This window comes from Nuphar pumila, chromosome 3 (genome assembly GCF_984573655.1).
Source record: "Nuphar pumila chromosome 3, dmNupPumi1.hap1.1, whole genome shotgun sequence".
Classification (NCBI taxonomy): domain Eukaryota; kingdom Viridiplantae; phylum Streptophyta; class Magnoliopsida; order Nymphaeales; family Nymphaeaceae; genus Nuphar; species Nuphar pumila.
The window spans coordinates 8,909,170-8,981,258 of NC_143251.1; the positions used below are offsets into that span (position 1 = coordinate 8,909,170).

The window sequence follows — 72,089 nt, forward strand, 5'->3', positions numbered from 1 at the left end:
CTCCCTCTTTTATTTTATTTTTCGCTTAGGCTGCAAATTGTGCCTTTTTGGCCCATGAGTTACGTCAGAAAGAAATGAATGTTTATTTGGAGATGTTACTACTGCCAGCCTGGAGAGGCATATGGTTGGAAAGAAACGAATGTGTGTGTAGAGATGACACTATAAGAAATATCAAATAGCGCCAATGAAAAGTACTTTTACTGGAGCTCCCACGGTGTGCCAATAAATTTGTTATTTCATGAAAGGCCTCATAATACTTCTATCAAAGAATACATTGAGAGCTGCAAGAGCGGACCAAGCTCAAATGGCCCAACTTCGACACTAGCTGGCTTTGTAGCCCAAGGCTGCATATTGTAAACTAATGTTTTATTGGAAATCTTATATTACACAAGTAGGAACATTTAGCGCAAAACTGGATTGCAGAAGAGACACTTACTGGATGCGGCTATGGATGAACTGAACAACTCTTCGTTGGTTGCAGATGATCGGCATTTTTCTTTAGCCAATTGACATTCTCATTGAGCCCAGGCCAGAATGTCGAATGATGAGCAGGGACCCTTGAACCCAAAGAGATAAATCACACACGTATGTGGCACTCATCATACCACTTCTGGTCTCCTATATTTAGGAAGATTTGGTGGAGGTCCCCAATGGGCACTAGTGGAGGCCCCTAATGAGCATGAGTGGACAGTTATGAGACCACAAAACCATAACTGTCATCTAACCCTCCAAAACCCAAGAGCTTCTCCCATATATGTCCCTTGATGTCTTCATATCAATATGTACATCCAGGTTCGATTCTATCTAATTCAAAATTCAACATTCTCTTACTTGACCCATTGACATAGAAAAACACTCCATCAAGGTTCATTATTGTTATATATGAGTCATGGAGATGAGCACCTGTATATGATGTCATATTTTCATGTACTATAGAATTATTTATTTTCAATGTTTAGCATGTTAAGAATACCTTTATGAATAAGTTGGTCTCTAACCCATTATATTGGTCCTTTTAATATTGTTATTTTCTCTTCCCAAATGAAAGATACTTTATACATAATCAACAATGCACAAAATCATAACAAATCAATTTAGTTTCATAAATATGATCACATAACACCATAATGTATTGTCATATATCAGAAGAAATAAAAAAGATTCATCATCATTATATGTTCAAAATATAATCCTAGTATTAGCCATTTAGTAAGAGGATCTATAGTCATCTCCTTCATACCGATTGTATCAATACACACTAAATAATTCTCAGTCATTTCTTTAACAACAAAGTATTTTAACTCCATGTGTCGACATGAGGGGGAGTTCTTATTGTTATTCGAGAATGACACAGTTGTTTCATTATCACATAAGACCTTTAGTGACCTCTCAATATAGTCCACAATGCCAAGACCCATAATGAAGATTTTTATCCAAATGGTCTGAGATAAAATCTTGTTTAAATCAATAATTTCTGCCTCAATAGCTTTCAAAAGTTTCTTTATTGTCCTTTAATGAGAGATGACACCTTGAATATTCTTATCAAATAGTGATTGCAAAAGCAACAAGCTAAAACTAATTGAGTAATCTTACTTCTCATAGGCAACTTTAAGAGTGTTCTCACTTCTCATGGACAACATTTTGATCGACTGTGCAACTCACTGTATGAGTGAGATAATCACTCTATACGAAATTTATATCGAAAAAGTAAACATGAGACTCTTTATTATTCAGCTTTTCTAAGGTAAGCATAATAGAGTCATTATCGTTTCACTTTGGTGAAAACAATAATACTTAGAGTTGTTTCGCCTCCTCATCATGCATATAATTAGGGTTTATTTCATATTAAAATATGCATGATTTCATGAGAAAATGTTTTAAAAACCCAATTTTATGTTAGTTTCGAGTAAATGTGCTAAAATAATTTAAAAATAGAAAATGCTTGAAAATTAGTGTTATTTTGCAATGTAATGAATATTTTAATGTTTGTCATTGTGAGTGTCTAAAAATAAAATAAAAAGTAGAGTTAAAATAGAGTTAGTTTAGATTTTTTTAAAAACATATATCAAAATGAAGTATTTTGTAAATAATTTTTAGAAAGTATTTTTTTAGAATTTCAAAAATTTCAAAATGAATCTGATGGCTTTAAAAACTCAACGAAGGGATTTTTTTTAAACCGTTTCCCCCTTTGTGCACCAGAACCCTCTCTTCTAACCCTTCTCCTCCACCATTCCTTACCTCTTCTTCCCAGTCTCCCTCTTTCTCTCTTCTTCCCTGTTTCCGGTGGAGGCTTCCAGCTACGGCGACGGCGTACAGGAGGGGATCACTTCTCTCCTAACCCTTTAGTTTCACGGTAAGTTCTTCAAGTTCTTCATCTTCCTCTTCTTCTTCTTATCATTTACTTCTTCTCCATCTTTATTTTCATTCGTAGTTTTTTTGTTTGCATTAGCTTGTTTTAAAAAGAAATAAATAAATCGGATTGTGTGTGTTGCATCCCAATTTTCACATCATCCGTTGAGTTCTTATTTTCCTGCATTAGTATTTTCCCCTTTTCATTTCTCTTTGTTAGTTTTGATCTTGCATTTTCATTTTAGTTCTCTGTTTAGGTGCATCGTATCTGCATCCATTTCTTTACAGCAACATTTGATCGATAATGTGTTGTTATGGCAATCAATAAAGATTCATGTGAAGTCTCCGGCAACCGAGTCTGATTTGCATTTGAAAGATAATTGATCGTTTGCATTTGAAGAATTGATCATCTAGATTGATCAAACCTGATTCACGGTGCCGATTGAAATTTCCTCTGTTTTCGGCGATGAAATCTCAGAATTTTTTATTTCTGATGTCTGATCACTGTAGAAATCACCGTGTCTTTTACTGTAGGGTGTGGATCTGATTTTTTTCGACGAGTTTTAATTTTCAAAATCGATCAACGATTTCCGTCAGTTTTTATTGAATCCTGATTGTTGTGTTTTTAATTGGTGATTAAGTGATTAATGTGATTTCCAGCAATTGAATACCTGAAATTTTTGGATCGGATGCTAGTTAATGTAATTTCCAGTAGTCATTACAAATTTCTGAATGTAATTGTCATAAATTATGGTGAGAGTTGAGTTCTGGAATTGTTGTTTGAAATTTCGTCGTGAGTTGTTACTGATGCTGATCATTGTGTATTTGAGCTTGCTGTTTGAAACTCTAATCAATATCGCATGTTGTTAATTCTGGTGAATGCTATTAACTGTTTAAGGTCTGATGAGGTCTGTGTGTGGACGACTCTAGTGCTTTCTGATAGCAGTTTGTTGCAAGTTCGTAAAGTTTTTAGCTATGTGCTAATTGGAATATTGGTTGGCATCGTTAGATTGTAATTGTTACAAATTGATTGCTTATCTACATTCAATGGAAAGTTTAATTTGTACTTGAAGGCCAATCAACTGTATGAATGTTTTAACTGCTGGTGAATGGATGTTAGTTAAGTGATTTGTTAGCTGATTAGTAGAATAATTTTGTTAGTTATAGTTAGGTCATGTGGAATGGTTAGCTTAATTGTTAGTTAGGTAATTGTTAATTGTTAGTTGTTAGTTAAGTTAATTTGTTAAATGTTGTTTAGTTAGTTAAGTGATTAATTAGCTATTAGTTAAGTAAGTAATTGTTAGCATTAGTGTGATTCGGTAACTGTTAGTCATTTAGTCGGGTAACTGTTAGTCATTTAGTTGTACCTTAGTTAAATAGAAATTAGTTTTACTTAATTAAAAAAATGTTGTCAGTTAGTTTTGATTTTAAATTTAGTTCTTAAAATTGCTTAGTGAATTGCTTAGTCATAGTATTTTAGCATTTAATTAGTATATTTTGCTTAGTGTAGTCTCTATTAGTATCTTGTACTGCTCGTGTTCGTTTGATTTATGCAGGATCGCACAGGAGTGGAGCTGAAGCGCATACGCGACACAGAAGCACAAGAATAAAAGATTTTTTACTTTTATTTTAGAATTTAGGAATTTAATTTTGGGTTTGTAAATATCATTTTTTACGCCCTCTGCGAAGGGTATCCATTTGTTGTAATAGTTAGTTGTTTTTACTTTTCTCGTACATTTTACATTTTATAATTTGGCAATAAAGAAATAGTTTAGATTTGTGTGCTTGAATACGAAATATTCTCGTTTCCTGAGTTCGACCTGATCTCATCCACTAGAGAGAAACGATTTTTATTATTTGATGTCTGGTTTTCACATGTTTTACATATAAAAATCTTTTCAAAAATTACAATGATATTTGCAAATAGAAATTTCAAAAATCGATCAACGATTTTTGTCAGTTTTTATTGAATCCTGATTGTTGTGTTTTTAATTGGTGATTAATGTGATTTCCAGCAATTGAATACCTGAAATTTTTGGATCGGATGCTAGTTAATGTAATTTCGAGTAGTCATTACAAATTTCTGAATATAATTGTCATAAATTCTGGTGAGAGTTGAGTTCTGGAATTGCTGTTTGAAATTTCGGCGTGAGTTGTTACTGTTGTTGATCACTGTGTATTTGAGCTTGCTGTTTGAAACTCTAATCAATATCCATGTTGTTAATTCTGGTGAATGCTATTAACTGTTTAAGGTCTGATGAGGTCTGTGTGTGGACGACTCTACTGCTTTCTGATAGCAGTCTGTTGCAAGTTCGTAAAGTTTTTATCTATGTGCTAATTGGAATACTGGTTGGCATCGTTAGATTGTAATTGTTACAAATTGATTGCTTATCTACATTCAATGGAAAGTTTAATTTGTACTTGAAGGCCAATCAACTGTGTGAATGTTTTAACTGCTGGTGAATGGATGTTAGTTAAGTGATTTGTTAGCTGATTAGTAGAATAATTTTGTTAGTTATAGTTAGGTCATGTGGAATGGTTAGCTTAATTGTTAGTTAGGTAATTGTTAATTGTTAGTTGTTAGTCAAGTTAATTTGTTAAATGTTGTTTAGTTAGTTAAGTGATTAATTAGCTATTAGTTAAGTAAGTAATTGTTAGCATTAGTGTGATTCGGTAACTGTTAGTCATTTAGTCGGGTAACTGTTAGTCATTTAGTTGTACCTTAGTTAATTAGAAATTAGTTTTACTTAGTTAAAAAAATGTTGTCAGTTAGTTTTGATTTTAAATTTAGTTTTTAAAATTGCTTAGTGAATTGCTTAGTCATAGTATTTTAGCATTTAATTAGTATACTTTGCTTAGTGTAGTCTCTATTAGTATCTTGTACTGCTCGTGTTCGTTTGATTTGTGCAGGATCGCACAGGAGTGGAGCTGAAGCGCATACGCGACACAAAAGCACAAGAATAGAAGATTTTTTACTTTTATTTTAGAAATTAGGAATTTAATTCTGGGTTTGTAAATATCGCTTTTTACGCCCTCTGCGAAGGGTATTCATTTGTTATAATAGTTAGTTGTTTTTACTTTTATCGTACATTTTGCATTTTATAATTCGGCAATAAAAAAATAGTTTAGATTTGTGTGCTTGAATACAAAATATTCTCGTTCCCTGAGTTCGACCCGATCTCATCCACTAGAGAGAAACGATTTTTATTATTTGATGTCTGGTTTTCACATGTTTTACATAAAAAAATCTTTTCAAAAATTACAATGATTGCAAATAGACATCACCTCCTCAATTCTCAAAGAATTGATTTCAATTAGCATAACTAGTAGATCATATAATCATAGACAATTTGGTATTGTACCTTTGGGTACGAACATGCTTTATGAGGTAGTGTACACACCTACTTTTACACTTTGTATGAATTTAGAATACAATGACTTACCTTTGGATAAAATCATTGTTTCATAAAGTCACACACAATCATAATTATATTGAATTTTAATCTAAACACAGTCTAAAAAATCCTTAATCAATACAACTTAAATCACTTTGGTGATTACATGAGTGAGTTTATTAAAATCTTTTATTGTAATTGCATGTAAAGCATATCACAAATAAATAACACATATTCATAATCTCATGCATAAACAATCATAGATAACTCAAAAATAACATAAAACATACATTATATCATGCTAAAGTTACTAAAAAGTATGAGATCAATGGCAAAGACATGCATTTACGAATCATATCCAAGATTGGGGTTTTAAAACACCCTAAATGGGTCTTTAAAGACCTTGAACCGATCACTAAAGGTCGTGAATGAAACAAAAAAACCCTAAACTGATCCAAAAAACCATTAAACCGATCAGGAAAAGCCCTAAACCGGTCATAGGATGCCCAAACTGATCTCATAAACCATTGAATATGTCCCTGAAAGCATGAACCGGTCTAAAAAATTATTGAACTAGTCTCAAGAACTCTTGAACCGGTCTTAGAAGGATCGTATCAGTTCCTAGACTGGTTATGTCCTTAATAGGTTAAAGGGTCTGATTTTGGACCTAATCCCACCCAAGGACTTAACTCAGTTCACCCTAAAACAGTAATGGGTCAGACTTGGGTCTCAAAGGGTCAGGCCCATACTCGATTCACCCAAAACTCAAATATCGGGTCTGGGTTTCAGGATCGAGTCAAACTCAGAGCTGGTCCATCTGAAACCCCCAACAAATTCAGGTCTTGGATCGAGTCAGACTTAGACTCGATCCACTCGAAACCCCCAATGGGTCTGAGTCCTGGATCAGGTCGGACTCAAACTTGGTCCACCCAAAATAACCCAATGTTAGAGTAAAATTGAATCGCATAAGAGCCACTTACCGAATGTGAACATATACAATCCGAACGACACTTCGGTAGATGCAGGTGGTCAACATTTTATTCAACAAATTGACGTCCTCAATAAGCCCAGGTCAGAATGTCGAAAGGTGAAAAGGATCCTTGAACTCAACACACTCTGGGTATCCTATTTATAGAAAGATTTGGTGAAGGTCCATAATGAACACTAGTGGAGGTACTAATAGGTAATGTAACCCCCTCAAAACCCAAGAGCCTCTCCCATATATGTCTCTCATATATGTCCTTTGATGTACTCATATGTCACATCCAAGTTAAATAGGATCTTATAGAAAATCCAACCCATAGGATTCATCTTTTCCTGTAATATTTTAATTCTTCCAATACCCTAATACAAAATAAATTTTCTTTTGACAAAAAAAAATGTGCCTTTTTGAATGAATGAGGCCCACAAGTTGTCGTGATGCCCATTCACTCTTTCAATCATTAACATCACTAACTATAAAATGAATTACCCATATTTGTCTCAATGTGAATTTTTGCGAGGGCTCTCTTGGATGGTTTTCGGTCCCAAGTAACTTTGGACCTAATCTGCTCGGTCGACTGAAACAAGCTCTTCTCTACATGCGCACCATGATAACTAGGGGTGCCAACAAGCCGGATCTGGCTTGAACCCAAGTAGATTTAAACTCGAATCTAACCTTGAGGTGCTGGTACTAGATCCCCGACCCAAGCTTAATTGGGTCGTATTATGAAAAAAAAAAACTCATACCTAAGTCCTATAAGGATTACATGAACCTGAGCTGATAAAATAATATTTTTTAACTTTTTATATGGAAAAATCACAAATCTTAACCGGATATCGGGTTGTACTCAGGTCTGAAATAAAATTTTACAAACCGTACTTGGCTCCTAATGGGACTCTTCTGTCCCGACCAGGATTCTAATCGAGTCTCATTTATTATCAAACCCTAACCCTAACTAGAGCTTGACACATGTCAGGATAGGATCAAACTCAACACCCTTAATAATAAGGGGTGAAAATGGTGTCACATCAGCCACTTGATGAGTCGGACAACCACATCGACAAGGACAGTAAAACGTGGACGAATCATACGTCAAGAATTTTTTGCATTTCCAAGCCGTCTAGAAAAGCCTAAGACTGGACCATCTTCACCACTACTGGCCATCCCTATTATGAATTGACAAGGGCCCGAACAGGCTCGACCCATATCTTGGACCCGACCCGACTCGATCATACTTGGGCTTGTGTCAGGCTTTGGCCGGACCCCACTAACTAGGCCCGAGCCGACCGAATAACGGATTGGGCCTGTCGGCTGTCGAGCCCTATGTAATTTATACAAAGGCCTGGCCAATTAGAGCTTGATTACCTAACCGGGCTGTCCCCAGCCCCACCTTATTCGGGCTGAGGCTGCAAATTGCAGCTCGAACTCGACCCAATTTGGCGTTTGTTCAAGCACAATCATGTATGGTCCACAACTTACTCAGAAATGTGTGATGATTCGTACGTGGAACATATGGTTTGAGTTTTACCATGCCAGACTACGTAATCGATGTGGCTTTCCTAATTTTTAATGCATAAAATCACAAATGTGTTTTTTTTTGCTTTCCAGCAGTTGCACAAATTTCACGTGTTGTCCATGGCACCATGCACAACATTTTGATGATCTGTGCCGATTTTGCTTTATTTTCTAGCTTGTGTTTCTGCTCAAATCACCAATCCCAAAACAATGGGTTTCTCTAATGGTTGAAGCAGAAAATTCTGATGGAGGATCAAGGTTGTATATAACTGATCATCAGTTATGCTCGATCAATCTCCACCGCACATCTCGCTTGGGAGCTGTGAGAGTAAATCTCCATCATGCAAGATGTGTGGTGGAAATTGAATATAAGTGATAGACCAGTCATGTTGTGTCAACGGGTCGGGATTGGTTCAGACTCAGGTGGAACTAGACTTGGACCAGATTTTTGATCATGGTATCGGATCCGAACCCAGGTCTAATCGGGTCTATTATAAGAGAAAGCATATTCTGACCCGATAAAAACTACATGAACCAGACCCGAACCATAGCTGGTAAAATATTATTTTTATCATTTTTATATTGAAAATTTTGGGTCTTAATCGAAACTCGGGTCGGGTCCGAGTCTGATATAAAATTTTAACAAACTATACCCGGGTCCATGTATTAATGGGACCTTTGCCTCCGGACCCCGGTCTTAATCTGGTCTTCTTATTTGCCACCATACCCATGACCATATAGGCTTTGGTCCGGGTCTGGTGTGGGTAAACCCGACCCGTTGACACCCCTAGTGTTCAAGTAAAGTTCCGCGCCAATGCATCATGCATCGCAAACACAGTCACCCATCTTGACATTTCTCAAGATGAGTGCGGTCTCCATATCAAGAAATGTTGAAATCACTGCATATAACAGAGACTTGTATCCCTAGACAAAGTTTTTTTTTATGCCGTTCTTATTAAAAATGAGTCACACCCATCAAACAGTGAATAAGGCTCCCTGTGAGCCGTTCATTTTAAACCATTCAGATGCCATCCATCTTATACACGAATGACATCGGAATAAAACTGGAGCCCATCCAAGTGATGGCCGGCATCTCTCATTTCTTCATCTTAAGATCAATGGCATCTAAAGAAGCTCTGACGATATTACTACGAGAACACACTCTCACCTGATTCCATCTCCTAAGATAAAACTGACTTACTCACTGAGTTCATTAGTGTGAAACCTTAATCGGTCTTAGGTCTGTATTCTTCATACCCGACCCGTTTTTTAAACGATTCTTGATTTTATACCGAGTCCAAACTCATGAATCCATCAAAATGGAGGCGGTTCAGATCCAATTGGTTCTGTTCGTGGATACCCGACCTTGTTACACCTCAGTCCATGATAAATAAAATCATAAATATGTCACGTTAAACAATTTTCACAAGAAACAGATTTGCTTTATGTTTTACTACACGTTGGGCAATGCAAATGAGTTCCGCAATTGTCACGGTTTTAATTGTTGCCATAAGGCGTGGTCCGGTGATCGCGTGACACAAATAAAGTGTTGGCGCTTTATAATGGTAGGGCAAGCGTGGGTCCCTTCTTTAACGGGACTGTCAGGCTGTCAGTCACTGCGTGGCATCTGGTGTAGCACAGGATATTGGATCTGCTTGGCCCTAAAGATATGAACCTTTGATGGGTCAAAAAAAATATAAGGGCTCACATCATCCGATAAGGGTTACTTGTGAATGTCACCAAGTTCATGGGATGTAAGTTTGTAATTGAAGCAGTGCTGGATCTAATTCCAGTGAAAAGAAAAAAGAACAGAGGGTGATGGGATCTGATGAATCCAATGAGTGGGATCTATAGTTGCATGTTAGGATTGAATTCTTTTTGTTAGTTTGAATATTTGGATTATATTTAAGATCCAATGTAAGGTTGGGTTTTTGTTTTTTATAAATAATTGTTATGGGGTTTTGAAACCATTAGGGTTGAAGTTGATTTCAGAATCTTAATTAAGTTATTTTTTGTTTTTTTTAGTTCTTGTGCAGTTTCCTATTTTTCTTTTGTTTTCGTGCATAAGAGAAGGGTAATATAGTATTTCATCATAAATTGATCCCTCTCAATTTATATCAACTAGTATCATAAAATGATTTTGATCTGGTGACGATATCAAAGGTGATCAAAGAGAAAATATGGTTGAGGCCAACGGTACAGTGATGGATCTTCCCACCAAAGTGACCAATATGAAGGTTGATATGCAAAGACCGGGAACGATGATAACAGATACAAACCAAAGGTTCATGATGTTTGATCAACGAATCTCCAATATATAATAGATGTTCGAGTAGTTCATGCAATGATCAGACATGGTTCATCGAAAGATGTCCATTAACGAGAAAGAAACAGAGGTTGTGACCCTTGGCAACGTCTCACAACCACCACCACCGACAAGCAGTGGTAGCACCCGACAAACTACCCCGATGATAGGTTTGGATCTCCCCTCATCGGTGTAGAATAATTTGAGAGAAGGGTCTCAACCCTCTCCATCGTTTCTGACAAGTTCCTGCTATTCCAACCTTGTGAAAAATGGATTTCAGAAAAGAGATTTCAAGCCTAGAGGCACGTTCTTAAGATCACTATCTTTAGAACTCCAATCGCCTCAATCCGAAAATTTCGAAGATGCGAAAAAGGGTTTTATTACGACTGAGTTCCCAGGATACAACTAGACTTGAACCTCAAGAGAGTCACTGCTTCGCAATAACAGATAACCTCTCCCACACATGAACTCTGCAAGACAAACCGAGAAGAAAGAAATGAGAAAATTGGAGAGTCAGAAATTCTGATGTTTCAAAAGACGGAAAAGAAAGAGATTTATAGACTTGTGAGAAAGGCCAAAACGTTTTGAGATAAATGAGATTAATGGCCATAATCCAGACGGTTTGAAAATAGGATGAAAAGGTCCTTGAACGGTCACCCACCTTTGACTGTCAATCAAAGGCCTTCAAAACCGTCCAACAATCACCATGCAACATAAACTCAATATAAATGCTATTAAAACCTTTCAAACGGCCAAATATCTCAAAATCGAAAATCCAAAACGGACATTTGCACCTCGCACCGCTGCGAGCGTGTGATGTCCAAAGTACAAAGTGTGCCATCAAAACGCCACATTGCGCCTCAAGCGCCCTTGTGCGCGCGTACGCGTGTGCACGAACGGCGCGTCCGTTGCTGCACGATGCGCAGCAATGTTCGCAATCCACCTAAAGACTCATGGCTTACCAAAGTAAAGAATAGATAACAAACTCTCTCGTTAAACCTCTTGAAAAACTTTTCTCTCTTAGATATGGGACTAAACATTTTTCAAAACACTTTGGTAGTAAACAAAATCATCAAGATTTAATATTTTAAAACTTTCCTAACAATTCCTTCACTATGGCTCCACTCTCGTCCCCCTATCAGCCGATTCTTCTGATGATTCTTCCTTCCCTAGGAAAAACAACCTCCACTGGCCCCAATCCACTTGGCTCCTCTTTGTCGAAGAATGGGAATCGATGACAGCTCATCGACTCAACCCTTGGACCCGTCTGTGGGTTGTAGCTCACCATATGACCCTCCATGGGGATGGCACCCATCACACATTAGTTCCTCATCACTGGACTGCCATCGTCTAGTGGGTTATCGCTGGATGGGGCAGACTGGCGAGGGGCAACCCCTGACGGTCGGTCCTAAGCCACCACCTTCTTGGCGATGGAGCCAGGCTGTGCACGGGAACCACCTATCGTGCCTGGGCTCCCCATCGCTAGACTATCGTTGTCTAGTGGGTTACCTTCGGATGGGGCAGGTTGGTGAGGGCAACCTCCTACTGCTGTCCCTAGGCCACCACCTCCCCGGTGGCAGCCAGCTGCGCAAAGGAACCCCTCACGTGAGTTCCTATTGCAGCTAGGACATCAGGTGAGGTGAACTGGTTTTGCCAAGAACTTATTCACAAAATCGAGATGTTGTAGAAATTGGTGCCCTAACTGGTTTTCATGCCTAGAACACGATTATGAGTGTTTGGGCCATGAATTCCCACTGGTTTTCACCTCAAACACCCTGATCTCGGGTATCATAGGTCCAATCAAAGGTGTTCTACCTCTCGATTGGGTCCAAACCCTGGATCTTGGTGCAAATAATAAGATTCAAACTCAAACTAAACCTAATCGGACTCGAACGAAGCTCTAGTTTTAATTTAGACTGGCTCAAGACCATACCCAAGATAATTATGAATATGGATTAGGTCTTAATCAAACCTTTTACCTTCAAAGCTCGATCCAATATCTGACATATACCAATCTGGGTCCGACGATACAATATCTTCGTGATCTCACTGAATCCTTACCAAACCTACCATCTCGGCCACATAAATCGAGTTTCAACTCGTGAACCAACCCAAGCCTGCACCCAAACCCATCCACATCAGCCCTTAACCTACGTGTAGCCACCCATTGGTCCCATGAATCCCCTACCTAGGCCTCCTCAAAACAACCCAAACCCCACTTTTGGACCCAACCAGAACCAAGGTCCATTTCGCAGTGCTTGTCTGCGATCTATTTTATAGGGAGGTCACTTAGACCCGCATACTCTAGTCCCAATAGGTAAACGTCGAGATCATATATAGGCAGACAAATATTCTTTGTGACCAAGGACCTGAGAGACCACCCTCGATATGCGCAGTTCGAGAAGATTCGCTAAATCAGTTTGTAAACTTTGACAATGATGATGATTTTTAGTACGAGCACCATCCAGGACCAGTTGTACATTGTCACAGGCGACATACAGAGTGTGTAGACACCTATGGGAGAGGGTGGTGTATGTTCGCCCCCGATGATTCACTGAATCCCACGTATGTGTTTGGGGGGGGGCGAATGAGCGCCACGTATTTATGCACATGGGGCTCGTATTCCCGTGTATGATGACATAACTTTGCATCGGACTCTGGTGCTGTTGCAAAGACTTAATCACCCTTACTTGTTTTTCTTGCCCTGAAATGACGGTTCGATGAAATGACAAAAATATCCTCCATTCAAAAGTTGTGAAACCACGATTTGAGAAAAGGACAAAAAAGTCCTCCATCCAGAAAGTTTGATGTTAACTATTTAAGTTGTGGACGTTCTCTATTCATTAAACTCTTGCGCCATCTGCTGTAACAGTAGCTCCCATTGTCAACGCAAGCTTTGCCTTCGTCTCCAGTCAAGGTTTTCGCCTTGTTTTGTATCCTGTTTTACAACACATTGCCGCCTTCTCGTGCCTGCGTTGTGTTACAAAACATTCTTGTGTCTTCTCTTCATTTTCGTTGTCGTTAGGCATTATGGAAGAAATCAATGATGCACAAACATTCCAACCAGTGCCATTAATGCATTGTGAGTAGCTTTTCATCTCGTCATGCTATGATTAAGAACGCATGTCGTCTTGTGTGCCATTAAGGCATTGTTTTGTTAGTGCAGGTAGATCTTGTTCTTACGATGGTTGGAAACTTATCGATATTTGTAAGACGCTGGGACTTGTTGACAAGAATGCTTGTTTGCAAATGCTAGGAAGGGCCTCCAACCCATCAGGTATCCTACATTTACTCATTATATGCTTTGTATCTCAAACCACTGTATTAGTAACATACTACCGATTTGTGAGATATTGTTTTGTTAGTTAATATCGATTTGTTTGCTATTATGCCCAATTTCTTCCGTATCGATTTGTAAATTATTGTGCGATATATTTATCGACCTTTTAGATATTATGGTTTTATATTGTCGATTTGTAAGCTATTATGCTTAACTGTCGCATCAATTTTCAATATATTATTTGATATATATATCAATTTGTAAGATATTATATGTTTTGTAATATGTATTCATAAGATATTTGTACACAGACTTTGAAAACATATGCGTGCAGAAACACATCGTTACACGCATTCAAATCACTGCTCTGTTAGCGATTTGTATTAAACTCGCTTCACAGCCTCTTGGAACTACTGACAGCGTTATCGTCAACACACATGTACGACATTTCGTGTCTTTTATTGGCATGGTAAGTGACAACTCGATGCTCAGTATAAGCACATATCAAACCGCAATTGCTTTTATAATGTCATTCTTTAAATCAATTCTTTGACTTGCTAACTCTTATCGGTATTTGTTGTTATATGCATCCTGATTAAATCGTAGTAAATGTATGCGCTTGCTAACGCAACATGATATATTTCTTACAAAACATTCATGTGTCTTCTCTTCTTTTGCGTTGTCGTTAGGCATTATGGAAGAAAGCAATGACGCACAAACATTTCGACCAGTGCCATTAAAGCGTCGTGAGTAGCTTTCCATCTCTTTATGCTGTCGGTGAAGGACGCATGTCATCTTGTGTGCCATTAAGGCATTGTTTTGTTACACCAGGTAGATCTTGTTCTTACGATGGTTGGAAACTTATCGATATTTGTAAGATGCTGGGACCTGTTGACAAGAATGCTTGTTTGCAAATGCTAGGAAGGGCCTCCAACCCATCAGGTCTCCTACATTCACTCATTATATGCTTTGTATCTCAAACCGTTGTATTAGTAATATACTACCGATTTGTGAGATATTGTTTTGTTAGTTAATATCGATTTGTTTGCTATTTTGCTGGCAACACAAACTGATATATTGCTTATAACATTGTTGAGATTATCATCAGGTTGTAATGAAGACGATGTAGCTCAATCAATTGAAAGTTATGGAAAATGGAACATCTATAGTAATGACGCAACTGAAGAATTGAACATCTGGACTAATGATGCACATGATAAGAAGGGTGCAGGCATTAGATCCACTCTTGACTTGAATGTTCCAGTAGAAGAAATGCAATTCAATAATGAGGTAGATTATCATGACAGTATACATAATAAAAGTGTAGGCACTGCGAATGAACATGGAAGTACACTTGACTATGTTCCGGTAGAAGGAATGCAGTTTAATAGTGAGGAAGCTGCATATAAATTTTACAATGATTATGCCCTAAAAGTTGGCTTCAGTGTGAGAAGGTTTTCTTGGTCAAAAAATCTACAAGGTGTCATGGTGAGAAAGACCTATGTTTCTTCCAAGAAAGGTTGGAAAAAATCAATGGGAAATCCAACGAGGAGCATGCCAAAATCAAGATGTGGATGTCAAGCTAGAATGGTTTTGAGAAGACATCCGAATGAGAATTTTCTAATTCGTACTTTAATCAATGATCATAATCATGATTTATCTGCATCATTTATGACTCCTATGTTAAGGTCACATCGTAAAGTAACTGTAGCGCATGCTGCAATGACTGAAATAGCCGATAGCGTCGGCATTGCACAAAGGAAGACATACAATTTGTTTGCCCACATAGACGGTGGTCGTGATAATGTGTCATTCACACCTTTGGATCTAAGAAACCATTTGAGAAGGAAGATGAATGATAACATGAAGAATGAAGAAATATGTTCTTTGGTTGATTACTTATAGAAGAAATCAAACAATGACCCTGGTTTCTTTAGTGCAATTCAATTGGATGAAGATGGATATGCTGTGAATATGTTTTGGGCCGATTCAAAGTCAAGAGTAGATTAGGAATGCTTCAATAATGTGCTTGTATTTGATACTATAGTAAAGATTAATACTGAACAGTGGCCATTTGCGCAATTTGTCGGAGTGAACCATCACTCATAGAGTTGTATATTAGGCGGCACGTTTTTGTATGACCAGACCAAGGAAAGCTTTGAGTGGTTGTTCAGAGTATTTACACAGGCAATGAACGAGAAGCAACCTGGAGCTGTACTTACAGATGGTGATCACGCTATTGCGGCTGCAGTACTTTATGTGTGGCCAGATGCACATCATCGGCTATGTTTGTGGCATATCTTTCAAAATGCAGCAAAGAACATATGATACATATTTAATCAGAAAACATGGTTTGATAAAAAGTTTACTAGGTGTGTGCTTGAGAGCGTAGATGAGATCACCTTTATGTCTGATTGGGAGGAAATGATTCAGACATACGACCTTGAAGATTGTCTGTGGTTACAAAATTTATATGCAGAAAAAGAGAAGTGAGCATTGGCATATGGAAGACAATACTTTTGTGCTGGTATGATAAGCACACAAAGAGCTGAATCTATGCATGTCACTTTGAAGAAAACCTTGTATTCATGTTTAACAATGTTTCGCTTCATGGAACAATATGAATTATTTATAGACGGTCTAAGACAGAATGAGCTTGAACAAGACGTGAAATGCTTCAATACACGACCTCCACAGACAAAATGTGTCTGTTAGATGTAATAAAAAAAATTAAACAATAAAAGAATGTCACGTTACGACGATTACTTATACAATTACAACAAATACCTATCGTGATAAAAAAGAATACCTAGGGTTTATTCCGTGGCACTTGACGAATCAGACGAAATATGATAGACTAGTCTCTTTCTTTTTCTTGGTGGACTGTCTATCCTGGGTGGCCTCTTGGTTGTGTCCTTATTAAAAAAACTGGTTATCATCTCTACCACTGAGTTCAATTGTATCCCCATATTGCTTACTTTTGTCCTTAATTTTTTATTCTCTCTCTCCATCAGTTCGAACCTTGCGGTAGAGACAATGTTCTCTTTTGTAGTAAGTGTTCGCTCTTCATCGCGATTTGTTACTGAGAAAATCGTTGTTGTAACCGGAGAGAGACGACGGACGGGTTGTAGAGGCTGTGCTGCAACATAAGAGAGGGCAGTTGGGAGGCATGGGTTCCCAATTTTCTCAATCTCCAAATTTCGGCGCATTGGTTCCCAATACCTTTCGAAATAGAAGGGATCAAATTGTCGTCCATTATAATCATACGATACGGCATGTACACCACCTGTGTTCCAAATTAATAATTTGTCCCTGTAGCGTTCGCGCTAATTCACTTTCCTGCCCCCACCACTATTCATATTCCTTTTCACTTCCAAAGGCTTATTTGGGATAGACTGCCCCAAGCCAAATTGTAGGAGAACTCAACTACCATGCTGCAACTCGGCTTCATAATTGCAAAACAGTCACAAATCGCGATTAGACAATCTAGCAGCCTCTGCAATAACGTCTTGGTCATCGTCCTCCCCATCTTCATACGATCTCTACAAAACCTGTACATTGGTACTTCTTTTTAATAACAAGTGACAAATATATTACAATTTACTTAAGCATGATATGGCGACAACGATATATACTACGGAAGAAAATCCTGCAGCGATGATTACTTAAGAATGCTAAACATTACGACGATTTATAATACTCAATGATAAATGCTGACCCAATTGTAAATAATTTTAGGACATTTACCTCATTTAGTTGCAACCCATCTAAAACGGACTTAGCATTATGAACTGTGACGTTTATTCTAGCCTAGCGACCGATCTTTGGAAAACCACAAATTGTAGGGCCACAACGTGGATGCAATGGGATAATATGTTCACACGCCCAAGCCTAACAAAAACAATATATTAGTAACACTACAACCTTCAATGAACTTAGTCTACAATTACTAAGTATGTAATAAACAAATACCTTAACAAATGACCAAAATCCTTCAACTGTTTTCTAACCATTACTCACACGGTAGAGTTGACTGTATAAGTCTGCTAGCATAGCGGCACCCCGGGCATAGTTGTCGACTTCGTCTAAGTTTGCCAGGTACTGCAGCCACATGAAACTTATTCTCGAACCAGAACAATCGAAAAATAATGTAAGACCAAAAAAATAAAGAAAGAAGTCGCGCAACTCTTGGCCCGTTGTTTCAGATGCACAAGTAGTGGAGCGACCTTCCCATTTATTATGAAAAAATAAGACTTTCATTGATATGGAATTGATTCCACCAGAAATACATTGACTCTATTCGTCCATCGACATTCCTAAAAGGGTCATGCATTTTCCCCTTGCGTTATAGTTTGAATGTCGTAATAGGACAGCACTGCCATCGCACTTAAGGCCAGTGATCCTTGCCACATCTTCTAGAGTCATGGTGATCTCAAAAGAATCAAACTGGAATATGTTTGTCTTATCATTTCACTTATCTACCAGGTGGGTTATGGTATTCCAACAAGTTTCAAAATATTGTTGGTCCAAAAGGCCACCGAAGTGCATATTTCGTAATCGGTCCTTCTGATATGCACTCAGCTTACCATACCACGACAGAACTACAGGCCATTGACACCGACCTCCGAGCTTTTCACCTGGTGCTCTACTTCTCTTGTGACCTCCCTGTAACACAAAATAATATATTATTCCTACCAATTATAAATTAGTACCATTTGTACTTATAAATAATGTTCTACTAATCGCTATAAATAATATTGGTTGCACACAAACTATCACAGTAATCGCTATACATATTAATACCTAACACAGTAATCGCTATACCAAAATCGTTAAACATAATATTAAATCTTCACAGACAGGACAAACTTATTTACCTTGGTCGCTCTTTTCTCCTGTTCTGCCTCCAACCTAGGCCTTTCTGGTTGGTCCACTGCCTTTCCCTTTCCTTCTCTTCCGGCTCCACCTTCTCCTTCATTTCTCTCTCCTTCTTTTTCTCGCCCTCCTTCTCCTTCCTTTCTCTCTCCTTTTTTTCTCGTCCTCCTTCTCCTTCCTTTCTCTCTCCTTTTTTTCTCGTCCTCCTCCTTCCGCCGCCTTTCTTTCTCTTCCAAATCTTGTTTCCTTCTTTCCTGCACTTCCTCCTCCTGCTTCTTCCTTTCTCTTTCCTTTTGTTCCTCCTCCTCCTTCTCCTTTCATTGTCTTTCCTTCTTTTCCTCCTCCTCCTTCTCCTGCCTTTGCATTTTCTTACCTTCCTCAAACTCCTTCTCCCTCCTTCGCCTTTCCTTTTCTTGCTCATCCTGAGGCTTATTTTGTTTCTTCTCTTCCTCCTTATTCATTTGCCTTCGTCTCTCCTCCTCCTCCTTCAGTAGCTTTACCCTATTTCGCATTGCTTTAAGCTCCAAGTACATCTTGTTTGTTTCCGTCTTAGCATCCTTCATTAGATTATTAAATTCCCTTTCCCTCTCCTCATTCTTTTTTTGCCTTTCCCTCTGCTCTGCCTTCTTCCTTTTCTTTTTTTTTTTCATTCTCCTCCTTATTTCTTTGATTTGCCTTCTCTTGGTCATTCTTCTTCTGCATCTTTAGTTCTTCAGCATTCTTCCTTTGGTCTGCAACCTCGATATCTGATGGATAATCCTTCGCATAATATAATTCCAACGCTTTTTCCCTGTCTTTATCATTCTTAATCTCAAGTATATTTTGGTACCTTTCAAAAACCTTAGAACGACGAAGTATCTCTTCTCTGATGAGCCACAGTCATTGCTAACCTGCACAACACATTAAACGATCATCATGATTACAAATCATCACAATATTTGGGTTCATAAGTACATATTGTTGTAAGATTTATCAAACTCACAAATCGTTGTATAAGAAGCAACCTTCAGATTGAATAACGAAACCTTACACGAAACTCACCAAAATGATAGGATTTTGGATATTCCAACTGTAGAGTAAGAAACAGTAACAACGTATACGCAACAGACGGTGGCAACGATGCTGCGATTGCGCGTAAGACTGAAACAGATGCTCTGGTGGTAGCAAAACAAAGGAAAGGATGCTCTGGCGACAACAGATGAAAGCAAAGTATGCTCCGGTAGAGTTTTCTGCTTAGGGCGAGAATGGATTGTTTTGAACTATTTAAATCCTACAATATACAACTTGCTACATATGCAAACTTTGCTGAACATTTTGGCGTGATAACGATGGAGGGCAATTTTATCCTTTTCACGAACTGCCGACTCAATTTTCTAGATGGAGGGCATTTATGTCTGTTTGAGGAAGAGGAAGAGAATGGTGGTAAAGGGTACTTAATTCTTTGCGGCAGCACCAAATTACGATGCAATGTGATGCAGACACACATGGGGATACATGTCGGTCTGCATCTTATACGTGGCGCTCTTTGGGAACACCCGAACATGAGATGGAGCTACCGGCCCTGTTCGGGGGGGGGACATATAACCTGCTTCGCACCTATGGTGTCTAGCTGAATCTCTCAAAATTCTTGGGACAACTTGATGCTGACATTTTCTTAGATTGGAGGTTGGCAATGGACACGTACTTCACTTCCCAACAGGTTCAAGAGCACCATCCTGTGGCATTGGCCACAACCCGCCTATGAGGGCTTGCACTATTGTGGTGGAATGAGTTACGTTTGATTTGTGAGGGTCAAGGGCTAGGGCCCGTAGAGACGTAGTCGAGATGCAACAATTCATGGAAATCAAGTTTGTTCCCATCAGTTATGCTCAACAAGCTTATCGAAAATGCCTTTTACTTCGACAAGAGGCAAAGTCAGTAGTCGAGTACACTGCAGAGTTTAATCACCTAAATCTTAGGAGTAGGCTTCAAGAGAGTGAGGACCAGCAAGTTACCATGTATATCATAGGTCCTCGTTCTGATATTTATGATGATATGATTTGCCTTATAGTGTCCAACGTGGATCAAGCAACCCAACTTGCCATGTCCATTGAGGAGAAGCTCAAATCAAAGAGTGATTAATGAGCCTCGTCTTCACAACCTAAGGACACTTTCCCAAGTTGGGAGCAAGTTCAAACCAACAAGTTTCTAGGTATATCATGGGTCTTCATCTTGATATTTATGATTATATGATTTGCCTTATAGTGTTCAGCATGGATCAAGCAACGCAACATGCCATGTCTATTGAGGAGAAGCTCAAATCAAGGAGTGATTTATGAGCCACGTCTTCGTAGCCTAAGAACACTTTCCCAACCCAAGAGGTAAGTTCAAACCAGCTTGAATCTAAGGCCACCAATAAGGATTTCAAGCCATTGACACGACGTGAGGATTTCAGACCTGCCCACACACCTGGTCCCATACACAGGCATATGAAGGTGAACCAAGGCGTTTTTGTTGTAACGAAGTTGGACATCTAGCATTACATGTGATTTGTCGGAGATGAATTCTTTCTAATTTGGTGTGGATGATGTAATCGTGGATCCTGAGTTGGATCCAACTCCAGCAAAAGGCAAAAAGAAAAAGAACAGAGGGTGATTGGATTGGATCTGATGAATTCAGTGAGAAGGGATTTAGTGGGATCTGTAGTTGCATGTTAGGATTGAATTGTTTTTGTTAGTTTGAATATTTGGATCATATTCAATACCCAATGTAGGGTAGGTTTCTGTTTTTTTATAAATAATTGTTACGGGGTCTTGAGAACATTATGGTTAAAGTTGATTTGAGAATATTAATTGAGTTATTTCTTATTTTTTTCTAATTTTTCTCAATTTCCTGTTTTTCTTTGGTTTTCATTCCTAAGAGTAAAGTAACACAACATTTTATCACAAGGTTAAAGCTAAGTGTACTCTATGAATAGAGAAACCTTAAGGATTTTACCAATTGGAAGGCAGGCGATGTGTGGTAGATGATGACAATTTTTTTTTTCCTTGGATTGTTCGAAAAGCAAAAAAATAAATGAGAGAGTAAGTAGATCAGATCAGGAGTAACAACAATCCATCAGCGGCCCCTATAATGTCGTTCATCCATGTGATCAGTGGCATAACAAACACCACCATTTGAATGCTTACCTCTAAAAGAGTTCTGCATTGTTGTTGCAGAGTTGTTGATGTTTTACTATATATAGATGGAATCTTTCGGTATGGAATGTGATAAACCTCGAGTCTGCGAGACAGACGGAAGTGAATCTATGGGTAGAGCGAAGGGCCATCAAGAAGAAGACACATGGCTGACTCCCACAGATAGGGAGAAACCACCTGAGGTGAAGGCACATCTAGGTATTGAACCTTCATGTATGAGCACAAGGGCTGCGAGTGCACGGTTTGCGTCCTTTGTATGTTGTGTTGAGCTTTCTCCATGTATTTTCTTCACTGAAAGAAAGCCAAACCGGTTAGTCCTGAGAGAAACAGAGGGTAAAAAGCAAAATGTGCAACACATGAAAATAACAAAATACAGCAGCTTAAAAGTAAATCCTTAAACATATATTACTAGTCACGAACTCCCCTTTTCCTTCTCACACTTTCTCTACCTTTTTGTCATGAAAAGGTACAATATTTAAAGAAGGCAAAAGCCCTTTACACGAAAATAAAAAACCTAGGCTAAAAGATAGGAAAGCAAACACACGTACACAACCTCTTTACCCTACTAACAAAAAGTAGATCCTATAAACTAGGAAAAGTAACAAATCGTGGGCTTTGAGTGCTTCAAGTAAATCGTGTGCATTGGATGCCCTACCCACTTCCTTCTTCCTAGAGCACCAAAAACATACGTGGGCTTTGGATTCTCTTGCCCACGACCTTGAGCATTAACCAACATTTTCCCCCTTAATGTGAAAGGCCTTACACGCCTATGGATTCTCTGAACATAAAAAAAAATTTAAATGACAAGGCTTTTGTGAAACCATCAGCAACTTGATCATTTGTAGAGCAATGCTTCAGCACTACTTCACCTTTTTCCACTGCATCCCTTATAAAATGATATCTAAGCTCATTGTGCTTTGTCCTACCATGAAAAGTAGGATTTTTAGCAATAGAAATTGTAGACTGATTATCACAATAGAGCTTAGTTGGGAGATTTTGCTCTACATGCAGGTCCTTCATAACAAGCCTCATCTAGATTGCTTGACAGGTAGCAGATGTAGCCGCAATATATTTTGCTTCTGAAGATGATAGCGCTATTGAATTTTGTTTCTTTGAACACCACAACACAATGCCTGAACCAAAACTGAAAGCAAACCCGCTTGTGCTTTTTCGATCATCCATTGAACCTGCCCAATCACTGTCATTAAATCCAATCAAATTAAAGTCAGTAACATGATTATAAAAAATTCCATAATTGATTGTTGCCCGTATATAGCGGAGAATTCTTTTTCTGCTCCTAGATGTTGCACAGATAGATTGTGTATAAACCTTGAGATCATACTGACTGAGAATACAATGTCTGGCCGAGTGTGAGTTAAATACATTAATCCACCGACCAAGCTTATAAAAGATCTTTCATTTGCTCTTGCCATTCCATCTTCCAAACTCAATTTTTTATTCACATTCATTGGAGTTTCACAAACTTTGCAATTCAACATCTTTGATTTTTTGAGCAGTTCCAAAGCATACTTTTTTTGAGACACGAAAATCCCTTCTTCAGATTGCACGACATGAAGACCAAGAAAAAAACATAGCAACCCCAAATCTGACATTTCAAATTCCTTCATCATACTATGTTTAAATTCTGCAATAAGCTTAAATGAAGAACCAGTGTAGATAATATCATCTACATAGACACTAACAATGAGCAATTCATTCTCATTTACTTTGATATAGAGTGTAGGTTCACTATCACTTCTTTGAAAACCATTTTGGTGGAAGAATTTATCAAGGCAACTATACCATGCACGCGGGGCTTGTTTTAGCCCGTATAAAGCCTTTTTTAACTTATAAACTTTTTCTTCCTTTCCTTTAACAACAAATTTAGGTGGTTGTTCAACATACGCGACTTCATTTAGAAAACCATTTAAAAATGCAGCCTTAAAGTGAAATTGATAAACTTTCCATTTGAATTGAGCTGCAATCGCAAGGATCATTCTCACAGTTTCAAATCTTGCAACAGGTGAAAACGTTTCAGTAAAATCAATTCCATATTTTTGCATGAACCCTTTAGCAACTAACCTTGCCTTATATTTTTTAACATTTCCACCAGCATCATACTTGACCTTATAAACCCACTTTACTCCAATTGATTCCTTTCCAGGTGGCAAGTTGGAAGACGCACAAAATCTTGGCGATGATTAGAGGACTGTGTTGAAGAAGTTCTATTTTTTTTATTTTTCCTAATTGTAATTGTTGAATTGTAAATAATTAAACTTCTTAGTTTTAAGGTGGAACGATTAATTATTATAGATACTTGTTATATGAATTTTTTTGTGTGGTTTGTTTTTTATTTACAGGAAATATAAATTGTACAGGAAATATAAATTGTACAGTTCTCGGTAATTAATTTTTAAATAAAATTTTTTTGATTTTTTTTCGTTTTTGCGACGGATTAGCGACGGATGATTCCGTCGCTATTCATATTAATTTAGCGACGGCTTAGCGACGGAATTAAATCCGTCGCCACGCCGTGGTCGCCGTTTAGTACTGGCGGATTGGCGACGGAATATAGCGCTCGTTATTCCGTCGCAATTAGCGACGGACTTGGCGACGGAATTATTCCGTCGCCAGTTAGCGTCGAAATATTCGCGACGTAAGCATACTGTCGCCGCGTTGTCGCTAATCCGTCGCTAACATGGTTAGCGACGGATTAGCGACGGATTAGCGACGGAATGTGGTCGTCGCTAAACTACTGCTTTGTTGTAGTGCCATGTGTCATTCTTCTTAATGACCTTCATTTCTTCTTTCATTGCATCTAACCATTTTTTATCTGCGCATGCTTCATCACATGATGATGGTTCTAGAACAACAAAAGCAAAATCACATTTATAAATATCCTCTAGAGATCGTACCTTTTTCGGAGGAGTGTCCACATCAAGTGTGGACTTAATATTTTCTGTGAATTCATCTCCCATACTTGATGTTTCTGGAGATAATGCTTCAGTAGTATGATTTGATTGTGATGCCACTTCATCAATTTTCAACTTCACACTTTCATTGTTGGTCCATTCCCAACATGCTTTTTCATCAAAAATAACATCCCTTCTTATAATCATTTTTTTAGAAGAAGGATTATAGAGACGATATCCCTTAGTTTCATTACTATAACCAACAAAGATACACTTTTCACTTTTCTTATCTAACTTGGTTCTTTCTGAAGAGTCAATCAAAGCATATGCTATACTGCCAAATACCTTTAACATACTTACATTTGGTTTTCGATTCCACCAGGCCTCATAAGGTGTTTTGTTTCGAACTGCCTTTGTTGGAGAAATATTTAAGATATGTACTGCAGTGTTAACGGCTTCTACCCAAAACTCATTTGGCACCTTCTTTTCACTTAGCATGCTGCGTGTCATTTCTACCATTGTACGATTTTTCCTTTCTGCCACTCCGTTCTGTTGTGGTGTCTTTCTTACTGTCAGTTGCCTGCGAATACCATGATCTTTGCAAAACAAACCAAACTCATCAGGTAAAAATTCTTCTCCTCTATCTGTGCGCAATATTTTTATAGTTTTTCTTCTCTCATTTTCAATAAGAAACTTAAATTCCTTAAATCTATCAAATGCACGAGATTTATCAGTAAGAAAGTACACCCAACTCATTCTAGTAAAATCGTCAGTTAAAAGCATAAAATATTTGCTATTGTTTAATGAAGGAGTTCTCATGGGCCCGCATATATCAGCATGAACTAATTCAAGAGGTTCTTTAGCTCTCCATGCTTTTCCAACTGGGAATCATAATTGGTGTTGTTTACCATAAATACACCCTTCACATATCTCATTTGTACAATTAATGGCAGGCAAACAAACTACCATATTTTTTTGATGCAAGAGTTTCAAACCATTAAAATAAAGATGCCCAAACCTCAAATGCCACAGTTTGGATTGATCAAAACCATTTGCCATAAAGGCACAGTCATCTATCTTGATCATTTCAAGTGAAAACATTTTATTTTGAACCATATCTATTTTTACAAGAACTGTACCATTCTTGTTTTTAATCTCACAGACGTCATTTTCAAATAAAAGAGTGTAACCCTTTTTAACCAATTGCCCTACACTCAATAAGTTATGAGCCAAACCAGGAACATAATACACATCTTGAATGTATCGTTCATTACCTGATTTTGTCTTGATTGCAACTGTTCATTTGCCATTGACGTCTACTTTATTGTTGTCCCCAAGCCACACATTCAACTTCACAGTCTCATCAATATTCTTAAAAAGACTTCTATCACCGGTCATATGATTACTGCAACCACTGTCTACAAACCACATTTTACTTTTGCAACTGTTAGTATTCATGCTTGCAAGAAACCAATTTTCATTTTCATCTGCAAAATTTGTTTGTTGCTTTGCCTTTTCAAAACATCGGGCTTCAATATGACCAAATTTCTTACAAAAATGACATTGTTTCCCTCTAAAGAACAGATTTTGATTACCTTTTTCTGTTTCATCATTCCTTTGAGAAGTATCATAAAACCTTCCTCGACCTCTTCCACGTCCACGAAAGGATCCTCTAAAACCTCCTCGTCCTCGACCTCTACCTTCACCCTTTTGATCAAATTGAGTATTCTTTTCTTTTGGAATTTCAACTTTCGATTGAAAGGCTTGTTCCAATGTTTTTTCTGAAGACCTGTTTATGCGATGCTCATGGGCTAAAAGAGACCCCATTAGTTCATCAATAGAATACACAGATAAATCCTTAGACTCTTCAATTGCAATGACAACATGATCAAATTTAGAAGGTAGACACCTTAAAACTTTTTCTACTATTTTTTGATCATCTAAAATTTCACCAAAGGTCTTCATTTGATTTACAATAGTAGAGAGCCTAGAAAAGAAGGTTTGAATTGATTCACTGGTTTTCATAGAAAATGTTTCAAACTCTTTTCTTAAAGTTTGAAGATTAACCGTTGTGATCTTCTTATCACCATGAAATTTTTGCTTCAGAAGTTGTCAGGCTTCTTTTGACTTAGTAGCACCGGCAATAGTTGGAAAAATGGTTTCAGACACAGCCTGCTTTAGTACTAACAATGCCTTTGCATCTCTCTTTCGAGCTTCTTTGACATCGATTTTTTCTGCTGCCTTTGATCCTTCAACATCTGCATAACCATTTTTGGTCAACTCCCAAAGGTCTTGTGAGATAAAAAAAGTCTTCATCTTAATATTCCAAAATTCATAATTTTTATCATTAAAAATTGGCACTAATGATTGTGACAAATTGAGAGAGTTAGAATTATTTGCCATATCGAACTTACTCAACAATTATCCTTCAAAAGAAATTTTGAATCTATAGGAACTCCTTGCTTCGGCAATGCTCCTATTGCATTTTTCTCGAACGCCCAGCTCTGATTCGAACCTGTGCTCTGATACCAAGAATTGAGAAAAACATAGGGTAAAAAGCAAAATGTGCAACACATGAAATATCACAAAATACAGCAGCTTAAAAGTAAATCCTTCAACATATATTACTAGTCACGAACTCCCCTTTTTCTTCTCACACTTTCTCTACCTTTTTGTCATGAAAAGGTACAGTATTTAAAGAAGGCAAAAGCCCTTTACACGAAAATAGAAAGCCTAGGCTAAAAGATAGGAAAGCAAACACACGTACACAACATCTTTACCCTACTAACAAAAAGTAGATCCTATAAACTAGGAAAACTAACAAATCGTGGGCATTGGATGCCCTACCCACTTCCTTCTTCCTAGAGCACCAAAAACATACGTGGGCTTTGGATAGTCTTGCCCACGACCTTGAGCATTAACCGACAAGTCCAACTAACCCCAACTTGATTATCTAAAGAAAAAAAGTTGTTGATCTTCTTGATGAATGACATCTAAAACAAGATAGAGTAAATGGTGTTTTCTAAATTTCGCGCATTAACGTGAATAAGCGGCACTTTGATGAATTATTATTTCTTAAAAAAAAAACATGAATGAGCGGCGTGAGAGAAAATCCCTGACCTGATCCACTCCATAAAAAAAAAGTATCTTTCTTGAGAAAGAGTTACTTTTTATTTGAAATTCTATTTCATGAACCACATTTTTTTGAAATTTCTGATAGTCTTAGTTTTTTTTCTGACAGTAGACAAATAAGGACCTCTTTCAACCTACATTTACCTCATGGCCTCACCTACATAACCCTAATTAAATATTGTTAACATATCAAAAATACCCTTCTACTTTATCTTCGACTAGTTGACTTGAATTAAATATTTTTAAATACTTTAATTTAATATATTAATCCTAGATTTGGATCCAATTTAAATATATGCTATCCAAAACCAAAATTGGAAGACAGACATATTTCAGACTTAGGTTGAGCTCCGATCCTTTTGGGTATTTGTAAGTTGCTAATATTGTAGGGTGGGTGGATGTAAGTTCACAAGATGTAAATAGGACAATCAAGTATAAAATCAACGGTCCAAAATCTTTGTAAATTTTTTAGGCTCTAAATATCATTTTTTTCATCGAAAACACATGATCTAGGTGTGGATTCCTCGTAAATCGATCATGCCCAACACATTTATGGGGTTGGAATTGTGAAAAAAACACCGAAAGAGCTGAAAACCCCATTTAGCATGTTTTATTTATCATATTTTATTTAGCACGTACTCATTACTATATATATTATCATATTTATTTTAAATTTTGGTTGATGTGTTCTTATGTATGGCTGAATCCTAAACCACCATATGTGAATAAGATAAAATAAAAAAATTTAAAACTCCTTAAAACATTTTTCACGATTGTTTGTGACGGTGGTTTCATGTTGTGGTATCGGATCCTGAAACGATTTTAAAAGTGATTCGGGGAAATCAGCCGATTCCCATTTTGAACCCAATTACTGTCACCTCCATCTACATGCATATGCGTCTGTTAAAAAGGTAAAAACTAAAACTAAACAGACAAACGGATCCCGTTATTTGAAATAGGATTGGTTTCATCATACATTCAATCCTAGACATCCAGCAGAACCATTTATCAATTGATTGGATGGCTAGGATTGAATTTATGATGAAACCCATCCTATTTCAAATGATGGGATCCGTATTCCCAACTCCAGCGTCTCATTAAACCTTTGAGTGCTTGGGCCTGCAATGTGTTATTGCACCGAAAGCATGAGCTCCTCGATGTTTTTGGATCACACATTTCAATGTGTGAGCCCCACAAGTTTTAAAAAATTTAATGTGGGACTCACAAAAATCCAATGGCTAGGATTGTATGTATTATGGAACCCATCTTATTTCGGGATCCGTGTATAATTAAGTGAGTTTAAAATATTTAAAAAGGGAAAAAAAAAGCCATCGCATTGCGCTTAATTGGACAGCTACTAAGCTGCACCTTCACACCCTCGGTGTTGTGTATAAATAGAGGAAGAGCGGAGACTCTTATCGCATCATCTGGTAGGGGAGAGCACTTCTACACCACCACCTCAAAGCTGCTGCCGCAGAAGCACCATAGGTGCCATCACCATGAACCTACTTGTAGAGGGAGTTGCAGCAGTCATTGCCCTCCTCTTGCTCTACAAACTGTGGGCAAGGAAGGCGTCATCAAAGGATCCTCCGGAACCAGCCGGGGCCTGGCCTATACTCGGTCACCTCCCTATCATTCCACAAGACGTGCCTCTTTGCCTTACTTTTGCGAAGCTTGCCGACCGCTATGGCCCCATATTCCAAGTCCGGGCAGGCAAGCGACGCATTCTGGTGGTGAGCACCATGGAGTTAGCCAAGGAGTGTTTCACTACCAACGACCGAGCCTTCTCCAGCCGGCCCCAGCTGCTCAACACCAAGTACGTTGGCTACGACAGCAAAATGTTTGGTATTGCACCATACAGTTCCTACTGGCGGGAGGTTCGCAAGGTCGCCACCCTGGAGCTGCTCTCGAACCGGCGAATCGAGCAGCTCAAACCCATCCGGTTAGAGGAAATCGACTCCCTCCTAAAGGCTCTCTATAGAGGCTCTGGGAAGGGGGAGACATTCGAGATGAGGTTGCGGTTGGGCATCATGTCTTTGAACGTGGTGCACAGGATGATGGGAGGGAAAAGGTTCTCCCTTGATGACGGTGCCGAAGCAGCTGAGGCGGCGAGGGAGATGGCAGAAGTGCTGGAGGAGGTGACCGCCATGCTCGCCGTCATTACTTTAGCAGACTGCTGCGACCTTCCTGGGCTTGAGTGGCTAGATCTGGGTGGTCGCTTCAAGCTCATGAAGAAGATCTTCAAAAAGATGGAGAAGATCGCCAACTGTTGGTTGGCGGAGTACCAACAGAAGAGAGAATCCGGCGACAGCCACGACTTCGCAGACGTGCTTTTCCCCACACTAGAGGGTGCCGGTTTGTCAGATGTGAATCAGCGCGATAAGATATTCAAGGCCAACAAGATGGTGAGTAGACGATAATGCCTGATCGGTTTTTGCTTCTAATCACCACGCACTACTTTCATGCTTATAAACTTTATGAGAGAGATGCTTTCAGAAAATCAAAGGCTTGGTTAATTTTCTTAATACGATCCATTGATCTTTTATGTTGAAAAGGTTGTTTCACTTGCAATAGTAATAGTTTAGTTTTTTAAATCTTAGGTAGCATTTGGATGACACCCAAAACCTGATTAAAAGCAAGGTTTTGAGTGATAAACCTAGTTTATCAGTTAAAACCCAGTTTGTGCACCGTTTGAGTGACACAAACTGGGTTTGCTTCACAAAACCAGGTTTTGTAAAATGAAGTCTCCCTAGTTTTTTTTTCATTCTAAAATCTGATTTATCAATCAAGGGAGGGGTGGCCTCCCACTCCACATCTCCTTCTCACACCACTTCTTCTACGTCTTCTTATTTCCAACTATTTTCAGCCTGTATCCAACCGGAAAATGGCTGGGATAGTGCCAGCCTACTGACATTGCACCACCCCAATCATTTTCCAGCTGGTCACAGGCTGGAAAACGATTTGATTTTTTTTTAATTAAAACTAACATCAGACAAATTTTCGCGAGCTACTGGCCGAAAAATGACTGGACCGGTAACCTCCTCACCAGGTAGTATCAGTTCGGCCATTTTCCGGTCAGTGGCTCGCCGAAAAATGGCTGGCAACTTTTTTTTCTTCTTTTTTCATATTTTTTATTCTTTAACTTTTCGGCCATATTCTGACCAGCCACCAGTTGGGAAATGGCCGCACTGGTACCACCTCGTTGGGGAGTACCAGTTCGGCCATTTTCCGATTAGTGGCTCACTGAAAAATAGCAGGCCATTTTTTTTCTATTTCCCCTCTTTTTCACATTTTTATTTTTATTTTTTCATTTTCCAACCTCCTCACCGCAATGTACCAGTTTTACTATTTTTCGTTTAGTGGCTGGCAGCGAAATGGCAAGCCATTTTTTTTTTTTTAGCTTTTACCCATTTTTCCAGCCAGCCATTGGCCGGAAAATGATGCCTAAAAATGGTTGGACTGGTGCTGCCTGACACAAGCAGTAATATCTAACCATTTTGCAACTGGTGGCTGGCTTGAAAATGGCCAACCATTAATGGGTTTTTTTTGGTAATTTATTTAAATTTCAAGAAATCTAAAACATGGGTTTCAAGGTTTCGAGTCATTCAAACACAATGAAAACCTGATTTTTGGCAGAACAGACTTACACGGCGACCAAGTTTTTAAAAAACCCTGGATTCGCCTCTTGTCTTCCAAAGGGGCCTTATATTATTATTGCAAAACCTATATTAAGTAAAAAAAAAATGTCTTTTTCCTTGCAGAACGCCATTATAGCAGGGAGCGGCACCACCACAGACACCTTAGTATGGGCCTTCTCTCACCTACTGAACAACCCCCACGAAATGAAGAAGGCACAGGAAGAGTTGGACTTGCACGTGGGTAGGGAGAGACAGGTGGATGAATCAGATATCGGCAAACTGTCATACATACAAGCCATACTTAAAGAGACGTTTCGCCTGTGCCCAGCCGGCCCACTTCTAGCCGCGCACGAGTCGATGGAGCCAGTCAACATTGCTGGGTACGACATACCGGCAGGAACAATCCTCTTTGTGAACGTATGGAAGATGCACAGGGACCCAAGAGTATGGTCCGACCCTGAAAAGTTCAATCCAGGTAGGTTCTTGACGACCCACAAGGCGGTCAGTGTTAACGGTCAAAACTTCGAGCTCCTTCCTTTTGGGTTCGGGCGAAGATCGTGCCCAGGGTCGGGACTAGCCCTCCAAGTCTCTCACATGACGTTGGCGCGCCTACTTCATGGGTTCGAGTGGCGAACGCCCATGAATGAGCCGGTCGACATGACCCCGGGGGTCAGCTTAGGCTTGCCCAAGGCAACACCACTTAATGTCTTGGTGACCCCTCGTCTCCCTCCCCATCTCTATGAATGATCACAAGTATAGGCTTGTATCTTTGTCTATTGGGTTACTACTTCAAACCATGCGACAGCTTTGGAGAGAATAAATGGCCATCCCTATTAGGATTAGATTTTATTTTTTTCAAGAGAAGCAATCCCTATTAGAATTGGATCACCTAGATAGCTGCACCTCTAACAGGGAGAAGCAGTTAGTGCAGGTTGGCGGAACGTTGCAAGTTTGAATTACATTAGTATGTTGGTGCTTAAATAATTGCTGTAAAAGGAGCCTTGATTCCCTCAGTTATTTTATGGAAAAATAATGATAATAACAATAGGTGCAGTGTGTGTGTGTGTGTGTGTAGGCCTGAGGGGGTTGCCAGAACCCCCTCCTTTGTCCACTGGTTGGACTCACTCTATAGAGCCCCGGAGGGGAAAACGCTTACCTACAGACTGGGGAGTTGTTTACTGTTTAAAAGGAGGAAAAAATAAAAATTTGCAATCAGAAAACTGATTCTCCTTTACTATTTTTTGGGTCTTTTGTTCTTTTCGGAGGTGCTCTTCTTATTGTTGTTGTTCTTTTCGTTCTCTTTATATGAAACATTGACATCTCTAGTAGTGAAAACTTGATCTTATGGCAAAGGGTTCTCGCAATTTGTTCTTCTTGTGTGGAATCCTGTAACTTTGGTGCAATCGGATGGCTTTCAAGAATAGGTGTACCCAGTGGCGGAGCATGCCACATGCAGTCCCTCTCTGAAGCGGCTTGCTCGTTTGATGGCAATAAAGCTTTCACTTTTCAACCCAAAGTTACCGTGCAGCTGTACGTTTATAATAATGACCCACTAACTTCCAAACCGACAACGAGCTCAATTGTAGGCCACGTACCCCGCTGCCAATGAACCCACAGTGATCTCGGACCCACAGAACGGGCAAAAAGATAAGAAGCTAGCCAATGAAACCAGTTAAATAATATGATCGATTGCCCGGTTCAACCCCACCTACGCTGGTGAAACCAGGGGCAATAACTGCACCCCCAACGAGCTTATCAGCGAGGCAGGTGGTCCACGCCACATTGACGGACTCACCCTTTGACAACCCCTAAATAACACACCCACCCGGGTCGCCCTAGAGGCAGCGGGTTTTAGGTGAAGGTGCTGACTTCTCATCTCAGGTTCGACTCTCGCCGGGTATGCCGATGCTGAGATCAAAGGAGGGTCAAGTGATATGGCTAAGTGCCGTAGCCAATCACATGATAGCATTGCATGGGGCCCACAGGCCCACATGAAATGCTGTCATGTGATTGGCTATGGCACTTAGCCATGGCACATAACCGCTCCCTGGATCCCTGCTCTTTAACTGGTGATGCCTTAAACTGTGCATACAGAGGCAACACACTGAAATAAAAATGGTAATGTGCTGGCCAAACACACTACAAGAGAGAGAGAGAGAGAGTGTGTAGACTCTTTTGCCACTTGGATATGTTTTTAACAAATGAATAATATGGTAATTAATACCACCCTAGGCGTATATAGGCACAAAAGAATCCCCACCATACTATAATTAGGGGTGGCAATCGCGTTGGGTTGGCGGGTCGTGTCGGCGGGTTGGCGGGTCAGCATACCTCAACACAAACCCGACCCGTTTATTAAACGGGACCCGTTTATTAAACGGGTCGGCTGTGGCAAACACGAACCCGACCCATTTATTAAACGGGTAACCCAACACGACACGGTTAACCCGTTTAATAAACGGGTCGGGTGGAGTAAACGGGTTAGCTGGCGGGTTGGTGGGTCGGGTTCGGGTAAACGGGTTGGCGAGGACGAGGTCGAGGCCACCGAAGAGGGCATTCACGGCAAAGACAGTGGCAGTGGCACTGGCTGTGCTCGAGCCGAGGCCGCTGCCGAGAGGGAGCCCCTTCTCCAGCGAGACCGAGATGCCGACGGATCGGACACCGAGGGCTCGAAGGGCTGCGATCGCTGCGATCCCCACGCAGTTGTGGAGTGGGTCGAGGGTGAGCCTGGGGGCGTCATGGACGGCGGCGGTGTCCTCGTGCGAGTCCTTGTAGAAGTCGGTCTCAGGGGAGCCACCGGCAAAGGCATCGTCGACCAGGTGGTTCTAGCCGTGGGGGATGGTGACGCACTCACCGGGAGGGTGAGCACGTGGGGGATCCTGACGAGTATGGGATCGGGAACGAGCCGGAGAGCGACCATCCATGGTGGTACCGCGTATCTTCCGGTGGAAGCAAACGAAAAGGAGAAAATTCTGCAAAACAAGACTAAGGATGAGATGAGCATTTATTTACTGCAGTGCAGGCAAAATAAATTAATGACATGTCTTCTCGGGGCTTGTTTTGGTGTGTTTCCTTTTTTCTCCCTACATTTTTGGTTAATGGCATATATGGTCTTGGTGTTTATTAAACGGGTTGGCGGGTTGACATACCCCTAACACGAACCCGACCCGTTTAATAAACAGGTTAAGCGGGTCGACCCGTTTACGACACGAACCCGTTTAAGCCAAACCCGAACCTGCCTAAGAAGCGGGTTGGCGGGTCGTGTCAGAAATTGCCACCCCTAACTATAATGATACAATTATGCATTGGGGCCAAACTTAACCATGACTCTATATGAGCAATTCAACCATGCAAACCAAAATCGTAATAAACGAAAAAATCAAAAAATAAATCTTTTTGGGTGATTTAACACAAATTCCAAAAAGAGCAGTGCATGAAGGCTCACAAACATGAAAAGATCAAGTGCCATAATGGAACAAATATTGGTGCATTAAGCACTTGATCACCCTCCATTCATCTTGGTGACAAGGTCTGTTGTGGGGCCCAAGACCTGATGGACGGCGATCGGGTGCTTAATGCACAATTTTTGTGCAATCATATTGCACCCGATCCTCTCTCCTCACAAACAGAGTTGCCCACATAAAATCTTTTCTACAATGCCCACTCGTTATTAGGGGTGGCAAAATCTGACTCGACCCGCCAACCCGCTTCTTAGCTGGGTTAAGCTTTGACTTAAACGGGTTCGTGTCGTAAACGGGTCAACCCACCTAACCCGTTTATTAAACGGGTCATGTTCATGTTAGGGTATGCCAACCCGCCAACCCATTTGACCCGTTTAATAAACGGGTTAGGCGGGCAGGTCAACTCGTTTACACGAACCCGCAACCCGTTTATATATATATTAACTTATCTAACCCTAACTCCTTACTTTATACTTTAGTCACCCACCTAACTCCTTCCTACCCAGCCGTAGCCGAGAGCCTAAGACCTCTCCTCTCCGATGGTGGTGTGCGCCTGTGCGGTTATCGTGTCTATGTTATCGGGTCAACCCATTTAATAAATGGGTCACCGTGTTGTGTAATCATGTCGTGTCGACCCGACCCATTTATTAAACAGGTTAATTGTGTCGTGTCGTAGGGGTGGCAAAACCTGACACAACCCGCCAACCCGCCTCTTAGGCGGGTTCGTGTTGGGCTTAAACTAATCTGTTTAATAAATGGGTCGACCCACCTAACCCGTTTATTAAACGGGTCAGGTTTGTGTTAGAGGTATGCCAACCCGCCAACCTGGCTGACCCATTTAATAAACGGGTTAGGCGGGTGGGTCAACCCGCAAACCCGCCCGCTAACCCGCCAACCCGCCCGCTAACCCGCCAACCCGTTTACCCGACCCAACCTGTTTATAAAACATGTTGGCGGGTCGTGGCGGGATACCTGTTTAATAAATGGGTCGGGTTCGTGTTTGCCACAACAGACCCGTTTAATAAACGGGTCAGGTTCGGGTTGAGGTATGTTGACCTGCCAACCCGACCCGATTGCCACCCGTACGTGTCGGGTTACCCATTTAATAAATGGGGTGTGTTCGTGTTTGCCACATCCGACATGTTTAATAAATGGGTCGTGTTCATGTTGAGGTATTCTGACCCGCCAACCTGCCGACCCGACCCGATTGGCACCCCTACTCGTTATACATGTTTGTGTCATCCCCAATGGGTTAGATCCATTATCTCAACCAACTGATGTGTACCTTGGTTCCATTGATGAAAAAACTAACCATGCCCAGCCTGATCATAGTGGAACAAAAAGGCGCTTAATGTGGATTACAAAGTGAAACTTATTACCTTCAAAATTTTATGTTCTTGTTCTTGTGTTGCATCTAATGAATCTTAGATCTTTGCTTCATCTTATTTCTTATCTTATCCTTCACTCCTAAATGTTATCAATCGAAGAAGTTTTGCTGATTGGCTTTCCCCTACCTCTTGAGGCATGTGTTCCTTGGTAGCCATGTCCATTTATAATGCTTTGAGTTCATCTTTCAATGCTACTACATGTTGGAAACGTGCTGCCCCTTCACTTTTTTATCATTCAATACGCCGACTAAGTACAAAATCCAATATTTTGACCAATCTAAGGATTGCCCTTTGCCCAAGAAGCTTCTTGTGACTCCATTTTAAGTGTTCTTGACAAATTTCCGAACCCTAAACCACCATAACACCAACTTGAATAATTTTGGATGAATAGACTATTGAACACCCCATTCCAAGATGATGAGAGCATAATTCAATATAGAGATTGAGCCAATAGTTGTTTTGCCATGTAACCCTTCCCACCAATCCCTTCCTATAATGAATCTGTCAAGCTTTTTCATGCATGGTTTTTTCCTTTTGTTTGACCCTTCAAAGAGCCGACTATTGGCGAATATGCAGAATCAAACACAGAAGCGTACCTGAAGATGCCATGGTGTGCGAGTGCAGGTGTTCGGCGTTCTGCTCAACCAATCGACGCCCACGATGAGCCCAAGCCTAAGGTTGATGGTGAGCAAGATCCTGTACCACATAAACTTTATGTAATATATGGGGTAGGCTAATAGCTATGAATCTCTCATCATTTTCATGGCAGCCTACCCCCCTTATATAATGGAGGAAATTAAAGAAGCAGTTACGTGAATGTGGTTTCTCCATACTCATGTAACTCTCACCCAGTAACACCCCATTATGTAGCTCACTAATGGTGTCAAATCGGGTCACCCAATGGGTTGAACCCATATCCGTTATGTCCAACATTCTCCCTCTTGACCCATTGACACCATAAGTGCACTAAATTGAGGTTTATATCAGTATCTTGATTTAATTCTTTATGTGAGTTCACATGCTACCCTTTATCACAAGAATGAATCATATGAGTCATGGAGATTAACACTTCTTTATGAAATGTCATAATTTTATGTACTACGTTATAATTCACCTTCAATGTTTTAGCATGTTGAAATTACATTTATGAATAGGTTGGTCTCTTATATATTCTATTGGTCCTTTAATATAGTTATTTTGTTATTCTCTCTAACCCATATGAGAGATTTTTTATGCAAAATCAATAATATACAAAGCCATAGAGAATCAAATTCATATACATAAATGTGATCACATAATGTATTGTCATACATCAGAAAGAATAAAAAAGACCCACCCCTTTTATATGTTGGAAATATAATCCCTGTGCTAGCCCTTTAGTAAGAAGATCTGCATTCATTTCTTTCATCCTAATTGTATCAATACATACCAGACGATTCTTAGTCCTTTCTTTAACAACAAAGTATTTTAACTTCATGTGTCGACACGAGGTTGAGTTCTTGTTGTTATTTGAAAAAGAAACGGTTGCTTCATTATCATAAAAGATCTTTAGTGGTCTATCAATAGAGTCAACAATACCAAGACCTATAATGAAGTTTCTTATTCAAATGGTCTGTAATAAAATCTCGTATAAAGTAATAAATCTTGCCTCTATGGTATGAGCAGTAGTGGTAGACTGTTTCTACTTCTCTATAAGACAACATGACCCGCTAGTAGGAAAATATATCCAGTAGTGAATTTTCTACTGTCAATACACCCTCCTAAGTCCGTATTAGAGTATCCAACAACCTCTAGGTGGTCAACTTTCCTGTAGGTCAACATATAGTCTTTCGTTCCTTATAAATAGTGCATGACCTTCTTCGTTGCCTTCCAATGTGCAATGTCTGAATTTGACTGATATCTACCAAGCATTCTCACAACAAATGCTATATCAGGTCAAGTGCAGGTCTGCATGTACTGCAAACTTTCAATTGCTGAAGTATATGGAACAACTACCATCTAAGCCTTCACAATATCATCCTGAGGACAGACCTTTAAGCTCAATTTATCCTTTTTCACTATAGGTGTCAAACAAGGAGAACAATTCTTCATCCCATATCTTTTAAGAACCTTAAGGGTATATGATTTCTGAGATAGGCCAAGAACACCCTTAGTTCTGAATAAGTGGCATCACCCATGTCCTTCATATCGAAATGAGAGGAAAGAAAATCTTTTATCTCATATAGTAGACTCAAATCATTAGTCGTAAGAAAATTATCGTCAACATATAAAACCAAAATTATGAACGTACTCCCACTAGTCTTTATGTAAATGCAATGATCAACAAAGTTTTTAGTGAATCCAAAGTTCATAATTACCTGATTGAACTTTTTATACCACTAGCGGGAGGCCTGTTTAAGTCTATAAATTGACTCCTTCAACTTATAAACTAAATTATTTGAGTCATCTATACTGAAACCAGGAGGTTGTTGCATGTATACCTCTTCATCCAAATCCTCATTAAGGAAGACAGTTTTCATATCCATCTGATGTAGCTCTAAATCAAAATGAGCTATAAGCGATATAATTATTCTCAACAATTCTTTAGTTGAGACAGAAGAAAAAGTCTCATTATAATCAATGTCTTCAATCTGTGTGAAACCTTTTGCAATAAGCCTAGCCTTGTACCTCTCCACATGACCTTTAGAGTTTGTTTTGGTCTTATAGACCCATTTATAACCAACAGGTCTGACTCCATCAGGTCGAGGTATAAGATCTCACACTTGGTTCATTGCCAAAGAGTCAAACTCTTCTTTCATGACATTGATTCAATGTGTTGATCTTTCACTTTCAATGACTTCTGCAAATGTAAAGGGATCTTCATCAATGTCTATGAAATCATTAGACTCTTGCAAATACACTACATAGTTCGAATATATAGCATATTTCTTTATTCTCGTGGACCTCCATACAAGTGTTACAAGTGGTTAAAAATGAACCTATGTATTCTGTTGTTGTATATCCTCATCAACAGCCGGATCTAGTTGAGATTGATGTTCATTGATTGAACTTTCTCTTACATTATCCAAAGGGACAATTATAAGAAAAATCAGGTTTTTATCCTTTGCAGGTGTGAAACCTGAATTCTGTATTTCCTCAAAATCAATATTTTGAGACGCATCTATCTCAATAAAACCATTTTCAAGAAATCTTGTTTTATTTGTTTTCACTATCTGTGGTGTATGAGATGGACAATAAAACATAAAGCTCTTTGACCTTTCTGAATAACAAATGAAGAAACCACTAGTCGTCCTAGGATCAAAGGTTTTTATATGTGAGTTATACAATTTAGCTTTTGCGGACATCCCTATATACGCATATTTGACAAAGAAGGTTTTTTACTTGTTTATAACTCATAAGAAGTCTTTTGAACAACCTTCGTAGGAATCTTATTCAAAATATGCAATATTGTCTTAAGAGCTTCACCCCACAAGGTCAATAGAAGGTTTGAGTGATTCAACATCATTCGAACCATTTCTTTAAGCGTACGGTTTCTTCTTTCAGCTACATCATTCTGGTAAGCACTACTAGGCATGGTATACTGAGGCATAATGCCTTTCTCTTTAAGAAATAGCGTTGATGGCTCTTCCTTTTGTCATGTCTCAATAAAGCGACCATAATATTTGTCACCTTTATTAGACCTGACAACCTTAATAACTTCATCGATTTGTTTTTTACTTCTTTTTTGAAGTTCTTAAAAACCTGAAAGACTTCTTATTTTTTAAATAATAAGTAAAGATACATGTATCGTGAGTAATCATCTACAAATGTGATAAAATATTTTTCACCCGTATAACACGGTGAAAAAGGGCCACAAACATCTGTATGCACTATCTTCAACTTTTCATTATTGTGTTTGACATCTTTTTTATGTGTTAGACTGCTTAGCCTTTATGCAGTCAACACATGGCCCTATATTCTTGAAATCAAGGGATACAAGGATTTTTTCTTTCACGACTCTTTGAACTCTCTTATGAGATATGTCATAACCTTTGATGCCAAAGCAGATAGGATTGATCATCATTTAGGTCATGTTTATTGTCAATCATTGTGTTCTCAATAAAGTGAGATTCTCGAATTTAGAATTTGGTTCTTAATCGATACAAATCAGCACAGATATATGTAGAACCTATATTCATTGAATTTTTTATAATAATAAGCCTAGAATTTTCAAATTTAAATACAAAGCCAAACTTATCAAGTTTTGAAATTGAAACCAGGTTCCGACTATTGGATAAAACATAGAATGTATTAACCAAATTCAATATGAATCCCGACTCCAACACAATTCTGCAGGTCTTAACGTTATTGCTATGTGAACGCATCTTATTTCTAGAAAAGATGTTTCTTTCATGCTTTGTTAGTTCCCTCTTGTTCAGAAATGCCTGCAAAGAGTTGGTAATGTGTACCGTGGCACCAGAATCAATCCATCAACTATGCAATAAAACATGAATTAAATTACACTTATGATAAACAAATGACTCATTACCTTTATTTTTGAGTCACTTCTTATAATTTAAATAGTTCATCTTCTTATGCGCCTTCTTCTTGCAAAAGAAACACTTTATAAAAGAGCCTCCTGACTGGGATTTAGCTTTCGCCTGAGAGTTTAAGCTCTCCCCAGTGGCTTTCCTCTGATTCTTCTTCTTGAAAGAGCTTTTCTTTGACCTCGACCTCTGTTTATTCTTATGAGAGGTCATATGTGTACTTGGCACCCTCTCACCCTTCAATCTCTCTTCTTCTTCAACACACTTGGCCAAGAGGTCATTAAAAGACCACTCCTCATTATGTGTGTTGTAGGAGATTTTGAAGGGTCCATACTCAGTAGGTAATGAGGTTAAGATCAGATGGACCAAGAAAGAGTCAGAGATGGCGAACTTTATGTCATTCAGTTGAGTCACAATATTTCTCATTTCTGAAATATGTTGTCAGATGTGACTCTTGCCAGAATATTTTATAGACACTAATTTGGACATGAGCATACTGGACCTTATCTTATTAGAAGTTACGAATTGAGCCTCAATGGGGCCCAAAATTCCTTCACTGTTCGGCAGTAAGAAATGACACCTCGAATATTCTTAGCCACTCGAGATTGCAAAAGCAACAGGCTGAGTCTATTTGAGCGCTTCCACTTCTCAGAGGTAGCCTTCTGATCGACTGTACTCTACTCTGTAAGAGCGGGAGGTTCATCAATTTTAAGGGTCAGATCTAGATCCATATAGCACAAAGTGAATAACATAATTTTTTTCCAATCAAAAAAATTTGATCCATCTAAAAGGGGGATATTACTAGAATTGTCGATAAGGAAGGAACCTGATACAACAAAGAACGAAAATAAAAAAGACATTATTATTATTGCTCAGATGATACTCGTGTTGAAAAGGTAAAAGTGAGACCCTTTATTTTCACCTTTTCTGACACAAACATAGTTGAGTCATTATCGTTTCACTTTGATAGAAATGACAATATTCATAGTTGCTCTGTCTCTTCAATTCATAAGAAATTGACTTCAGTTGGTGAAACTAGCAGATTATGTAACCAAAGGTAATTCAACATTGTACCTTTGGTACAAACATGCTTAATGGGCTGAAATACACATCTACTATTACACTATTGTAAATTTGAAACACAATAACCTACCTTTGGATAGAATTGATGTTTTATAAACTCACACACAATCATAATAAGGAATCTTAATATAGTCCAAAGAATCCTTAATCAACACGACTCAGATCACTTTGGTGATTACATGAATCGGTCAATCAAGATCTTTTACCAAAAATATATTTGTATTATGGAGTGTGCCCATGTACACATGTAAATACATGTATATTCATGACAAAATACAAGTTTGTGCTTCAATTAATATGCATAAACTAATTGTCATGAATTTAGTCATAATTCATGCTTAAAATATTATGCATAACTTAATCAATAGGAAACACATGAATCAACATGCAAAAGTCATGCATTCTTTAGAATAAACACTTTATAAAGCATGAAAAATAACAAAAGCAAGCTCATATGGGTAAAACCCAGGGTTCATAAGTTAGAAACAGTCTAAAAACACCTTGAACCGATCTAAAACGACCCTCAACTGGTCATCAAAGGGTCTGAATCATTTCTGAGCCTTATAAACTGATGCCAAGTATGAACAAAAGTTCATAAAACCCTATAATTATATGTCAAAATCCATGTATCTTCATATATTTATGAAAATAGGGTCTTAGCATCTCCAAAGCGGTGAAAAACTGAAAGAAACCAGTCAAAAATAGCTCTGAACCGGTTTCATAAAGGGTCGTATCAGTTACATATCCGATTCTGTCCAAATAGTGTTTGGATCCTATCCGGTCCAAACAGGATCTGGACCCTTCTGAAGCATGAGTCTGACCCGGTTCAAACTAGACCTAGGTCTAACCCGGTCCGAACAAATTAAACCTGGGTCAGACCTGGTCCAAACTGGACTCGGTCCAAACTGGACCTGGGTCTGACTAACTAAATATGGGTTGGATCGAGTCTGAACTGAACTTGGGTCAGACCAGGTCTGAACTGGATCAGGCCTGACCCGATCCAATCTGAACCTAGATTGGACCCGGTGCGATCTGAACCTAAGTCAAACCTGGTCTGAGCTGGACCTGGGCATCACCAGATCAGACCCACACCCGATAACCATATGGGTCCGGATCTGGTCCGGGGATCGGCATGACCTGATTTCGGGCAGACCTGATCCACCCATATGGGTCTGGATCAGACCCATTACTGGATTGGTACACCAATCCGACATAGCACATAGCATAAGAACCAGAAGGTTCTTTCAGTTTTTGAGAAACTAAAGGAATTCATTTTTCTCATAAATTGAACATCGCCTCACTGGCAACCCACGTTGTCGTACGGCGACCAACACTGGTGCCCAGATGACAATGGTCACCAAACCTCGATGATGCACCCCCGGCGTCACACACCGACGAGAGGTAAGGTTATTGTATTTACCCCTTATATTTTTTTTATTTGTCGTCAGAGTTGCCTGCCATTGTCAGTGACCTGTGTCGCCCCACCAGTGACCCACGTCACCCCATGGTGACCAACACTGATGATGGCCTCATCGCAGTCAACAGTCACCAACGATGACGAGTGGTAAGGGCAAATACCCCTTTGGCATCTAAGATGCAGGATGAGATGTTGGTGATGCTGCCAGGCAGCCAGCGATGTCGGCAAGGCCACCGTCTTTCACAGACCTCTCACCTCTTCGGCAAAATGCCATTGGCTGAAACCCCAACTTGACGGATAAAGTAGCAAACAAGGTTTTGAAAATGGGGGTTTTCAAAACCCTGGTTGCCGCACATCACCGAATGGATGTCGGCTATCCGGCGAAAACCAACTCCCCCCCCCCCCTTCGGCGACGTTTCGTGGTGACCCCAGCGACGAATGACCACCCTGTAACCTGACGACACAGGGGTTTGTTCCTCTATTTTTTAAAAAAAAAAACAGAGGGTCGTCGGGACAGCGGTCACCACCAGCGGCTGGCAAGACAAGGCATCAGTAATCGTCGGCAGCCCCTGTTCGTCGGCGATCACTAAATGTGTGACTCCCCCTTTTGCCCCGGCGAAAGCCGTGAAGGGGTACACATGGATCCACAGGCGAACCACTTTGAACGGGCATACGCATATGTTGGCCCTGTTCAATTACTTGTCAGCGCCAAGAAAAATGATAGCATGCTCGAGTCTGTGTCAATCGCCAAAATAAGGTAAGTCATCAGTGAGCATAAATTGAACGCTCTCGATGCACCCACACGCGCAGCGGAATAGCGCAGTAAGTGGGCCCATAACCCAATGTTGGTGAATCTACATAATCAAACAAAGAAATGCACCTGAAGATGTCATGGTGTGCAAGTGCGGGTGTTTGGCGTTCTCCTTAGTCGGTCGACGCCCACGATGAGCCCAGTCCTAAGGGCGACGGTGAGCAAGACCCTGTACCACGTAAACTTTATGTGGTATATAGGGTAGGCTAATAGCTATGAATCTCTCATCATTTTCATGGTAGCTTACCCCCCTTATATAATGGGGGGAATAAACAGTTATGTCTCCACATTCATGTAACTCCCACCCACTAACACCCTATGTGGCTCACTAATGGTGTCAAACCGAGCCACCCAATGGGTTGGACCCAAATCCATTATGTCCAACATTGACTCCATACAAAATAAAATCTTTTGACAAATCTAAGTATTGCTTAAGGAGCTTCTTCTGACTCTAGCCACCAAATTTTAATATTCTTGACAAATTTTTGATCCCTTAGACACCATAACTCCAGTTTGAATGATTTTCGATGATTAGACCATTGGACACCAAATTCCAACATGATGGGTGCATGATTTGATATAGAGATGGAGCTCATTGTTACTCTGCCATCATATTGCCCTCCCCACCAATCCTTCCTGTAATGAATCTGTCAAACTTTCTTATACATGGTTTTTTTCTTCAGTTTGACCAAGTGAATAGTCCACCAGAAATGTGTAAATCCACCACATCTCATTTATAAAAAAAAAAACTGCAAAATGCCTCGTATTTCTAATATATCTTTGCTCTATGTTTAATTCAAATGTATGGAGGAGACAATTGAAATCATCAGCGACAAACCAATTCACCAAGGTCCTTTGTCCTAGGTAGGGATGGCAGTAGACCGGGGCGGATGCGGGGGACAAGGTCTCCACCCCTGCCCCATCTCAAAATTTTGCCCTCCATCCTTGCCTTCATCCTTGCACGGGTTTTCATTTTAACCTCCATCCCCGCTTTCATCCTCGTTCCATGTCCTCCATCCCCAATCCAAATGGGGTGGAGCCTCGTTTTCCTTCTGTCGACTGTCATCCCTAAAGAAAGAGGTTGAACTGTCAATGTGTATTTTAATTATTTTACTAACGGGGATGGGATGAGGCAAGGCAAGGCAGGATAGGTGAAGGTGTAAATTCATCCCCGCCTCCATCCCTGCACGGGTATTGATTTTAACATTTATCCTTGCCTTCATCCCTGTTTCATGTCCTCCATCTCTGATCCAAACAGGGTGAGGCGAGGTGGGGCAGAATCTGTTTCCCCCCAGTCGACTGCCATCCCTTGCCCCAAACCTTCAAGCTTATCCCAAAAACTCCTCTTTAGGACTGACGTGGTGGGGCCATAGACTGAAGTTAGGGTGAAAAAAGTTTAAGAGTTTGGCTTTTCGAAGGTAATTGAAATGAACTTTCCTTTTTTCACAACTATTGGGGTTATACACCCTTCCAGGGCAAAAGAATTCCACCATCCATTTGAGGGAATAAAATCATGCGAGCAGCCCCGCCAATTCAGATTCAAAACACCCTTATCAAAACCCTTCAATTTTTTTTGTGATATGCTAATAATGTCCATTTTTTGTTGCTTAATAAAAAATTTCTAGGGGAAAAGATTAAAATATGAAAAACATGTTTCAAAAGAACCTTGCACATGATTAAAGATTAAAAAGGGTGGCAATTTCAATTTGGTTTTAAACTAAACCCAATTGGCATTTGCGACATGGGTAGTACGTGTCTTGAGACAAATTTAAAAATATATTATTGAACTTCATTGGAACTGGTTCCAGAATCGAGTAAAGAAATATCATGGATATGTGCCTAGATCAGATTAAATGAAATGTATTTATGTATCAAAGATGTGCAAGCCAAATCTGGGTTTGGATTGTTTGGAATTCTATGATAATACCCAAGGTAGGGCCAAGTTCAAAAAAAGAAGCGCTACATTTATGCCAATAAAGGTCTTGTTAGCGCCAATAAAAGACCTTTACTAGCATTAAATTCATGCCAGTATTGGTTCTGCCGATAAAGCCTTACTGGCATGGTTTTTTAGCACTAGAAAAGACTTTTTCTTGTGCTAAAAGGTGTCAAAAAAGGCCTTTTTTAGGTCTTTGAGATAGTTTTATGGCACTATTTTAGCAACAAAAAATATTTTTTTATAATTTAATTATTTGTTCACATAAATTCATTCAATAATGAATCTTCTTAGACATTCATTCTAAAATGAATATTCTTAGACATTTCATTCATTAATAAATGAATATGCTCATACATACATTCATTTTTTGCATTAAATATGAACCAACTCTTATAATCATTCATTTATTTATTGCCAAATGAATATGCTTATACATACATTCACTTTAAAATGAACTTGCTTATTCATTCATAAATCAACTTGTTCATAGGTGCATTTTTTTTTGCATTCAATATAAATCAACTCTTACAATCTTTCATTCATTCATCACCAAATTAACATATTTATACATGCATTCATTCAATAATAAACTTACTCATGCATACATTCATTATATTCATTTGAAATGAATTTACTCATTTGTTTCATTCATAAATAAATTTACACATGTGTATATATTTTTTTTGCATTTAACATGAACCAACTCTTATAATCATTCAATTATTCATTTATTCATCTATCACCAAAATGAACATACTTCTATATATATATATATATATTCATTCAAAAATAAATATGCTTATACGTACATTCATTTCATTCATTCGAAATGAATTTGCATATTCATTTCATCCATTCATAAATGAACATGTTCATAGATACATTTATTTTTTGCATTCAATATAAACTGAATCTTACAATCAATCAATCAATCATTCATTCATTTAAAATCAAATAAACATGTTTATACATATATTCATTAAAAAATAAATATACTCATACATACATTCATTTCATTCATTTGAAATGAACATTATCTTTCATAAATGAATATGCTCTTACATACATTTCTTTTTTGCATTCAATATGAATCAACCCTTACAATCAATCATTTATATATTCATTAAAAAATAAACATGTTTATTCATACACACAAAACTATATGTATTTCTTCCTTCAACCCACTATAACTCCACCCTCTATAGCTCTAACCTCCATAACTCCGACATTCACATTTAAAACTTTGCAACAAATACAACATTTAAATCATACATACACACAACTATATATATATTTCTTCTTTCAATCCTCCGTAACTCCAACCTTTATAACTCCAACGTTCACATTTAAACTTAATAACTTAAAATAACCAATGACTTATCCATTAGGGTAAGACCCTTCTTTATATTAACATTATGAACAAAATATATACTATATAACTAATTTTTTTATAACTATGTGAGTTACGCTTAATTGAGTTTACTGAGCTTATTCGAACTGGATTGTCTGCTCAAGCTTGACTCGTTTACGTGTATCAAACCTGAACCCTTGTTCTAGCTTGACTCATTTATTTTTTCTTATGAGTTTAAGTGAAGCTTAAATGGGTCGAGCTTGAGCTAGTTCGGCTCGTTGTGCATCCCTATGAGCAAACCCTTGCCTTACCCATTTAAAAACCTAATTGATTGCCTTTGTCGACTCTAGGAAGCCAAATAAATAGCCCACTTTTATAACAAAAAAATTTATATATGATCCTATTTTTAGGATCAAATATCTTTACTAATATAAACATATGTATATAGATATCCTAAAATCACTTCAGCGTGCTAGAAATTTATAAATTTGAACCTACCATGAAGGGAAATTAAAATCCCCAACTAATGAATAAATACGTAAACAACATAATAAGAATTCTCGTGGAGTGTGTACATAGTGAGGCAGTGTGCAGAATAAAAAGAAGAAAAAACTCCAAAAAAAAAAAAACTTACTAAAAACAAAAGTAAAAGCACACAAATAAATTGTTTGGTCAGCAAAAACTCCAGAAAATTTAAATCCCCAACTAATTAATAAATACAAATCTAGAAAGATATCCACATGATGTAAATAACATAATAGGAGTTCTGCATGCAGTTTGTACATAGAGAGGTAGTATGTAGATTAAAAAAAAAATATCAAAAAAGACAAAACTTACTAAAACAAAAGAAAGACCAAAGAAATAAATTCTTCTGTCAGCAAAAACTCCAAAACTTTAGAACTTTTAATTGAACTTACCGATGATATTGCTTCAACAACTAGTGAAAAAACTAGCAGTAGATCCAATCACTATTGAAAACCTGCATGAGAAAAAATAAAACTTACAAGTGTCAAAAATTTTATGAGAAACAATTATCCGAATTAAACAAGTAATAGATGAGGAAAGAAGAATCATATAGCCGTCTAAAAAGTCACGATCACCAGCTTTTAGTCTGGGCTAGTTAAGAAAAATGGTAGAAGCATTTATAGTAACGATATATAACCATTAGAAAGTATGAGAGGTTACCCAGCATTTATTAAAAATTGATATTTTTTAATTAGTAATTTTCTCTAACGTGATAAAATGGGTCGTCTTTGAGTTTGAAGCATTTTGAAGACAAATATATATATATATATATATAAAAGAAACTTACACCATGGTACATAAAATAGTTTTTGATATTTACATGAAGAAACCGCCCACAAGATCAGAAACCTAGCCGACTCGGCCTGTCGTACATATGATCATTGTCCTGGAAGCATAAAACTTGGTGGGCTAAAGGGTCATGCCTTGATCGTTTTTCATGAATGTATCTAGGTTTCTTTTCTTCTTCATGGACCATATCTTTTATAATATCGATTGCTTTAATGGGCTCTCAAAGCAGCAAAGGAGAATTGTTACCCATCTTCGTGAAACAACCGTTTTTCATGATGAACAATTGTGAGGGGTCCGACAAATGCATGAGTTCTTGGGCTTAAGCAAGTGAAAATATAGACGGTTCAACATGCACTACTTACATGATTTAAGAGTCTTTCTCTTTTGACTAGTGTGTGTGTGTGTGTTTGATGCAAGGGTCCCTTAACTACTGGGACATTGAAAGCTTCATAAATTCCCTTACAAAGGCTGTATTGGTTGCACACAACATGGACGCTAATATCTGTCTGCCATTTACTGAAGGGGGGAAGCAGGTTGAAGGAGATGAAGATCAATGGCAGGAGGTAAGATCTTGATGTTTCAAGCATTTTGAGAGATTAATAGCTTCATATGTGAAGAGGGGTGCATGACTGGGTGACTGGGTTTGTGATCGTTGCTCATTTTTTAATTTTAAAAGGAGAAAAATGTGTAGAAAGTGTAACCGTTTATAGTCTTCTAATAATCTCTTAACAAAATAGTTGTATTAGTATAATCATATTTAAAACCATGTTTAACTATAACATAACTAGACCTAACATATCATGCCTTAAGAGTCCGTTTCAAGCATTATAAAGTCTTTTTAAATGAATAATCTTTTCTTCTAGAATTTCATATCCTGGTGGTGAATTCATGTATACTTTTTGTTTCAATTCACCATTTAGGAAAGAATTTTCGGCATCCATTTGATAAAATTCCTAATGATAGTTATAGTTATAAGGGTTCTAACTGAGGCCATCCTAGCTACTGGTGCAAAGGTTTTAACGTAGCCTATACATGTTCTTGAAAATAAAGTTGGCTACTAACATAGCCTCATATCTCATATCGTTCTAGAGAACCATTACTATTTATTTTAACCTTGTAAACTCACCTACAACTTATGAACTTTTTTCTTTTGGTAGATCTTCTATTTACCATGTGTTAGATTTTTCTCAAGCTTCAAGCTCAATGTTCATGGCTTCTATTCATTGATGATGATGACTTTTGACTTGTCTATCGGTATTGCGTTTGAAATAAAAATATATGTATTTGGGATAGACGTACTCTATATTGAGAACAAAAGTATTCATTGGATACAAACCAATCACGGGATCTAGATTCTTTAGTGGATTTTCTAAGATTACTAGATACTTGTAACTGAAGGTTAGAATATTTTTCTAGAGCACTAGAATGACTATCGTTGGCTGAACTCAAGCTTCGTGTGGCCAAACCCGACCATGTGCAGCCCAAGGTCAGCTCCTACAAGTCATTGATGAGTCCCACATATTCCATGCAGCTACACAGCTTCAATGATGACTGGGTTCCCTGGGCCAAGGTCTACCATGTCCAAATTGCAGAAGGTGAAGCTAAGGATGATTCTTCGTCCAAGGGCCATAGAATCAGACACGGTCGTGTTCGAGACAAATGATGCAAACCTATGGAAGGAGCTTGACTACAAGAAGAAACAGTCAAAACACTTGTTAAACTTGTTACTTGATCTTAACGTGCACTCCTTCACTAAGATCAGTTTGACTGGATCGAGACTCAGTCTCTTTCGAATTAGTAAGACCAAGACCAAGTCTGACTAAGTCTCATTAACCAAATCAAAGTCCAGGAAATTGACTTTGGGACAAAGCTTATATTCTATAATGGAAGTCATTTTACAAACTCATCTTTATCACTTATGCCTTCTTAGAAAAGAGAACCGAACCAACGGGGGCTCCGCTTGTCGGGTAGGATCAGCTAGCTGTTGGGACGTTGCAAGTTCAGAACCCAATGGTATAGTTGTATAACTGGTAGGGTTCTGCCTAACCCCAGCTTGCCTTTCAAAAAAGAAAAGAAAAGAGAGCCGAAGTAATTGGGTAAAAGAAGAAAAAGAGAGGAAGATGGCTCATGGTTAAAGTATAATGACTTAAACCAAATGGATGGATGCAACTACAAGTCCCTCGTTGCTAGGGATGGCAGTGGGGCGGGGGACAAGGTCTCCACCCCCGCCCCGCCTCAAGATTTTATCCTCCACCCCCGCCTCCATCCCCGATGGGGATGGATTTTATCCTCCACCCCTGCCTTCATCCCTGTTTCATGTCCTCCATCCCCGGTTCAAATGGGGATGAGGCGGGGCGGGGTTGGGGCGGGGATGAGGCGGGGACGAGGCGGGGCGGGGAAAAGTGCATGTCCATCCCCGCCTCCATCCCCGGACGGGGATGGATTTTAACCTTCGTCCCCGCCTCCATCCCCGTTTCATACCCTTCATCCCCGGTCCAAACGGGGCGAGGCGGGGCGGGGCCCCGCTTTCCCCGGTCCACTGCCATTCCTACTCGTTGCCCATCCATAGGAAAAGCTGGGTACATTTTTAATTTTTTTCAGAACTTTAGGAGGGGTTTGTAATTTAACTGGTGTGTTTGGATAAATTCTTGAGACTTCTCATGGGATTGAAAATTCTTGATATAGAGAATTCTTAATAATGAGAATTTCTTTGTTTTTGTTTGGGTTCCCTTGGAAGTATATTGAGAATTCCCAACCTCTTGTTTGGATTAATTGAAAAATGCTATTGAGAATTTCCAGTCACTAATAGTAAAACAGGGCTCGAACTAGGGTTGCGGAGAGTAGAGGGATAGATAATCTCTGTCAGAGGAGGAGGAGAAAAAAAACTGAGATGAAGCAACTGGGAGCAGTTGAGCTCTTGGAGAGGAAGAAGAAGAAACAATTGGGAGAAGGTGAGACCTAATTTCTGTTGGAGAAGCAGCAGCAGAAAAAAACTCTGAAATGAAGCAATTGGGAGCAGGACCTAATGTCTGTTGAAGAACCCTAAGATAGGTGTTTGTGCGTGCAGACAGAGACACACACACAGAGAGAGAGAGAGAGCCTTTGGCTGGAGAATGTTGCCGGAAGTTCATCATCATCTGAGTTGTGGCAGATGTTGCCAGAAGTTCATCATCATCTGAGTTGTGGCGGTCTCCCACTGGCATCGCTGTGTGCTCGTTCGAGAAGATCGATGGAGGCGACATAGGGGAGGAATGGGAGCCCGATCAGAGAGGAAATGGAGAGCCGTCAGATTCTCAGAATTAAAAATACCACCTAGGGAGGTCGTAATATTCATAATTTGAGAATTTGATGATATTGACAATTCTCAATACACTCCTCACTTAACCCCAAACATGGGAAATTAATGTGGCAAGAACTAGGAATTCCCATTCCTGCACTTTCCACCCTATCCAAACGCACCCTTACAGGAAAAAGATGAACCACAATGAAACTTAGACATCTAATTTCCACTGTCAAAACTGTTTCCACCGATCGTGCTGGTCAGGACATCCATTATTGCACTTATTGCACCTGAATTTTCAAGTCAACTACATCTCAAGAGTAACTGAAGCTGGTTATACGTCTTATCGCATAGCTTTTTTTTTCACAAAATGACCACTTAAATCACTTTGATGGTGCAGCAAATACCAAGTACAATGATACATGAGTAACGGATATATCTTAAAGGTCACCACAAAACTCACGTTGGATCAGCTACAAAAAGAAGACAACCATTCTGGTCGCCACAATAAAATTTTATACAATGCTGAACGATTGCTCATCCTACTGCACATCCTGAATGCTGAACTCAATCGAATTCTAATAGTTCCAAAGGCTGAAGGAAACCCCTAGGCATACAGACTGGACCAAACCCTCAGTTCAACTAGACTCGCTTTATGTACAATACAGACTCAAATGATTGTTAGACATGAGTAAACCGCAGGAAGGAAAAAGGCTTAATACAACTTGGTAATCCAGAGATTTACAGGAAACGATACTCAGGCAGAGGGAAAAATGTTCCGCATTCTGGCGTTACCATTAGGCAAGGGCCGAAACAATGCAGTGTGACTTGGAGTTCCCGGAAGTGAAGCCTTCGATCCTCGCCATGGGCTCCCCTCCAAACAAGGCACTGCATGACGGGGAGTGACTCTCTTCCCTGGTTGAAGGCTTTCCTCTGAAAGGATTTCCACACAATGATGGGCATTCTGAGGTCTGGTTGAGAAATTGTACATCGTGAACCAACGGATTATTTGTTCTGGCAGGGGGTGAACCACAAAAATAGCTCGTCAAACTGCTTTCTTCATCATCATCTGGATCATTCTGAAAATGCAACACAAATATAATCGATGCTTAGATTTCACAAGACACGCACACACTCCACACAAACACACACACACAGCATACATGCACTCAGGCACAGGTACCTTAGTCAAGATCATATCAAGTAGCTCAAAACTCGCATCATCATTCTGCTTAGCCCAGTTTCTGCAATGGCAGGAAATCTGATTTTAGAAACGACGCATACCAAAAACAAGGAATTTCCACACAAACAGATTATGACAGATATCACAGGTCAACCAATGGAAACTAGTTGGCATGACGCCACTACTGGAATATGTTAAGAAAAAGTTGTCACGCAAACAAACTGGCAACTTAGGGATTTGTTCTATGTTAAAATCTCTTATATTGAAACACTGAGGGGGCGTTTGTTACACTCCCACTAAAGGTAATCCTCTTTCCTTTGAAAGGGCCACTTTGGAGGGAAAATGCTTTCCTATGGGAAAGGTATGAATCCTTTTTGACAGGAAAGCTAGTTTTTTGCAATTAGTATGTGGGTTCCACCATATATTTCCCACAGACATGTTTGTTTCACCCTTTGTAGGAAAGAGACCTTATTTCATAGAAAAGGGTCTGAAACAAATAGCCCCTAATGCCAATACACAGCGGAATATTTATAGATACCATAGCAATTAGCAGATATACATAAATAGCAACTGCATTTTTTATTCAAGACGGAAGCACAGCCAAGATAGCACATAGCGTTTACCAAAAAAATATCAATCTAATGCTCAAGTATCATAATGTGGAAAAAGGCAAACAATAAGCATATGTTGTAATTACTATACAGGAGATTTTTATTTTTATCTGTGTAAAACTGCCACTAGTGAGTTAAACTGCCGGAGGATCTTTTTTATGCTTTTTCCTTTTTCAATCGGACAGTCACAAAATTACGAAAATGACAGAAGCATCAAACTCTACATTGTGTTATTGAAACTAATGGTGGATGCCAAGCTGAACTGACACAGATCCTGTGGCATGGGGCCTTGGACAGGGTATTACTTAGGCCCGATCGATTCAGGCATGGAGCCAGTTTTCTCGGATGTGTTGCAGGGCCCAGAACAAGCAATGTCCGACTTGATTTACACAGTTAAAAGTCAAAAATAGATAAGAAAGGAATGTGTCGTTTAAGAAAGGTGAACTACAAGGATAGAGGAGAAAACAGAAATCAAATTTACTAATTCACCTAATCTAAAGTAAAGCTAACACATGCAAATGAAATGGCTCAGGTCTCACCTTTGCAGCTTGCTGTGAGGTCTGTCATAACAATTCAAAATGAAAAATGGAGCAGAAGCCCGGCGAGGTTCTGGGCAGATAATTTGCTCCTGACAAGGATCAATGTGAATTCTACTTTTCCTTCCTCTTGCGCCCATATCCGACATACATTCTAATGCATTTATTGTAGCAATCTGACGTAGGCCAACGTATTTCCCTGGGAAACATTCCATTTTAACCATTTCCTGCACAACGCATAATAAAAAGCATTAAGAACTTTTCCCCATGTAGGTTGGAACACTCGAACTACAAAAGGTTCCCCTGGGGACATGTATCTACCGACACACCTTGATGCATAACAGAAAGAAAGCAAAGGGATAGACAGTAGACAGATAATATGGCATAAAGAAACAGCCACTTGAAGAAAGTATTGATATCTAAAAAATACACAGAGAAGAAAGTAGTGATATCTAAAAAACACACAGAGAAGAAGCTTAGATGTCTACCAAATGAAGGAAATAAAACAGGCAACCATCTTATGAAGTGCATCCACATTCTGCACTGCATGCCTGTTCCTCAGAATCAAATCAGACCGGCAGACAACTAGATTATCATTTTTGCTTGCTTTGTTTATTTGTTTGTTTGTCCAGAATTAAAATTGGGAGACGAATACCATTATATCTAGTACTGAATCATTATTCACTCATTACCTAGTGAGGAAGGGAGTAGATGGGTAATGGAACGAGAATAGAAACTCTCGTGTTCAAACAAGACACACAGACAGCTTAAAACTGAAACAAAAAAAACATCAAGGACCAACATGACCATAACATTAATTTTACTTTTTGTATTTTGCCTAAAGTGGCAAATCCCCACAAGAAAAATGCACTGCACATGCTTCAACTTCAAACTCTGAAATAAGTTGCAGATCTCGAGTCAGTCTTCCCTTTCTGCTATGACATTTAATTTCCTCCTCTTTGTCTGAATGGACACACAACAAGGAGAAACTTTATCTGTCTATTTAGTGCCACAGCAAGGGAAACCCTTTTATGCGAAATTTAAGTTGTGAATTACCCCTCTTACATGTACCTCTTATATAGTTCTATGCACAATCCTACAACGCTGATCAGAACATTCATCAAAACTAAGGGTACAGAACTTACAAGTCCCAGATTGATGTTTGCACTACCATTAAGAATCCCTGAACTTCTTTATAAAGCAAACAAGAGCCAGTGATGACTTCTTTACGAAGTCGAACACGTAGTATATCCAACCAAGCTATCCATACGTTCACAAGGTTTTCAAAGCCACCATAAAGCAAATCACAAATATGACTATAACGGTATAACCACGTTTACTTCACAAAAACGACACGACAACGAAACGCAAAAACTACTTGATTTGCTCATCCAGACCAAATCCAAAAACAAAAGAAGACGGTAAAAAAATAAATAAACTAACGTCGAGCAATCACTTTCAGACAACGTATTTACATCCAAATCTCTAGATCTCAGCAATCAAGCACAACACACAGCAAAAAAAAAAAAAGGTCAAACACCGATTTGGCACCTGAATACAAAAATCGTAGGGAAATTTTGTTGAAACAAGATATATCCACCTCCAACAACACGAGAGAGAGAGAGAGAGAAGATAATCGCAAAAAAATCAACACATATAAGGGAAGACGACAACAATTTGGAACCAAAACACAGAAATCATCAAAACAAAAAAGAAGGCGCATAAGATTCTAACAGAGGGAGCGAATAAAGAAGAAATTAATCCCAAATATCAACATAAAAACGACGATTTCGTACCTAAAAACAGAAATCATTCAAACCAAGCGAATTTGAAGCAAGAAGCATAAGATTCGAACAGGACGAGCGCGCAACAGAGAGAGAGAGAGAGGCGAATAAAGAAGAAATTAATCCGAAATATCAACACAAAAACGAAGATTTCGTATCTAAACACAGAAATCATCAAAACCAAACGAATTTCAAGAAAGAAGCCTAAGATTCAAACAGGACGAGAGAGAGAGAGAGGAATAAAGAATAAATTAATCCCAAGAATCAACACAAAAACGACGATTTCGTATCTAAAAACAGAAATCATCAAAACCAAACAAATTTGAAGCAAGAAGCATAAGATTCCAACTTGACGAGAGAGAGAATCCTCACCTCGAGGATAGAAGAAAAGGACGAAGAATTCTTCAAACTTCCACCTCAGATAGCAAGCACGAGAGATAGAGAGGAATCGCATAAGAAGCGGCAGGATGACTCTCTCTCTCTCTCTCTCTCTCTCTCTCTCTCTGCACAAACTAGAAACTACACAAACTAGAAACTACTACTATACTAACCACCCGAGCGACAGACGCGGTCTTTTAACGCGTCCGACCCCAACTAGGGAAAAGTGGACCGGGGCGGGTGCTGGTGCAAGGTCTCCACCCTTCATCTCAAAATTATGCCGTTCATCTCCGGGCGAAGGGGGACTTTGGACCTTAACTCCTGCCCCCATCTCAAAATAACCTTTTTTAGTAGTAGGGATGATTTAAGACAATTACTTAGTGTAATTACCCTTAAGTTTTGACATAAAATGCTTGAAAACAACATATTAAATGAATCACAGAAAACAAACATCTTTGTGGTAGATTTGAAGATTGAGCAATAAAATTTATTAGGTTTTTAAGAAAAATAAAAGGAAGACAGAAAGAAAATGAAATAAAGGGTTTATGGTCAAGAATATATATATATATATATAGGATTTTATAATATAATTATTCTCACACGGTTTTTGATTTTTACCTTCATTATTTATTTTTTTGTTTTATGTCCTCCGTCTCGAATCCAAACGGATCCCAATCCTCCTGCCATCCCTAACCCCAACAGAATCTCTCTCTCTCTCTCTCTCTCATTAAGCAAAAAAAACGAAAAAGGTCTGTTATTTACAAGAAGCCACAATGAGAATGGTAACTGTATAGCCAGGTGACCTACTTATGCTTTTTGATATATGTGACATATAACCATATTATGAACCATCAATATGAGCCTAGACGAACAAAGGCGAGACAAACACCTATTGTTCATGCTCGGCTCACTTAAACTATATGAGTTGCTGCCAATCCTGTTAGCCGAGCTCATTTAACAAGCACAAAAGAGCTTTAGATGAGCCAAGCTGAGCCCCGATCAGCTCAGTTCGTTTCCCAGCTATACCTGCTAATTAGGGATGCACATGAGCTGAGTTTGAGCGGAGTCTGGGTTGTTCGAACTCGGCTTGGTTTAAAATATTTCTGTCCAAGTTTGGCTCCAGCTCAGAGCCGAACTTGAATGACATTGTTGGGACTCGAGCCTAGCCAAGCTTCAAGGCATTAAAAAAAATTATTTTTTAAATTTCTTTTCAAAGGTTATTTTTGAATCCTAATATCTCAAGTTTTCCAAGTGACTCACCACTAGGGATGGCAGCGGGGCGGGGCGGGGGACAAGGTCTCCACCCCCGCCCCGCCTCAAGATTTTATCCTCCACCCCCGCCCCGCCTCCCTGGCGGGGATGGATTTTATCCTCCACCCCCGCCTTCATCCCTGTTTCATGTCCTCCATCCCCGGTTCAAACAGGGATGAGGCGGGGCGGGGCGGGGATATTGCGGGGAAAAGTGGTCGGGGCGGGGATATTGCGGGGATCGAGGCGAGGACGGGGCGGGGCGGGGAAAAGTGTGCGTCCATCCCCGCCTCAACCCCCGGACGGGGATGGATTTTAACCTTTGTCCCCGCCTCCATCCCCATTTCATACCCTTCATCCCCGGTCCAAACGGGGCGAGGCGGGGCCTGCTTTCCCCAGGTCCACTGCCATCCCTACTCACCACTAAGCCAAAACTTACAATTTGATCATTTTTATAAAAAATAATATATACATACTTTTAGTATTCTGTATTAACAAAACCCAGCATACTAACCATTACAATAACAGATAACTTGTTGATTATTTTTGCAAACATTTTATATATATATACTTGCATCCAAGCTTTATTAAGTTTACCGAGCTTTAGAACCATGTTCAAGTTTGGCTCATTTGAAACACAGATGAGTTTCGGGGCGAGCTCGAGCCGCTCAGTTCATTGTACATCCCTACCACTAATGCAGTCCACATCATTACTGGGACAGAGAAGCGTGAATTTCTACTCTACGTATCTCAGATCTCTGTTCATGAGTAGATCTAAATTTCTGAATTGGTAAGGACTCCATGACAAATTCAGTGTGGGGTTCAAAGAACTCCATTAGAAACGTACATTTACATTGCAGAAAAGCCCACAATTTCCCATGTTTCGGATAGTATAGTATGAAGCCTAAAAGTCGAGGAAATCCTCGACTCCGGAAAATCCTCAATTCAAGAGTTTCCAGGATCTTCAGTTTTCAGGAGACTCGAAATTCAAAGATCCAGGAAATTCTTAATTCACGATTCTTCAAAAGCAACTTTTTTTTTTATTTGGACGAATAAAAGCCGTATCCCATGGGTGGACTGTTAAGGGGTCGGGTATCCAGCCTGACCCGAACCTGAATTCTTGGGTATGGGCATGAAAAACACCAACCCGAATAATCGGGCCGACCAAAGCCCAACTTTAGCAATACGTGGGCCGAGTTTTGGTCATGACTTTTACTGGGTACCCGACGGGCCTTTTTTGCTGGTTGCTGGGTATCTGACCCGACCCAAGTATTTTAAATGTATTTTTAATAAAAAATTACAAAATTATGCGTCCGGGTCTTGAATTTCATTTTCGTAACCCAACAAAATCTGAATCCGGCAATTTGTTATTTGGGCGGGATCGGGTATACCCTAATGAGTTGGGTGCCCGACCCGTTAACTGCCCAACTTATTGGCGTGCCATTTTAGCCTTGTGTCCCTGGTGACACTCTCAGACACGTAATGTTTTTTTGTAAATTTGTATTAATTTTAATGATATTTCAACAAAATGAATCTGAAAATATTAAAAATTTGTGTGTCCTCGTGTCCCATTTAAAAAAAAATTGAACTATCGAGTGGAACCCGTATCCCTTGTCATCGAGTCTACGAATCTTGGTGACATTGAAGTCCTTACCAAAACGGTGGCCTTGATGATGGTGCCAGAGTTCTCCGCCTCCTCCACAACAGACAGCACCACGTCCATGAAGTCTTGCTTCTGTTCAGCCACCTCCCCTTTGCCTCTTCTCTGCCGGTGCTTGGCGAGCCAGCCGGCAACGGTCGCGTCCAACCCTCGAGCAACCCTCTTCATGACTCGGACCTTCCCATCCAAGTCCAGCCACTTGAGCAAAGGGAAGGCAACAGAGACCGATGAGCGACACCCACTCCGCCTGAAACCCTGCAGCGCTTCGTTACCCTCTCCCCTGCCGGCGGCGCAACTCTTCCCGGCAACTATCCGGCCGACCACATTGAACGCCAGGTCTCTTATCCTCGGCCTCACGTACGTCCATCCTCACCGGCCGGCGACCGTTTTTGGCCCACATGCCATTAAGCTTCCAGACTAACGCGCCGGCTTCGGAGGTGCAGACGTGCCGGAGAAGGTCGATCCGGCGGCTCGACAGGAGCTCGACGGTGGTGATCTTGCGCATGTGGCGCCCGTAAGGCTCGTAGCGTGCAAGACTGAACATGGCGTAGCCATAACTAAGGTACTCACCAGCAACGTTGGCCGGCCGGCCGGCGAAGGCGCAGTCGTTGGTGGTGAAGCACTCCCTGTCCAGCTCCATGCTGCTCACCACAAGCGTTAGGTGGGACCCCAGCCTCAGGGTGAAGGACGGGCCGTCCTTGTCGGCGAGAATCGAGAAGGAATCGCATGAAAGCCATGAATCTAGGAGAAGTTTGTTTGAACCTACATTCTTAATTGGACCATTTTTTTTTAATTATCAAACCCGAATTCTATTGGATCTGGAATGGGTCAAGATCAGGTCATACCCCACTAACTGATACCCTATCCACTGAGGCACATATTGAATACATTCCAAAACTCTTTTTCTTTTTGTGGATGAAAATGAAAAAAAGCATTCCAAGCCTAGTTGGTACTGAGTATATTCTAGCTGGGCAGGCCAGCCTAGCACCGCTCGAGATCTACCCCTTACAAAGGGGTCAGGGAGCCCACATGCTGCTGTGGCCCAGCCTGTTTGGACCAGGCCTGAACCCGGATTTGGGCCCCAGCCTGGCCCATCCAAATGTGCCCTAGCTATTTGACAAGGCTGCGACCTGTTTGATTACCCAGTTGGTCAAGAGATGCGTAGGGATAGAACACGCTGGCCAGTTGCCCAAACCGATATGAGGAATCCATCAAGAACAAATGAATCACGTTGTTTTTGTTCATAAAAGTACTGCATGTTAGCCCAAAACTGGTACTCAACGTCTGTGTGGACATGCACAACATCGATCCGGGTCGCCCGAGTGGCAGCGGATCTATGGAGAAGGTGCCGACCCCTTCGTCTCAGGTTCTACTCGCAGTGTGTGCGGGTGCGTTTAATTGGTGGGCTCTGTAAAGACTTGGGTGTAGGTGATCCCACTCCAGTTTACCGGGCAGGAGATTGGGTCAGTTAAGTTTAGTAGCCCGGTTCTCAGTGAAGGTTTATCGTCATCAAAAAAACAAAAAGAAAACATGTGTCAGTGTGGATGCATACATCTTCGATATCTGAAATTCTTTGGTTTTCAGTTTTAGGGCTGCACTAACATCTAGCAAGGATTTTCAAGTGTTTCAAAAATCAGCGGATTACAATATTACCAAAATTTTGCTAACTCAAAATATCATGATTTTATTGAAAAAAAACAAGATCCAAGTTGTAATTCCTGACACAATAAAAAGAGGATAGTCACGCTAAACAGACCGATAGGATCAGATTTGCAAGACAGTGGATGTTGACCAGGACAAATGTGGGTGTCCATGAGTGGCCACTTATCAATCACCACACACACGTGTGAAACACTAACTCTCGGTAGAAAGGACCGGCGTGCGATCATGCTCTGAATTAAAAAAAACACATGTTTTTAGTGGCGGTCGTAACCGCTGCTAAAAGGTTTTCTTTATTTTCTTTTTCTAAGCTAACGACAAATGTCCCCAATCACTGATTACACGGCCTGCATCTTGGCAAGCCTCAGGTTGGTGATACCCTTAGGGAGTCTGGATTAGGGGTGGCAATCGGGTCGGGTTGGCGGGTCGACCCGGCGGGTTGGCAGCTCAGCATACCTCAACCCGAACCCGACCCGTTTATTAAACCGGTTGGTTGCGGCAAACACGAACCTGACATGTTTATTAAACGGGTAACCCAACACGACCCGCCAACCCGTTTATAAACGGGTTGGGTCGGGTAAATGGGTTGGCGGGTTAGTGGTCAGGTTGACCCACCTGCCTAACCCGTTTATTAAACGGTTCAGCCGGGTTGGCATACCCCTAACACGAACCCGACCCGTTTAATAAACGGGTTAGGCGGGTCGACCCGTTTATTAAACGAGTTCTTTTAAGCTCAACCCGAACCCGCCTAAGAGGCGGGTTGGGGGGTCCTGTCAGGTTTTGCCACCCCTAGTCTGGATAGGGTGCAATGGCATAAAATTTGTGCATTATGCACTTTATTTCCTTTCATCAGGCCTTGGGCCCCACAACTGACAGGCCATGTTCTCAAAATAGAGGGTGATGAGGTTCTTAATGCACAAATATTTGTACAATCATATTACACCTGATCTTTTCACCTCTTGAGGTCCCCTACCTCTCACCTACTTGTGCAAACCTCTCTAACAAATATAGCGAGATTTATAAAAAATCTTGGGATAATATTGTGCGAAATTAAATGAAAGTTTAAAACAGTAATTTCTTGCAAGATTTTCAAACCGTGACAAATATTATGATATTTACTGTTTTAGCAGATATTTATTGCGAGATTTTTATTTTTAAATATGTTTTATTATATTTTCTTATAAAAATATTTTTTATATTTTAAAATTTATTTTTTATTGCAAAAAAATGCAAGATTTATGAAAAGGTTTCCCAAGTCCACTGCCATCCCTAACGGTGACCAAAAGAGGATGGGAGCTGAGTGTACTCTCTGGTAGGGGTGGCAATTTCTGACACGACCCGCCAACCCGCCTCTTAGGTGGGTTGGGCTTAAGCCAACCCGTTTAATAAACGGGTCGACCCGCGTAACCCGTTTATTAAACAGGTCGGGTTCGGGTTGGGGGTATGCCAACCCGCCAACCCGGCTAACCCGTTTAATAAACGGGTTAGGCGGGTGGGCCAACCCGACCCGCCAACCCGTCTGCCAACCCGTCAACCCGTCAACCCAACCCGCCAACCTGCCTACCTGCCAACCCGATCCGTCAACCCGCCAACCCGACCCGCGAACCTGAAAACCCGTTTACCCGACCCAACCCATTTATTAAATGGGTTGGCGGGTCGTGTCGGGTTACCTGTTTATTAAACGGGTCAGGTTCGTGTTTGCCACAGCCGACCCGTTTAATAAACGGTTCGGGTTGAGGTATGCTGACCCGCCAACCCGACCCGATTGCCATCCCTACTCTCTGGTGGGTGAGAGAACCTTAAAGGTTCTACTCAATGTTGCCAGTATCCGAATCGAGCTGTATAGTTTGGCCAACAATTCAAGTGTATCGACTGAGACTGTCAAAAAATAATTAAAAAAATATTACATGTCAATCAGACACTTGTTAAAACTGTTAAAATAATATTAAAAATTTAATTTTGAACTGTTTTTTATATTTATTAAAAAATAGCTTATTCATGTCAGGGTGATAGAATAAGTATCGGCCACCGATTAGTTGTACCAACTGAAGGCCTGTCAATGTGCAGTCGGTGACGAGAGCCGCTCTGCGGATGTATAGTTTTCACCCGTACTGCAAAGGCATCTCTGATCGGGTAGATCTAGCAAAACACTTGGACCCGGTCCCTTGGCCCATGTCTGTACCATAGGATGCATGATCCAGGAGCTTTAATGGCCCCCAACGTGCAGGATCAGATGTGTCATGTGGCTGTCGGTTCATGCATGCCAAGGCTTGATGCAGTGGACATATTATGGGCTACGGATAACTCATCGTTATCGTTAGATGACAAGGAATTTGTGTTCAAACCATCTATTCCCCCTATATATGATCCAGCTTAGTATGTTTCCGGTACACTTTTCACACTGTTAATTAAAATGTTGATATTTATTGGGCGGTTGGCTTTCTCATCATCAAATCTCGAGTGTACCACGCTGTCTAGTAGAAACAGCCCACTGAATCACTCTTTCTTGATTTTTTTTTTTTGGATCAAGCCTTATGCATATGATTTATATGGTTTGGTTTGGTCAAAAGCAACTTTTAGATTGTCTAATGGCATTGCATAATCTGGTCCACAATGTGTAAAAATTTCACGATTATGAAAATCATATTTTTACGTCCAAACTATTCCTTCAAAAGTGCATTCCTTGTAAACGGACCATGTTGAACACATTTGTAGGGTCGATTTTGTATGAAATAAAATCTCGCATCTATGAGTTTTAACTAGAGAGTATGGTACCTTGGAATGTAGCCAATATTTTCCCTTTGATTACCATTGCACATTCTTATATAGCCCTAGAATGTTGAATCTCCAACGTGACCATTGCATGTCTAAGATGTAGGATATATAGCCCACTTGGGGTTTGGCTTGAGCATGCACATGCTTGAGCTTTCTTTGGCTTTTCCTGCAATGCTTTACTTAATAGATTGATTGAGAAGGGTGATGGTAGGATTTTATAACGTAGAAGATTTTAGAATTTTCTGGAACATTGATTTCTAGATATTTGTAAAATCCTACCTACATGTCGAAAAAGTTTGATTCAAGAGATTATTTGCGGGTTTTCGACGCATTTGTACAGTCAGATTTGCCAAAAAAAAACATATCTACATGCAAATTTAAAAAAGTGAACAGGTGGTGGACCATTTAGTGGATAGACCATCCCCTTCACCTTTAATTTTAAGCTCAAGTACTTCAACTATTGTTGGTTTACCACAAGAGCGATTTTGGGTGACTTCCATCTTAAGATACACTAGTATAAGCATATGCTTGGATACCTTGGTTGCACAAGCAAATCATATCAAATCAAGCAGGTTATCTGACAGTGACAACCAAATGGCCGTGAAATTAAAACTGCAACTGTATAAAATTAACAGTTGTGATATTTTAATTTATATTTTAACAAAAGACTGTTTTGGCTTTTCTCCTTACGTATTATAATGGACATCACATTTATGATATGACCTAACTTATCTAGTTGAACCTACTTTTAATGTTTTCATTTCATGTGTTCAGTTGATGATTTGTCAGACCTAAGAGCCATTCTTGAGTTTGGATAGTCCCTTAACTAGGGATGGCAGTGGATCGGGGAAAAAGGGTTCTGCCCCGCCTTGCCTTGCCTCGCCTCGTTTGGACTGGGGATGGAGGATATGAAATGGGGATGGTGGTAGGGATGAAAGTTAAAATCAAAACCCGTGTGGGGATGGACTTACGCTTTCCCCCGCCCTGCCCTGTCTCCATCCTTGATCCCTGTCTTGCCTCGTCCCATCCTGTTTCCGATCCTTCTTTAAAGATGGCAATGGACCGAGAAAAAATGGAACCCCATCCTGTTTGGACCAGAGATGGAGGACATGAAACAGAAATAGAGGTTAAAATCAAAACCCGTGCAGAGATGGAGAGTAGGATTTTGAGACCGGGCAGGGTGGAAACCTTCCCGGTTCACTACCATCCCTATGCTTAACAACCAAGTTCAAAGAAATCTTTTAACAAGCCAAATTCAAGCTTTTAACTCGTGTAGCTTTGATCACCACTGCAGTGGTTACCCATGTAGTCAGTGGGGTTCTGCTTTAAGCTGGAGGCCCAGGATCAAATCCCATTTATGCATGGGGCTATCGTTGCTTTACCATTGGTTTGGGCACGTAAAATTGGGTGGTCGTGTCCTCAGCCTGGAGTTTTATCTTGCAGGTAGGCAGGCCCATTAAGTTTCTCAGTTTTACGTGAGGATTTTCCTTAATAAAAATAATAATAGCTTTGTGGTTCTGGGGCCTGGCTAACTCAAATGTTGGGCAGAGAGTGTAGAGTGTAATTGAAATCAGGTGCAATGTGATTGCACACTTCAAGTGTACTGATGCACCTAATGATCCATCATCTGCTGTTGGGCTCCACAGCTGACAGGCCCTATCTCAAATAGGGGTGTCAACCTGTCGGGTTTACCTGGACCCGATCCATACAAAACCTTATAGGGTTCGGGTATGGTGATAAATAAGAAGGCTCGATTAAGACCTGCATCCGGATCCAAATGTTTGATTAATACATAGAGGGGGTATAGTTTTGTGGAATTTTATACCAGACCCGGGTCTGAGGCGAGTTCCGATTAAGACCTGAAAATTTTCAATATAAAAATAATAAAAAATATTATTTTGCGTGGTATGCCCCAGGTCTGATTCATATCACTCTTATCAGGTCCGGGTATGGTTTTTCTTGTGGTAGGTCAGATTAGACTTGGGTCTGCACTATATACCATACCCGAAAATCAAGTTCAGGTCTGATTTTACATGAGTCAGAACCAAACCCAACCCGTTGACATCCCCATTCCCAAAGATGGTGGGTAACCAGGTGCAGCAACATACTAAAAGTGTGCAATCACATTGCACCTTATCCTCTCTCAGGTTGAGTGTAGGATAAAAGCCTATCCAAGCACACGCCACGTCTATAATTGGGCCCAAATCCAGCCTGGACCTAGCCTGAAGTAGGCTCGGCCACAAGACCCAACGAACCAGCCGGCCTATGCCTAGTCTCAATCCTAACAACGTACGTCCTGGTTCGCCCACTTTCAGTAAACAGACCTCACACACCACGAATATTGAACCCTGCCAAGAAATGGGCCCGGCCTATTAGGCTTCAAGGGTGGGCCTGGCGCATCGTCAACCCTTGCTTCTCGTTAGGCTAAACGTTGCATTCAACGGTATCGTCAGCAAAAGCAGACAGAAATGAGAAAAAGTATTATATCCCTATGACAGATGACCATCCAATAGCCTACATCATGTTGATGGGAGGTCATGTGCTCGAAACCTACAGGAAGGTCTTCTTGCCACAAGGTGGAAACTAGGTGTAATCCTTGGTTGGGCAGGGCGATCTCAAGGATTTTACTTACCAGGGGCCTGCCAACCATAGTCACAAACGTTAAAAATGGCAAAATCTAGTTTTTCAAAAATTCTTGAGAATTTGAAAATTTTGTATAAATCTCACATTTTTTTCGGCAAAATCTTGGCAAAAAAATTAAATAAATAATTATAAAAATTATTTTTTATAAAAAAAATATTAATAAAAATATTTTAAAATAAAACTACACGTTTTTTTCATGATAAGTAGCCATTTAAAAAGTAAATATCATGTTTAAATCACAGTATTTATGTTTTTTCATAAATCTCACGATATTTTGAAAATCTCACGAGAAATTGTCATTTTAAACTTTCAGACAATTTCTCACAATATTATTGTAAGATTTTTGTAAATCTCGCGATATTTGTCACTATGCTGCCAACGCACAGTCAGTGATGGAGGGGGTTTCGTCCTTGGCCTAACCAGAAAAAAGATGACCTCTGAGCCAAGTCCATATGACTGGTTAGGATTAGTCTACATTTTAATTGTTCTTACATATGATCTAAGCCGTGCAGATGCATTTGGTTGGACGGTGCGGATCTTCTTAGGACGCACGTACGGTATCATATATCAATATATCATACATAGTAGGACACAAGCTTCTTTTGGAATCCTAAGATCAAGCTGATGCTTAGTGGGGGGTGGGGCCTTGGCTGCTATACGAGCAGTCAAGATTGGATTCCCATAGGTGTCACCCCTCTCGGCAAGCCAATGCGCAGCATAGGCTCCATGAGTAAGGGTCTTAGCCTCGGAATTTTACGCTATTGGCATGATGATCGTAGGTATGGCAGGCTGAGCCAGTGCGACTAGGTCTTCATGCCGAGTGTCGTTTCTTCGGGTATAAATTAAAAAAAAAAATTGAAAGGAGGGAACAACTTAAAAGAGGGAACAGCTTAAATGAGGGAACAGCTCTAGCTAGTATTCAGCCTTTAATTATTGAGATTTGAACAGGCCAAAATGTGAAAAGATCAGGTGCAATATGATTGCACAAATATTTGTGCATTAAGCTTTGGGAGGGCCCATGACTTGTGGAGGGCGATCGGGTGCTTAATGCACAAATTTTTGTGCAATCATATTGCACCCGATCAGGACTCCCAAACTAGGGCCATTTTGACTCCTAATTGCGTGCAATGCACGTGTTCCTATCTCACCGGTTCTTGTTTAACTCATTATTTGAGTAATCACTGGAACGGTTTACGCGATCCAAAAATCCTTTGGGGCTCCATACTCCACTTTGGAGGAATCAAAGGCAATGGATGAATAATGGATACGTGAGGACATTGCTCACCTTGCTTTGATGAGGTCTCCACGATTCCATGTAGACCGTCCGATTCTCATCTTCTTTTTCATTTTTTGAAAATCCAACGGCCATAATTTTATCAGCACATTCTTTGGGGGTCGCACGTATGTTGCCAGTTCTTATGTAATGACAGTCTAGCGGGTAGGTCGAATTGGCTTAATACTGATGGAGGATGTTAATGGATCGAATCTGGATTACTGATTACCACTTACTCGTATTGTATAAATAAGTTCCCCCTTGTGCCTGAAGATTAGGTAAAAATATTTGATCTACGATTTTTTTTTTTAACCAGAAAAATGGAAATCCAACTCCGATTAAGATCCGAATCACTTTGCGTGCAAAAAGAGAACAGATTACGCCAAAAAGCCATTTGGATTTGGATCTAGTAAGGGCACTCTTTAACAGATTATGGATCTATATCTGAATCCGTTTAGGTTCAGTATTAACACACATCACAATCGAACGCGAGACGTTCACTTTCTTAATTGAGTGATCCCTTTCTTGATGTACGTAGTTGTTGACATCATTCTAGCTTAAAGCACTTCAAATCCACTACCCAGATCCACAACCAATTCTCACAGCATCTGGGCCAATCCATATTGGGTTTTCAATTTTATTTTAGTTTTTTTTTTTGAAAGAAAAAGAAATCTAGAATCAATATGGATCGACCCAAACGTGGTGTCAATTTGATATGGATCTGGATAGTGAATTGGTTATATTGGATCTAAATTTATAACCCCGATTCACATGCACATACTTACTTCAAGCTAAATGAGGGCTGCCTTATGCAAATGGATAGGAACATCCCCAAGCCTAAACCATGGTTGGCTGAAACGAGTCCTCACCATGGTTATCTTGAAACCACGTCCGGTTAACACGCCACCGTTTCAATAAACCGTCTTTTTGTACAGTTGATGCCTCTCCCATTCGGTTCAGGATCAACCAGCACCTCCCCGCCTCCTTTCTGTTGTATCATGCTTCGCGTTATCACCTTCTCCTTCATCTCCACTGCCGGAATCATCCCTATTCTGGTGCCGGAAATTGCAAACTGATCCGATTTTCTGATAATTCCACACCTGGAAGACGTCAATGAATCCGTTTCCGGCAGCAGCATCCCACAGATTCGAGAAAATCAAGCCAGAAAATCATCCTGGCCGCCAGGATGCTCGAGATCCGGCGACGCAGTCAGGCTCTTCGGAGAAAATCATCGTTGCGGTGAAGGCGGGGTGCGAGATCTCGAGGAACGGTCTGGCTTGGGCGCTCACGCACGTCGTCAGGCCCGGTGATTTCATCACTCTGCTCGCGATCTTTTCAGACGAAACCCGAGGTAATTTCAGGCGCGCACAAAATCGTCCTTGTTTCGGTACAAGAACGATTTTAATGCGTTTGTACATTACAAGGAGTCAGTTTTACGAGTCATGTTTCTCCCTTCTTTTCCTTCCTGAATAACGCTGAACTCTGCTCCAGGGCGAAAATTATGGCGATTTCCTAGATTCGCCGGCGATTGCGCGAGCGGCCACCGGAAAGAGCGATTGGAGAGCTCGCCTGAACAGAAATGTCAGATCTCGGAGTCGTGTTCTCAGATGATGCTGCAGTTCCACGGGGTCTACGACAAGAACAAGGTAGGCTTCCCCCCCCCGGCCGTAAATAATTATTAACGTTAAGAGTATTTTAGTCTATTAGGACATAGCTCCTAAAATCAAGGGTATTTTAGTCAAACTAGCTCCTCAATGTCACAATCACGGTAAAGATCAACTCAGTAACAAAGGCATCCTTTGATTTCAGTGAAAGAATTTAATTAATCAAAAACGTTGGCCGTGATGATGACCGTATTAAACGCGCTGAGTACGGTCGCGGGTCTCCAATTATTGGATTCCGGCCGATTCCGACGTCGGGATTTGACTTCCACGGCGGGTGCAATCTGCTGTTGCCGAATATCGCCTTGCTTCCTTGAAAAAGCACGCTGGTGTCCTCGGGGTGGGACTCCTAAAGATGGGGTTTGGACGAGGGGTGTTTTCGGGATTTTTTAGAACGTGCTGGGTGTGAGCAAGTAATTAATTAGTGAATGATAGTTAGCGTGTATTATAAAATGGGGGTTTTATTTGAGATTTTTGTTGGGAATTAATTGACCACGCGAGCTGGCGCGCGCGTGGGATTCGCGATCGTGACGGATCTGGTCTTTGACTTTTCTGCCTCTTTACCTTTTTCTTTTTCTTCTTTTTTAAATGTGGAGCGCTTTGGCCTGTCATGTCATCATTGTCGCTCAATATATCCGTTGGTTTGCGTCTTTTTGGCTCTTTTTTTTATACATAATTTTTTTTCCGATAGAGAAAGCTGGGGTTAGGCAGACCCCTACCAGTTAGCTATACAACCATACCATTTGGGTTCGAACTTTCAACGTCCCATGACAAGGTGACGTGCACTAACTGCTCCTGCCATAAGCGAAGCCCCCCTTCCTAAAACACATTAAATCTTCTGTTTTGTTTTTCCAATTCGGTCATAATTTAAAAAAAAAATTTTCTAAACGCCTCACTGATCGGTGAAGGCTCCGTCGAGACTTGAACCGCAAGCTCGGCAACACTCGAAGTCTCGAATCGGATAAGAGAGACATGAGCTGTCAACAGTTGTGCTATGTTCTTCCTCGAGGCGTATATACTATGGATACTCACGTAACCGTATCATCATATTTTATTTCTGTTTGTTTAAAAATTTAGCAGTTTAAAAGTAATTTGATGGCTAAGTAGCTTGGAGAGAACATGAAAAAAATATCTTTGAGGTACAGGTACAACTTGCAATTTTCGTATTAATCTCAGGAAACGGATCATGGTTCTTCATGTTATTCTTACCAAAGAGCTTGACGCACCTCAATCAACTAAATGGAATGACAGATTTTCATTTGAAATGTATAAGATCATAAGTTTGATCAAATCGCACGTTGCAATATAGAGGTTTATCTAAAAGATTTGTTATTTATCTTATATAATCAAAAGCGCTAGGTAATGCCTATTCGGTAGACCCCTAAAGAAACTAGTCGAAGACTAGGAGAGAATAGTTGAACTAGTCGGTACCTCAATTAAATTATAAAAAGTACACAAAATATACATAAAAATATATTTAATTATTTTATTAATAAGATATTTTCATTACACAAATATAAACTTATACATGATTTCACAAAATATATTAATATACATAACCATAATATACATATATATAATTGTACAAAAATATATATATATATTATTCATAACATATTCAGTAAAATCAATAAAATATGCTTTTAACCTTTCACAAAAGCACAATAACACATACATATATAAATAATATATTACATAATTCATAATACTAAACATGCTTTCAGGATTTTATAAAAAAATCATCATAAACAAACTCATACATATATAAAAAAAATATAATCAATTAAAATTAATTATGCATCCTTTCAATGTTTCACATAAAAAATCCCAAAACCAAAGTACCGTGCATACACATATATATAATAACTAAGCATGTTTTCATGATTTCACATAACAAATCAATCATATATATATATATATAAGAATAATAAATGACTAAATTACCCTCATGCCTAGGTGGAGGCAGCTTAGTCGCCGACTAGGCACCTTAGTCGATGCCTAATCGGCAAAATTGGTACATTTTAGGGTACCTACCTAGGAATTGCATAGCCTAGTCATTTTACTTACCTCTAACCGACTAGGCAAACTAGTCAATGCCTAGTCGGGGCTTGTCACTACGTAGCATTTATCTAGGGTGGCGTTTCAAATGCCATAAATGAGTCTCCAAACATTATAGAGAGAGAGAAATGAAACATGTTATTGAATTTTTGGTGTTTTTTCAAAATTTCAACCCCATAGGTGTGTTCAGCATGATTGCTGCATTTTTTGATAAAAAATTGTTATTTGGAGCCTCAAAAATTCATGAAAATTGTACACCGTTGATTTTTTAAAACCTTTATGAAAACATATCCATGCATTGTAATCAAATGATGCAAGAAGTGATTCCTATCAAAGAAAGCAGTAGATCATATATATATATATATATATATATATATATATATATATATATATATATATATATTATGCCTTCTTTTCTTGTTATGCCCCATAGTTTGAAGTGGTTTATGATAGATCTAAATCGTTAGATGTGTTTAGCATGCTCGATTTAGTAG

General features: G+C 39.7%; 2 protein-coding genes across 2 annotated transcripts in view; both read left to right on the forward strand.

Annotated features, from left to right (window-relative positions):
• The first annotated feature begins 29,259 nt into the window (after positions 1-29,259).
• On the forward strand, positions 29,260-32,601 carry LOC149841866 (flavonoid-6-hydroxylase-like). The gene is made up of 2 exons (XM_089998744.1): positions 29,260-30,326; positions 31,683-32,601. Exons 1-2 carry the CDS (start codon positions 29,421-29,423, stop codon positions 32,304-32,306), a joined length of 1,530 nt encoding a protein of 509 aa, XP_089854870.1. The 5' UTR covers positions 29,260-29,420; the 3' UTR covers positions 32,307-32,601.
• Positions 32,602-68,689: 36,088 nt separating this feature from the next.
• LOC149841867 (inactive protein kinase SELMODRAFT_444075-like) overlaps positions 68,690-72,089 on the forward strand; it is a 13,254-nt gene continuing 9,854 nt past the window's right edge. The window contains exons 1-2 of the mRNA XM_089998741.1: positions 68,690-69,227; positions 69,368-69,522. Coding sequence (XP_089854867.1) covers positions 68,990-69,227; positions 69,368-69,522 — 393 coding nt within the window. The 5' untranslated portion in view covers positions 68,690-68,989. The remainder of the gene's footprint in view (positions 69,228-69,367; positions 69,523-72,089) is intronic.

Coding starts and splice junctions, on each gene's coding strand:
- LOC149841866 (XM_089998744.1), top strand. CDS start 29,421: ATGAACCTACTTGTAGAGGGAGTTGCAGCAGTCATTGCCCTCCTCTTG. Junction 30,327..31,682: donor TATTCAAGGCCAACAAGATG/GTGAGTAGACGA, acceptor TTTTCCTTGCAG/AACGCCATTATAGCAGGGAG.